We start from the raw sequence: 69,872 nt of genomic DNA on the forward strand, positions 1-69,872 counted from the left end.
GTGATCCAGGTTATCTCCTTAGTGGCTCTGGAGTGGAGTGGCCAATGATGTTACAGAACCTAATTGCTTTTTAAGGTACACCTGCAAGTACTTACAAGTCCGTTATAAGCTCTGAAACTCACTCTATTTGCTCACTTAACATCTGAAGAGAGCATTTTAAGGAAGCTTGAGGAAAGGTGAGGAGTACTGATCATCTGCTGGTCTTCAAAGGTATGTGATTTGTAGATTTAAAATCCTAACTCTGACATAATTGGGAAATCTAAAATTGATCAGGTAAGTGTACTCAGAATATATGTATCTGAGACTTACAGCCTGGGGTTTGTGTTCAATACAAAGATCAAGAAAACCTCAGAAGAGAAAGATGCACCTGATAACTGGTACATTATCAGAAGTATGCCTGAGCTTGTGCTAGCAGATAAAATGATTTCACAGAATAAACTAGGATTTTTGGGTTTTCCAGAGTGAACTAGAAGGGACAGGCAATTCAGGAGAGCTATAAGGATGTTGTGAGGTTATGCAGGGACAAAATTAAAAGGGCCAAAGCCCAACTAAAACTTAATCTGGGTACTGCTGTGAAAGACAGTATAAAAATGCTTCTATAAATAAATGAGCAACAAAAAGGGCTGAGAAGAATCTCTATCCCTGTGGGACTTTAAGGCACTCTTTATTAAGAAGTGGTTGAGTCAGTGTCCCTGGCAGGATTTAAATAATATATAGAGGTGGCACTTGGGGATGACCTGGTTTCGTGGTGAACTTGGTGGTGCTGGGTGGACTCTTGGAGATCTTTTCCAACCTTAATGATTCTATTATTTAAAGAATACAAATCACCCCTCCTGCATGAGCATCAGCAAGTAATTCTGTATGTTTCTTCTGCTCTGCTGCTGATTTCCCAAATAATATTCCAAAATGCATTTGGGCTAAAGTGCAGCTCCTGAGGTGCAGTGCTCCCTGCTGTGCCCAGGTGGTTTCCCCAAGGATGCCTCGATGTACAAAAGCTGAGCTCTTATTCGGAGTTCTTTGCCTGCAGGCTGGGGAATTGGTGGTTTGAGTCTTTCATTTAGCCTTGGGTTATGGGCGCTGCAGTCACGTGGGTGTGCCTGTGTTTATATAGATCACCCTTAAAGCTTGACAAGGAACGCTGAACTCCTTTAACAGTTTCATTCTTTTGGTTCTTACTATTTCACACTTGTTGCCCCTCTGCTCGGTTAATCCAGCAGAAGCTGGATGCTGTTTGGAAGCTTAGAAATATGAAGGTTTCATTTCCATAATAGTTTAAATTATTAAACAATGTGAATATCAAGGTCATTCAGTAAAGACTGAGGAAGAATGTTGTTCTGTTTGTTGGTTCTAGAAATGTTTGTTCCCTACTTTCCTTTTGTAATAACTATGATCCAAAGCTATTTAACTATTGACCTCATGGTTCCAGCAGGTATGGAAGTGTGATTTACCAACCAGGACCAGCAGCTGGGTGACACTATGCTGACAAAAGACAAATGTTACTGTTCAGTTTCTAGGCCTGAGCTGATGTTTTTTTTTTTTTTCCTGGTGCTTTGGATTCTCTTGATTTTTCAGTATCTTGGGTTGTGCAGTTCCTTGAAGCTAAACTAGTAGTGTACTTTGTCGTGCAATACTTAATATTATCATTCATTCAGGAATCATTTTGTAGGAAAAAGGAAGTTGGAATATTGCAGAATTCGGTATTGGTATGCTTCCTTGATATGCAGTAAAGGCACTGGACTGTTCTGCCACAGCTGCATCTACTCCTAAAGAGCCAACCTGGATTAGTACTTTACCTGTATGTGAACTGAACTGGCTTATTCCAAGTGCATTCTAAAATTATTATTTTTGTTCATTTCCGAGTTCTTAAGCTTTCCTTTTCTCTCCTCTGTGTTTTGCAATTTTTACATGCACTAAACATTTGTTCTGTAAGAATTGTGTTGATGTGCAAACCCCAAACAGCCAAGGCCAAACCAACAGTCACAGGATCCTCAGGAGTCCCTTCCAGCTCAGGCTGTTCTGTGATTCCATGAGATATTACTGAGTGGTTATAAGCAGTATGAAGCCTTTACATAAACCAGGATCTCTGTCCCCTTTCTTTTTGTGATATGTCTTTTCTTCCAGAACTGGTTGTATCTCACAACAGAGAGATTTTTTTCAGAGTAGAAGTTACTCTACACACATGAGTGTTATTTAACCTCAAACCCAGGAGCTGGGAAAGATAAATCAAGCTCTAATGAATGAAATCTGAAAGCTGACAGCATTCAGTAATCTCACGGGCTTGGGATATTTTCTGACAAGAAAATTCATTTCTGAGACTTGTTGACAGAAACATCAAGAATGGAGCTGCTGCCTTTGCTTCCACCCACCCCAGCAAAGAGAGGGGGAAGAGAAGCAGCTCTTATAAATAGCTCGGTTCCTGTTGTATTTGTAAGTTCAGTGCTTTTTGTGTCAATGACATCACCCTCTTCTCCATGGCAACCCCCTACGATGTCAAAACTGCAGGGCACCATCACAGGAACTCAGACTAGCAGATGAACAGGTTGAATCAAGATGATTTAACTGCAAAATAGTGCAGGGGCAACAGAAGGAGGTGGGAAACAAACAAAGGGGCTACTGGCAGCTCTGTTACTCTGGAAAACGAGCATCTCTAGTGGCAGATTCCCCAAACTCTACCCTATCTCTTTTTCCAAGTCCTTGTCAGGAGGAGGTAGGTGGAAGGCAGGTAGGAATCTTATTCCTGATCTTCAGTGTGTCTGGAGAGCAGAACTACAGGTGACTAAGCAGGAGGAGTATGACTGACTCACTCCTGAATTATTTCTCACTCCTCTTCCCCCTCCCATCTATTCTGTTTGTTTTTTTAGCTTTCACCCAACAGCTCAGATTTTTCCCCAGGCTCTGATGAGGAAGAATTAGCAGCTGGCTTTCTTGTTACCTAATGTTCACAAAAATGTGCTTGTGGTTATTCAGGTGAGGAAATAGATGCCAATTCCAAGAACAAGAAAAATGAACTTGCTCTTGGATACAACACCTTTATCTGGGAGAAAAAAAAAAAGTGCTTCTCTTTTCTGAGTGTTGTGTAGGAAATACTGAAGTAATTGACATGCCAGGAAGCTGTAAAAAACTGGCTTCTTTATCAGGATACCTATGGAAAATACTTAATTTCCTCCCTGCTAGCCCTGCTAGTGTTGATTTCTAAACCAACTGAAGTGGGGAGAAGCCATGGTACTTGCTGTCTTGATTACAGCATTGGATTCTGCTGGGTTGCATTTGGGACTCAAGGATCAGGAATATAATGGTTACAGCTGCAGAGTTTCAGCCAGTATGAGCTGTTTCAATCAGCTTAATAAATCTGTCCTCATTTACATCCCTGTGAAGTCTGAAGCCATAGAACAGTTTACCTTCCTTCTCAGAGTGCCAGGCGAACTGTTGCTGAAACCCAGCCTGCAGAAGTGTCAACTTTGTATTAGCTTTTACAATTTTTGAAATTGTATGACATGGGACCCAGGCAAGTTATGCAAGACCAGCACAATGCCCAGAGTCCTGACATCTACAAAAGGACATGGCAATGCTCCCCACATAGAGAAGGAAGTCGGTGATGGAATAACACTTTATTTGCCACTTGTGGCCTGCAGTTTACAGGGCATGAGAGTCTTTAATCACAGATTCTCAAAGTGTGAGGCTCTGTTATGTCTGTAGCTCTGTCCCCACCCCAGTGTGATGATAAGCCTGTGATTTCTAGGCTTGGTTGAGGGGAAAATGCATAGATTCTCTCCACACCAGAATCTTGATTAGTATCTTGCTTTTGCCTTTTGTGCAAAATGCCACTCAAGGCACTGTGCCATCCTCTTTGCTGAGCTCACAGCATCAGCCCACGATAAAAAAAGGTCCCAGAAAACATTGACTCACTGCATCCCAGCATCCTGACAGGGCTATGTGTCTGCAGTGAGATCTCAGCTGGAACTGCAAGGTTTCAATGGAATTGATGGTTGTGAGGCTGTTTTACCTTCCCTGAGTTGTGCTTCCACCTGTACTGCCTGCCGGGAACAGGGGTGGGAGCACTGGGATCACTGCCCAGCACCTGGCACGGGGCAGTGCTGCTGAGGAAGCAGCTGGAGCCGGGGGAGGGGGGGGTTGCATGTGCATGAGGAATTTTCTGCAGAAGCTTTAAGACTAAATTGCTGAGAATTTTTGCCTGAAGCAAGGGATGTTTCCCGTATTTAAGACAAGCAGCAACCTGCAGTCAGAAGGAAGAAGGGACTGAATTTACTCCAGAAATATTTCTCTGGGGTCTTTTTTCAAGGTAAGCCTGCTTTTGTGGGAGGTAGATGGGGCAACAGGGTTCAGCATTCTGAACACTGAAACTAAAATGACTTCTGCAGTTGTGTTACTTTCCTGGTCTGTAGAACTCAAATATATGTATTATGTCTCTGGTACTCCCTTTTTAGGCTGAAAAGTCAACCAATAAGAGCTAATTTTCTGAGGTCTGAAGCCATAAAAATGGGTGAGGGAGAATGTTTTTAACACTGCCTTGTGCTGTGGTGTTTTTAATACTGCCTGTGTTCTAGTGTTGAGTGAATGCCATGGATGGTGCCTCTAAAACATATATTTAAGTAGCAGAATGATGGGTATTGAAAGAGCAGTAGGTGAATGAAAATAAAATTTAGTAAATAGACATCAGTTTATGATTTATTAATTTAGTGGTTTTCAACATTGCTAGATTATTTGTTGTTCTGTAGGAGGCAAAATGAAGATGGTTCCTGCCTTGGGATGGACTTAAAGGTTTTTAATTGGCATGGTTTGAAGAAATGCTGTTGAAACCTAGAGCAAGGAGATAAGATTATGTTTTAAAAAATTTTATGACACCTGAACAACCAGTTTATTGCTGTTGAAAACTATTGGTTAAGAGGCCAGAAAGTAGTAGAGAGCTTGTCATAGCTGCAGGAAAAGTCTGTTAAAGGTAGGAGAAAAATACCTTGAATGTACAGAGATGGCTCTGAAAAAAAACAGTAGCACCTAAAAAATGTTTGATCATCAGCATCCCTTCCTTATACTGAAACTATTCCTAGCTGGGAACCCTCCAGCCTGAGAAATGTGTGCTTAAGTTGTGGGTATAATGACAGTCCTTGATGTGAGTACAGCAGAGCATGGATTTGGCAGAGCTGCTGGAGCCGTGGAGGGAAGGCGTTTGCTGAGCCCGGAAGTGCAGGGCAGAGCATCCACACTTTCTCTTTGCACGTTAATGGTACTAATACTTGAAAGCAGTTCCATTTTGCTCTTGGAAAAGGAATAATATGTGCTCATAAAACAAAACCACCTTCTGGTTAGGGAAATAACTATAGTCAGTAAACTTTTGGAAAAAAGCCTTGTCAAGTCTGTGAAGAGTGAAATCAAAATACTTTGTTGCCTCTTTTTTTCCCCTAGGGAAGGTGGGAACCAAACAGTGCCTGGAGGGAAATTGTGCCCTGGGCGGGCTGCAGAATGGCTGGGTGAGGTTGCGTGGGGAAGGGCGCCTGTGCCCAATGTTGAGGCAGGGGCTGGTGGCTGGGAGGGCCTTGGTGCCAGCAGTGCTTGTGTAACATTGTGCTGTGTCCGCAGCTGTCGCTGCCAGGCTCTGGATCAGCTCATGCATTTGGATGTAGTTGCTGCTGCTTGATTCCACTCCGTAGAAATAGTTGAGGATATTCCTGCCAACTTCCTAGTCAGGAGTCATCAGTTCTGCCTCTGTCACTTGGGGAGCATGAACGAATAACTCTTAAATCATTAATCTAGGGCAGCTTCCAAGAGTCCTGTGTCTTGTACCCAAGTCTGGAATACATTGTGATACGATCATTATCCAGGGACAGCAAAGACTTTGAAGAGGTGTTTACCCAGGGGGTGGCCATGCTATACTTCAAACTCCCAAAGAAGATCACAACATTAAGAGGATAGGGGGGAGCAAGGGAAGTGCAAGCAAGGCCCCAGAGGAGCAGGGAAACTGGAAAGGAACAGTAGTAGCCACATGCTGTGGACTGGTGGACATGCCAGCACAGCAACCTGTGACTTTGGGGGGCTATGGAAGTTGCTGCTGCTGCTTTTCGTAGTGCCACTTGACATAATTTTAAACTGGAATTCTGCATAACCACTGTTAAACATCAGATTATCTTCCATGGGATGGTTCTTTACATCTGGTGAAACCTTGTACTTTGGCTGATACAACTTGGTGGTAGAGGGGGGCTTTTCTGAGTTCCAGAGAGAACCATGGAAGGAGGGATAAATAAGAGGAAACAAGTGTTGCTGCTGGAGAATGCAAAGCATAGCAACCTAGATAAAGGCGATCCTAACTGAGGAGGAGGAGCATTGGTATTTAATTAAAACTACTCCTAAAACCCAGGTTCTTAGCAGTAAAATAAATAGCAGGACATGAGTAATTCCTCTCAGGGGGAATGTTGGAGACAAAATTACACTAATGTAGTAATAAGACGGGCCTGTGTACAATTGCTCAGAGGAATAGGAACAAGGCAGAATGATTTTTTACTGCTAAGAAGTTAAAATGTGGTTCAAGGGAAAAGGGACAGATGCTGGTTAAAGCACACACTCCTCGGCCACTTCCAAAGACAGAGCTGAGTTCCTGAGCTGGATGTTTTTGCAGGACTTGGCAATCCCAGCACAGAGACTGAGCTCCCTCTCTGCTTTAGCAAATGATGGCAAGTTCTGTGTGTCACTTGCACTCCTGCTGCTCGGTTAGGGTGTTTTCAGTGAATTAAAAATAAACATTTCAGACCCAGACTCAGGACAACTGTGCCATGTGTCATGCATCTGAAGGCAAGAAAGGACATTAAACCAGATTTTGTTTCCTTATTTCCCTCCCACTTCTCATCTTTGATCATCTTAGAGTTCTATCTGCATTCCTCAAGCTGTGATGCCCGTTCTGGGGAGGTGGTTAAATAGCATGTAGTCATTAACCACTCTTGACTGAGTAACAGCCAGTGACATAACATTGTTTCTTCTCCATAGCTGCCTTGTATAATGCTGCAAGTTTTGGTTACTCTTTTCATTTCTGTGACATCCATCTGTTTACCAGACAAGGGTGAGGGGGATGGAAATAATCCCAGAATACAAAAAGAAAAACCCATACAAGTGAGGCTGGATGGGGCTTGGAGGAGCCTGATCTATTGGAAGGTTCCCTGCCCATGGAAGGGGGCTGGAACTAGATGATCTTTAAGGTCTCTTCCAACCCAAACTAGTCTGTGATTCTATGAGTATAATAGGAGATTTAATGAAGAACAGAGGCACTGGGACACTGGAGTGAGAACTGCTGTTGCAGTGAGAGAAGAACCTGGATACCTGGGGACCAGGAAAGCAGGTAGTAGAACCTTTTTCCTTTTGTGTTCTTCTTCCTTTCCTCCCCCTTTTACCCCATCTGAGGAAACAACCAACCAACTACCCACAGCTCTCCCCAGAACTCCCAAGTTTAGTCAAAGGAAAGAGTAAGGTGATAGCGGCTTGTGGTAGATGTGGAAGGTAATTTGTAACCTGCTCTGAAGAACCAATGTAGCCAAACTGTGGCTTTGGGCAGTGTCATTTTTGGTGTAGACCCAGCTGAGGCAATGCAGCAACATCCCCTGGCCAGGGGCAGGTGGCCTGCTTATATGGCACAGTGAGAGTGTATAGACAAGATGGTGTAGTTGTTAAAATGAAACATGGCATTGCAAACTAGAAAGCAAATGTATTCAGCAACTTCAGCAGAGACAGTGACTCCCTAAATTGATAATGTCAACTTGATGGCTCTGTGCCCAATTGTTTGTCCCTGAGAATTGGTTAAATAGAGTTGAATGTCTGTAGGGTCGGTGTTCCCTTATTGATGGCCTTCTAGTTTTTTGGCTTTCTTTCTTGCCAAGTATTGTGGGAACCTTTTTACCCCACCTGTGTCAACATTTGAGTTTTCTAAATCTGTGGCTTTTCAAGGCATAGAAGGAGCTGAGGGTCTTCACAGCACAGCTGGAAAGCTGTGGTTAGAGGGAGAGAAGAAGGGTGCAAGTCTGTCCTTAACCTGGGCCAGGAATAGAGGAGTTAACATGTAGTGGCCAGAAGGCACTACACAGATCTTAAAATAACCAAGAACAGGATAATTTGGCTTAAAAAACCATCTGGGTCTTGATTCAGTGCTCATTAAAATTCATAGTAGCCTTATGATTGGCTTCTGGAAGAATTAAGCAGGGTGTTACACTTCATAATGAGTACTTTGGGCCTTGGCCAAGAAAGTACATCACTGCATACAGTAATGCTAGAAATTAACTTCTTTCCTGTAACATCCAGCTTAGAATGAGGATCTTCCTAGCACTTGTGGAAGTCAGTGAAAAAGCTCTGGTTTCAAGGGATTTTGGATTTCATCCGAAGAACAGATGTTACAGTTGACTTCGGGAAGAAGTCTCTCTGGGCAAGTCATCTCTAAGCTGGTCATGCTGCAGCAAGCTGTCCGCTTTGGGGACACTCACAGTCTGCAGCCATCAGAGCTCCTGAGTGTGCAGGGAAAGGACAAAAGTCAAACTGCAAACCTAGCACTGGGATGGAGTAATTGGGGCCTAAAAGGAAAAGCGCCTGCTTGTGTTTATTTAATTAGAAATCTAAATGTATTAACTAATGGCACAAATAGCTTAGAATCTTGTGGCACCTCATCAACCATGAGATGATGTCAGTAGACAAACTGCTCCTGTCTGTGACTGCAGCTGAGAAAACCTCCTGATTTCTGCCTCTTTCTTATAGAATACTGTTTGGTGTTAAAGGAAGGAAAATACTAATTCTGCTTACTCCCAAATCAGAAATTTGCAAAGCTCTTTGGGCTTTTGTGTTCTCTTCCAAGTTCTAAATATGTTCTCCCAAAGCATCTCAAAACAGAAGCCTGGGTCACATAAAGCTGAGCCAATAACTTATTTAAGGAATATTACCTTTTATTCATTTAAAGATATGCTTTTAAAAGAGTCTCTTGGGCTCCCCTGAATTTTCTAGCTCCTTCTAATCTGTGGTCTGGGATCACCTTCAGTGATCTGTGACTGTGCTTAGACTGGGACTGCTACTTGTGGAAAGAAGAAAATGAAGGAGTTTTTCAGATAAATGCTCAAGTATCTCTGTAGGATGTCTTTGGGCACAGCTGTTACCCAGGCTTTCAGTTTTCATTAAAATTCTGAAGAACTACGTAAGAAAATGGTCATTCTAAGTGTTAAGAAGCCTTTTTTTTTCCCCCCAAAGATCACACGTGGAAACGAGCTAGTTAATATTTTTTGTATTGGAATGTATTTTTTAAAATTCATTTATTTATAGCATTTATTTGCCACCTCAGAGAGCACATGAACAAGAAAAGTGTTTTTTGAATTAGTACTTTGACGAATGGTGATTAAGTAGAAGATCAACTGAAGTTTTTCAGTTATTTTTACAATGCTAGCCCCAGAGTCTCTAAATGTGCAAATTAGGAAACATTGCATCTTATTTACAGCTTAAGTGGCAATGTCTTATGTTGCTCTTTTCTTCTTTGAGGATGATGGTGATGATGGAGATTTTCTTTAATCTTTAGCTATACACACACACACACACACATGTGTATATCAGTGGACTAGTTTCTGGTGTCATGTTGAAGAGGATTCTGGTTGAGTTGTTCCACCATGATTTCCCTCTCTCAGCAGCCAGCAGGATCTAGACTCCTTCCAAAGGACGGGCATTCACTCTGCCAAGTGCCAGCAGGTCCATGTGCTCAGGTAGGCTGTGATTGTGCTCAGTTTGGCCTCCCTTAATCATAGGGTAGGGCTGTGGTAGAAAAATGTTCCTACAGTACCAGAGGCAGCTGGTTTGTTCCAGTCCTTTCTAACATGTATTGCCTGACTGTGTGCATGCTTTAGTTCCTTATTGTGGAATCTGGCAGCCTTAGTAGTTGCACAGATGTTTTGGATAGTTTGGAAACTTGTTTTTAATGAAGGCTAGTGGTAGTTGGAACTTTACTGTTTGCCCACTAGTATGTGTTATGCTGAAACTGGTACCTCAGAACAACCAGCTCCTCCTTCTGTCTTGGGCAGTATTTAGGCTATTAAAAATTCTGACCTAAATGAAGGCTGGAGGAAATTGCTGAAGATAAAGAAAGCAAGAGACTTCTGTAACTACTATCAGGAAAGACTGAAAGTCACTCTTAGGTGAGGTAGGAATTAACTTGTTCCTCTATCGTAGCAGTTAGAATGCAAGACAAGGATGTCACAGCTACCATTTTTGTGTTATATCAATACATCTCTAAGTGAGGATTATAATAATTTAATCCTTTGCAACCCCTCCTGTGGACTCCAGAGCATTCTCTGCTTGTGGAGATAAGGGAAACCGAGGGTACGGTATTGTGACATGCTCTCAGTGGCAGAACAAGAAGGTCTAGTTCCTGCATTGCAGGTTGTGGCTGCTGTGTTGTGGCATGACTTCGTGCAGCTGAACCATAGGCCAGGCTCCTGAAACAACCAGATCTTGAAAATAAAATTAATAATAGCGGGGAAGGGGGGGGAACAAAAAAAACCCAAAAAAAAAACTGGAAAGGGTTGAAATAAATTTTGGATACTTGTTCCCATAGCAATTGTCAGCCCTTCCCCTCTTTTCTTTCACAGAGAGGAATAGCTGCTCTGCCTCTAACAGCCTTCCCCCCAAAAATGTCACCCACTCACCACCGTAGGTCAAAGCCCTCTCCTGTACTTGCTGCAGGGAAGCTGCTGCTGGGAGCTGATGCCTGTTCCCTGGCATGGGATTAGCAGTGCATCTTCCTGATTTTTCTGGGCTGAATGCTTTCAGGGTAAGGCTGAGTTGGCTGCGAGGACAGTTTTTCCTTGCCTCCACATGGCTGCAAGTGGGATGGGAAACCTGTGCTGCACAGAGGCACGTGCTTGGATTTTGACAAGCATAGGCTCCAACCCTCAAATTATTCTAAGCTCTGCAGAGTTGGGTTTGAATGTATCCAGAGGTAGAGTGACTAATGGCAGCAAATGGTGTTAGACTTCTGCAGCTGTTATTTTAGCCACTAGGAGTTTGCTGGATTCTGGCTAATACTTCAGCGATAGCTGACTGACCTAGTTATTCAGAACAGAGGCTGCAGTCTGTATTCCTCTGGTGCCAGCGAGGGATTTCAATCTGCATTTCTATAGCATCCTTAAGGATCGCAGCATGCTTGGAAAAACAACAGATTAAGCCGCCTCTGTTCTGGGGGAGTTGAGCATTGTCACAGTCATTTTAGCAGCGTGCAGAATGCCTTTCCCAAGGTGACCTGGGAATCTGTAGGCAATGTTGGTTTTCTGCTGTGATGTTGCCATTGCAGGATTGATCATCCTGGCTTTTCTGGGAAGCAGAAGAAGCACCTTTTCTAGAGTGTGGCACAGGCTTGTGAGGTGGACCATGATGTTACTTCTGTTATAACCAAATAAGGCTGTGAATTTTTACAAGTAAAAGATCTGGAAGAAGTGTGAGGTGGCTGTGTTCCAAGCTGTATTGATATTATCTGCAGGAACATCTACCAAGCCACAGGAATTTAACCAGTAGCAAAATAGTGTGTGCTATGTTCAGGTGATCTTCTTGAGCTTTAACTTCAGTTTCTCATCAGAGCAGGCATTAAAATTTTCAGAGTCTGATGTTTTCTTACCTTCTCTAAGCTTAACCTGCTTTCTTCACTGAAACAGTTGTCAGGCACTGGGGCACTGCACCAGGGCAGTGGTGGAGGCATCATCCTTGAGGTGTTCAAGGAAGGACTGGATGTGGCGTTCAGTGCTCTGGTCCGGTTGACAAAGTAGTGATGGGTCAAAGGTTGGACTTGATGATCTTAGAGGTCTTTTCCAACCTTAATGATTCTGTGCTTCTTGCCTCTGACATTCTGCAAATTTGGTAGAATTTGCAGGTCCTTATGCTGTTTCCTTGCTGGTTGTGCTTTGCTCCACCACAGGAGTTGTTTGGCCCATGAGAACCTGGCTGTAACCCATTGTGAGCCTGAAGAAGGACAAGTTCCCTTCTTCCATGTCCCCCAGTCTGCATTGTTTGGCATAGGGTAGAGAGGGACTTTAAGCTCCCCACTGCCCTGCCAGATAGGAGTGTGGAGATGTGTCCAGATCCTTGACAGAACACAGAGCTCTGGCAGAGGCGATGGACTTGCTCGATGAACTTCCAGTTCTTCAGCTCTCATGCATTTGTGTTCTGTTTTGAATTGGAAAAAAACCTCCCCTGGTTTAGACTGTAAACCTTGGATAAAAACACTGGGTGAGCTCATGCAGCTGGAGTACAAGCAGGGCTTTGTCCTGCTGGCATCTCAGGAGCCTACCTGGATAATGGCAGCAATGCATAGTAAGCAGGAGGATAACCCAAACACTGGTGCTGGCTATCCAGGTAATGCACTCATGGAATGTTCTGTCCCCCTCCGAATGGGATACCCTTAAGGAAAGGTGGCTAAACTGTAAGCACTTATTTAAGCACTTATTTAAAGTGAAACTGCCTCTGGATTGCTCCCTCCTTATCTCCAGTCCTGGCTTCACTGTCATGTCATGATTATGAGACTCCCAGACTTGATTCCTATCTTGTGCTTCCTCCCACCAGTTGGTTCTGATGTGCGAATTTGCAACACACCCTTTCTCCTAGTGACCCCTTTGTCCCAATCCTTAAGTGTATTCTTTCGCTTCCCTGGCCAGCTTCTATAGATTTACAGAACCATGAAAGGGAAGGGATTCTGTGTGGAAGAGCATTTCTGCTTCCTATCTGATCCCTGGGCACAGGGAAGACTGGATGAAAAGTCTGGTCCTGAGCCACAGCCTGGCTTAATAAGTGGAATTGCTGTACTTCTTACTAGGATTTCCTGAATGTATCAGATTTTCTGTGCCTTGATGTTAGGCTTTTCCTGGAAGCTCTGTCGAATACAGACCCATTTTCCTTAGCAGTTTGCCCAGTTTCCGCAAGTTTCAGACAGGTGGGCAGGTATGTTTCTCCTGGCTGAGGTAGAAGACAGACATTGTATATGGTACAGTTGGCCTAGGTGACTCTGACCTTTTATATTTTAAAAGTCCCCAGTGTTGCCTATTGGAATAGGAAAACATTTAATAGTGGGGTTTTCATCACAAAATCCTCCTCCAAGTGGTGATTAAATGGGATTAAATGGAACCTATTGCAGCAGCAGTGCAGGATGTGAGATCCTGGAGCTCTCCTAGCACAGTGATGTGGCTGGGCAGGATGAGGAACGAAGTGAGATCAGCTCTTTGGATCTGAAATTTGGTTTGCTTTGTGTCTGGGGAGGGGACATGGAATATGGAATGGCCTTTGCTGGGAAGATAAATCAAGCAGGCTCCAATGCAGACGTTTAGTCAACGTACCCTGCAGCACTTGTTGCTGCCAGGAATGGCTGTCCCAGAGACCGACGAGACCTGAGAGAGCAGCCGTAGGAGGAGTGGGGTGTGTATCGTGTGTTTATATAAATGCGCCAGTATAATTATTTATATTGTCTTGTGCAATTCTCTAGCTAAGAAGAGAGCAGTGGGCAGGCAAGGAGCAGTAAAATGTGTAATGAAGGGATAGTTGCTGAAGGGGAAAATTAGAGACGTGTCACTTTTACTGGGAAATTTTTCTTCAAAGTGTGCAGGACTACTGGGACCAAACTTGTGAATATAAAGACTAGAAAGTGTCCTAATTTTTCATTAAGGTTGTAGGCAGCAGAGGTTTATACTGACTCAGAACTGCCTTAGTTTCATCTAAGCTTGTGCCTTGACAAGTAAAATCAAGCTCTGCCGTTTATAACAAACTCAAGTCTTGTTTTAGAAGACTGTGCTAGCGTGTAACCCAGGAAATACAATAGTCATGCAAATATGGAGCCAGCTCTAAGGCTGGATGACTCCTTGTAGACTGTAGAAGCTGTTTGTGTGTGACACTCCCCACGCCATGGCTGTGCAGATGACTCTGCGCTGCCTGGCACGGCAGCAAAGCCCAGGTGCACAGATGACAGGGATGGTTTGCCATCCACACCTACTAGGTTCACGCTCTGCTTCCTCATCCCTGATCCTCCACCACACTGCTCTGCCCTGTGAGTTCCAGTGAGTTGGGAAAGAATGCTATCCCCCTTTACTATTAAAGAGAACTTTCCTTGTTTGATGGCATCTGTGTATGGGGCCTGCCCTGTAGGAGAGAAAAGCTAATCCCCAGACAGAAAGAAACCTGGCTAGCTCTATTTCCTATACCCTGGGGAGGGAACAGGCAGGAAACCTGGGTCACTGTGGCAGGTAGGGACCTGCAGTGTAATGTAGAAGCGGTGACTGTGTGTTCAGAAAGCAGCCTTCCACAACTTAGCTAGCAGGTTGGGAAATGAGGATTAGGAACCTCAGACCATCAGCTCCAAAAGGTTCTCTCTATGAATCTTGGTTCTGTTCCTTCTCCATGATAGTACTGTAGAGCTCATGAATTCCAGCTACAGCTGAGACTCTGGTGGTTGTACAAAGATATTGCAGCTCTTTTTGTTGGAATGAAAAGGTAGGGAGGAAAGTGGAAATGGGGGGAATATGGCTAAAAGGTCACTGGGCTGGCTCATCTCTGTGGGACAAGCCACTCCCAGCAATAATAATGACCACCTAATGATTATTTGTAGCATGTCACTATTTATTTAAGGGTAGTTCAACAAAACCAATGTTATGAAAAAAGCCCCTAAAACTACATGGGGGTGGGTTTTTATTGTTTGTATCTCTTGTTCTTTGGACCTAAAAATATATGAGGGTTAAGCCAGCATTGTCAGTGGTTTGGATAGGCCAAGAATCCTCCTTGTTTGCAATGGAGCAAGGGCAGCTGATGCGTTTGCTGCCATGAACTCTAATTGCTCCAGGCTGTAATTCCCAAAGTGTCCTCTGATGATGGCCCACAAGCCCAGCCGGCAGTGCCGGAGCTGGTGTCCTGCTGCTTGTGGAAAGTCTATTTCCAGTAGTCAGTAAACCCTGAGGCACAGGCAGCGCAACTGAATTAGAGGGTGATCCCAGACTCCAGACCTGGCAGCACTGACTCATGGCGAGGACAGGGGAAAAGTAAAAGCGCCAGGTCATGTGCTGCTCATCTGCAATGCAAATAAATGGGGTGAATTTTTCTACAGCGAGCCATAAAGCAAGCAATCAAAGCTTTCCTTCCTGGAATGACAAGGGATTGGTGGCAGGTCCTGAAATCTGCAGCCAGGCGACACAGGCGGAGATGTCGGGTTTGTTAGAAGCTTCAGCAGCTCCCGGCCCCGAGGCTGTGGAGCCGAGAGAGAAGAGCTGACGAGTGGAGCTTTCATAAATCACAGTGTAGTCGGGTGTGAAAAAGGGTGGAGGGGAATGGGAGATGATCTCCCCAAAGTTCTTGCCCGACACCCGGCACATCGGGATGCCCAGGTGTGACTCTGAGCTCTTTATCTCTCTCATCCCCTCTAGGGACCAAGAGAGGAGACGGTAAGAAGAAGGTGAGATGGTCCCAAGAGACTCTGCTGTTGGCATCTGTCATTTTCCGTGGAACAGGAATCTGAGGCTTCTCTACGCTGAGTGCTCCCGTGTCCCATCTGCTACCACACCCTGAAATCAAACTCGGCAGCTTAGGTGAATCAGGCACTGTACAAACATGTCAGACTTGCCTCCACCCCTTTTTCTTCTCCCGCTTTCTCCTGCCGTCTTTCTCTCTCAAGTTTATCGACGTGTCAGCGGATTCTGGTGGCGGAGCGTTCTCACTTCATCTCTGGTCACGGAGCAATGAGGAGTCAGGGGTAAGCGCCCTCCTGCAGATTTGGGGATCAACATTGATTTGCTTACTTGCTTTAAAGCCAGAACAACCGTCCTAATGGCCGCTGTTTCGTGGGATTTGTTCCCTGTGTTTACGGAGGACTGGGTTTGTCAGTTTAAACTAAGTCTCCGCTTCTCAGTGGCTGTGCTGCCTCGGTTTAACCCCTTCCCTTCGGAGCTGAGCCGTGTCACTGCCAAGGATTAGTGTAATGATCACACGTGTGTTGGCAGTGCCCGCCTGGGGTGAAGTGAGAGTGGAATAGTTTGGGGGGGTCATACAATTTTTTTCTCTCAAGGGATGCTTCTGGAAGGAAAGAAAAACTGGGAGCTGGATTCCTTTGGGAAGGAGTTTGCTTCATCTTTACTCCTATAGCCCAGCAACACCGTCCTCCAATCGGCTTTACTGCATGACAGTGGGAGAGTTTACCTCCAGACTCTTCTTTCTCCTCTCTCTTGGAACTGTCCACCACCAGCATTGTTGCAGCAGGACTGCCAGTAAGATCTTGTGGTTTTTACTTTCCAGGGTCTATGAGGTGGGACAACATGTGGGGCTGAAATCTGGCAGTTTAGCCAACTGACACTCAAGAGGATGGGGAATGTGGAGGGAAGATGCCTTGTTGAATCTCACAGGGTGATGCTCTTAAAACCTTGGGGTGAAGAAGGGGTTAAAAATTACTCGGGATGATGCTTGAGGGAGCAGACAGCACGTCAGGAACATGCATACTCATCGCCTTTACAGGAGACAGAGCACTATCTGCTCTTAAGTATCTTCCATCTGCAAGGACCTTCGACATACCTTCAGAGAGGTCTAGTTAAACCCTTCCTGTGTGTATTCCCAACCTTCTGGTGGCTCTGCTGCCCGGGATCCTTTCAGAACACTTCCTGAAGCTATGCTGGAGTACTCGTGTGGGGCTGGGTGTGTGTGTTTTGGCTGGCTGAAAGCTGCCTAATCTTGTTCTATTTAAGTTACAATATACGGATTTATTTGGCATTTGTATTTAATTATTTTTGTCAGGTAACCAGTGCATAGAAGCAAGCATTTGCAGTGACAGAAAACAGTCCTGTCTGTTAATATTTGTTTTCTTTTTTGCCAGGGCATTAATGCTTTAATGTAGTTGGGGACAGAGCACTGAAAAAACAGAAGAGCAATTTGTGTCTGGTGAGTGTGAGCTCTCAGGTGAAGCTGGGGGATGTACGGAGAGTAAGAGACCTTTGCCCACTCTTTGTCTGCTTTTCTGAGCTCTCTGTTTGGGTACAACCTGTCGGTCCCTAACACAGCTGCTGGGGAAGGGAAGCTGCTTCCTCACTCTCTCTCCAGCCCTGTCCCACAGAAAAGTCTCATTCCTGATGGTGTGAGGAAGCTTTATATTGTTATTAACATTCAGTGCTGCCTTGGTATGTACATCCTGCATGCTGTGTGAACAATTATTTATGAATCTAGAAGTAAAGCTGATCAAATAGTGGAAAGAGCTGTCAGCAAATAGCTTGCTGGATTAGTAACTGTGCTCCCAGATGGAAAGCCTGCTCTGTGCACTGAGGTTGTTTCTGTCTAGATGGGTGTGAGTATGGATGTACCTAGGAAGACCACCCTGGGTCCTGTTGCCAAGGCTTGCAAAGTGAGAAACAACACTTGCTTGGTCACAAAATGGTTTTCATTCCCAAGCAGAATTAAATTAACGAGAATTCTTTTAAGTTTGGCTGTCCTGCCTCCAAATTGAAAAAGAGAGCTCTTTTTAACCTACTTCTGTAATATGCTTAGGGAAATTCACAAGCAGAGAGAAGAGCTAAATATTTGTGTAAATTGCTTTAAACAAAATTGCTTAAAGCAGCTTGGACTAGCTTAGCCCAACTGCAAGTAAAAACACACAGCCAGGCTCTGAGCTCTGTATTGCACTTGAGGGTTTTTTTGGGTACCCACAGAGGTACCCTGCTGAAGTTCCATCCCATTGAGAGCAGCACATGAGCTCTGTACCTGGACAGGACACAAGTGAGCAGGAGTAGCTGAAGCCTCACCAGGAGTTGTGCTGCTCAGCACTGAGGGCTGTAGAGAGCACAGAAAGCTCTGACACCTTGTTGGGGGGTTCTGGACTGGGGAGCGGCTTCCTTGTCTGTGGCACCACTGCTGCTCCTGCACCAGTCTCACTGATTTTGAGTTATAATGTCATAGACTTAGTGCAGTGGAGCACAAAATCAGCACTTGGCTTCTACAGGTCTTTTTTTTAAGGAATTCCTCATTACAGTTTCTAAAGCTGCAGGATTACTGTGTGGTTTGAGGACTAACGCACTGCCATTTGGTCTTACCAATGGTACTGTTGTTCTTAGAGTGACCTTCCATTTATCTGGCAAAAGAGAACAGTGGGAATGGAGGGTGCCCATAGACTGAAAGTTGAAATCTATTTCCCTCAAAAATGTCTCAGGAAATTACACTTTCCCTAGGGCTCATCCATTTAACTTGTAGTGTTAGTAATTAGATTATTTTGTAATTAATTGATGAAGGGAATGTAGCTATAGCCAATAGCAGTCATTTATCTTGTGTTAGGAGTGCACCTCAGGTTTTAACATACAGAGGGCTGTGTGAACACTCACAGTTGTGGCAAACAGAGCAGGATAACCGATATTCCCTGGGAGAAGACTTGTCTGTTGTAATTTAAATTTGCATCTCAGCGTTGGCAGCAGTGAGCAGGAAGGCACTGAGAGTCAGGCAGGTTGTGGGGTTAAGCAAATCTGTCCTTCCATGTTTTGGGGGGCACTGCCTGGGCTGGAGTTTTCCCATCAGTTATCCTGTGGGGATAACACAAGCAAACTACCTTGCAGGAAGCTGACAGCAATTACATATATTTGTATCTCTCTTTGGGAGAACCTGATGAGCATAACTAGGGACTGAGATTGTTTAGTGTTGGCTGGGAGGAAGTTTACCTCTTGCATCTCTATACTTGGGTGATCTGGGGAATTGCTGGGGTGTCTCTTGTCAGCCCTTTGCTGTGCTACTGGAGCAAGTATGGTGATCTGTGACAGTGGTCACCAGTGCCTCTGCTGGGACAGATCTGCTTGTGAGAATTCAGTCCAGCTCCCTGAGTGTGTGACTCTTCCTGCATACAGTAAAATCTGTGCTGTGCCCATTTGCACATGGAGCTGCAGCTTCCCTCTCATAACCTCACGTGCCAGAGGCAACTGGATCTGCGAGCCGTGCAAGAGCGCGCTGAGGTTCCAGGGCTCACATGGAGCCACAGGACGTGGTGCCCAGTGTTGCAGCCCAGTGCTTTGGCTCCTTCTCCTGCCATGTGACCCCACATGCCAGATGTGGCCCCTTGGCTTGTCCCAATGTAACCTCTTGTCTGATATGTAAGATGTTGCTATTCATGTGAATTTTTGGAGACAGGACCTTAAATGTTCTTATTCTAATCTTGATAGTACTTTTATGCTGATTTTGAATTGATCTGTCACACAAGACAGTGGAGAGTGAAGCCCTGAATCCGTCAAGCCCTGTCTTTAAACTCTGTGGTGCTTTGGATTAACAGCAAAATACAGCAACCTGTTTTTAACCCTGATGCATCCTTCATGGCAAAATAATGTTGGGAAATCCATATGGAACAATGCAGCTGCTCTTTGGACAGGGGTCAGGGAGGGGTGTGGGTGTGAGGTGAGTGTCAGAGGTGCAGCACAGCATGGTTTGGTATAGTCAGAACAGGACACGAGCCACATGAATCATGTAAAAGGTGGGGGAAAGGGTCAGAATTGTTGTGGCTTTGGTCTCAGCCTGGTGACCTGCAGCACACGTCCTGCTGGCTCTGTGTGCCAAGGACACGATCTGCCTTCCCTGGTGGTGCAGCAGCGTTTGGTGGCTGTACCCTCTCACACACTGAGCCCAGGGGGGAAAGGCTGGTCTTCTAATGAAGGCACTGGACTGCAGCTGAGGTTTGGGTGTGTTTTCTGTCTGTTCTGCTTAGTTCTGTCAAGGCTTCTGGACCCATGTGCTGATGTCCAGATCAAACCTGTGGTCAGAGCATGTCTTGGCCTCCACTGGGGCCCTGCACCCATGTTTTCTCTCTGTGGAAGGCAAGGTTTGTGTTGGGCCTGGATCTGGCCTTGATATAAAGTTAAAAAGCAGACAGGAGACATACCTGGGAGATGTTGTAGATCTGCTAATCTACACATAGGTGGGAAAAAACAGGGCTAGTAATTTTTTTTGTCTCATCTGTAAATGAGGATAATAATTCCCCTTCCTCACCTTTAGTCTGTTTAGATGAAACTCTAGAGGGTGGGCCCTGACTTCAGAGACAGACACAATGGGATGGTGACTTCAGCTGGGATTTCTAGTGGACTGTAAATAATGGAAAATTTTGTTATTTGTCAAGGGATAAACCCATTAGCGTTTGGGACATGCCTGTGCTGGTTTTGGGAAGTTCAAGAGGTCTTTTCTTTGCAAGTGCTTTTATATATGTCTCAGTATCAATTTGGTATGGTATAACTAAAACACATCTAAAAGTATGTAACCCAGCAGCATCCCAAACAAGCTGAGCAATTAGGTGTTCACTGGGTTTTAGTCCTAATTTATGAGCAAGGAAATGGAGCAGGGGAGAGAGAGCTCCAAAGCCTTCACACCCTGTTCAGTGGAGGCACTGCAAACAATGTCAAGCCAGTTGTGCTGTCCTTCTCATTCCTCGGAAATAAACCCACCAATATAACAAATATGTCTCTTTCTAAGCTTATTTCTAATGTAATATTAATCTGTGCTCTCGTGTGTGTTTGGGCAGGATTTAGAGCATTACATCAGTTTGCTGTGCTGTTGCTTTGCTCCAACACACAGCTTTGCCATGGGGGGCTGGTGAAGGAGAAAGGAATAGAAGGAAAGGACTTGAAATGAGGAAAAGCATAGCACAGTAAGAAGATATCCACTCATCCTTTAGGAGGAAAAAAAGTACTTCAACAAGTATTTCTAAAACCAGAATTGAAGACAAATGTAGAAGGTTTCAGGGCAGTACTTTTAGATCCCATTTCAGATTTTGGACCGTTTGGCTTTTTCCCTTTCACTGACCCTTGTTGCCATTCCTTGCTGTGTGAAGTCACACTTGGGTTTGTCAGCTCTTCAAGGACCTAACCTGTCATTTCCCTTTATTTGCAAACTGCTATGATACTTTATGGCTTGCTATAAATACTAAGAGTGTTGGAAACCTCAGGAAGGCAAACATGACTATTTTAGAAGGTATGGGATGCAGTGAAATTCCATGTGTGCATATTCACACATACATTTGTGTGAACACATGCATATGACATGCATGGATAATGGCCTAGTTAACCTGTAATCCATTTCAAATGCAGCACATGACAGTGACCTGAGTAGCAGAGTATGGAAATACATTTTTCCTTTTAATTGGTGTGTTCTCTGGGATCTTCATCTTCCTACTGCAAACTCAATCTGCATATTACAGTTCCTCAGGTCGTGTAGGAAGAGTTCTCCTTCTCTCCCTTTCCTCTTGGAGCTGGCCAGAGCAGTTTGGCAGATCAGCTGTGGGAGGATTTGGAAATGGTGGGAATGGCTTTCTTGAGCCCAGGGACCAAGTGTTATCTCTCGTCCGGGGCAGGAGGAATGTAGGGAACTGCGTCCAGATCTGCGATAGCGACGCAATGAGCTGATGAGCGAGTTCGGTGCTGCAGCAAGGAGGGGGAGGGAGAGCTTATTTTTAACTGGAAACTGCACAAGTGAGACTGAAGTAGCTCTGTGCTGCCGTGCTATCATCAAGTGCATGTGTGAGTGAGGGAGGGTATGAGCACGGGTCCGTACGGTGTCCTAGCGGAACGTGTGGCTGGACGTGAGCAGGGTGGAAGCAGGTCGGGTGAAAAGGCAGTGCACGGTGCTGCCTTTGTCTGGGCGTTGGAACGAGCCACTCCTGATAACATTTATCTACTTTCCCCCCCTTCCCCCCGGGTGATGTTGCTTCTTTTCTGTGCCCTCCTCCTCGGTTGCCTGTCTCCCAACCATTCCTCTCTTCCTTACTAACACTCATTCCCCTTCCATCCTTAATCTTCCCACCTCTTCCTCTCATCTGAGACTGACCCCTCTCTCTTCTTGCCCCGCCTTCCCAGTTGATCCCTCCCCCTGCTCTGGATCTGCTGGCTGTGGGATTTTTTTCTCGTGCTCACTGGCAGATGTGACAGCTTTTGGAACTGTATCATCTAGGAACAGCTATATCTGGAGTTGAAAAACCTAACGTGGTTTCCCAGGCAGCAGGAATGGATCGCTGAGAGAATTTCAATCTCCGACTGCTTTTGTCTTGTGGTAGTGACTTTTATTATTTATGTTTGTGACATTTCTTACAGTACAGTTGTCAGCACTGAATGAAAGACTAAAGTGTAGTAGATTATTATAAAATCAGTGCCACAGTATTTGTGTTGTTATATGAAAGGGATGCTGTCTATGTTTAAATACAGGTTTGGCTTGATTTACAAAATCTTATATGCATAAAATGTTCTTATGAATTTCTCACTGACTTAGAAAAGGCCTGGTTTTATGTGTTTTATTTAACAATAAACATTCTTTAGCTGGGTTTTGGAAATAGAAGTAAATAGATCTTGCATGAAAACCACTAAGTGAAAGGAGACTGGTTAAATACAGACCTCCTCAATGAGATGCAAAACCTACCAAGATTATTAGAATTAATTGGATTTACAATAACTATTTTTACTGTATGTATTTCATTTGATCCTAATGCAGTTTACCTTTAAACCACCTGTCTGATCTCTTTATAATCAGGGATTGATGCTGACCATGTAAAGCAAATACCATTGGATACCCAGGGGTGTGTTGCATTTGGAGCTGATTACATTTTGTTGTTTTTAAGCTGTCTGTTTTAAGCCAGTAAGGTAGATGCAGGCCATGCCAACCAACACTTAAAACTGACCATGAACTCAGTAGGTGCTCCTTTTTGGGTTTTGGAAGCATGCTTTTGGGTATGGGATCCAGCTGTAGTCCACATGTTGATTGTCAGGGATAGGGGTTTTATGTAAATATACAAATGTAGTGTTGTGTTTATGCTTCTGCAAACTGAGATGGTGAAATAGAGCCACTGTTCTGGTTGGGGCCAAAATTTCACCTGGGCTTTAAATTCTTGCATTTTGAAATACTTAAGCCAGAATCATTCTTGTTATGGGGAAATACCTGACATGTTCAGAAAAACCATTGACGCTACAAGTGCTAATGATTGTGGCATTTGTAACACACTGTTTTACAGGACCCTGTGCCACATGAAGCACTTAAAAAGCAAACTTAAGACTGTCTGCTGTGTCCTGGGTATCCTCTCACTATGAAGCTGTGAGAATAGGAGCAGAAGAAGAGATACTAGTTGAAATAGTAAGATCACTGGGATTGCTGTGGCTGGGTCAAGGTGGATCAAGGAGCTGCCATAACTCATGTGTAGTCAAGGATTCAGAACTGAACCGCTTGCTTTAATACTACAGAGATGCTCCCTGCTTTCCTTGGAGGCTCTCAAGCTCCTCAGCAGCTCCAGCTGTTGGTTTGAGCACTACTAACACTACGAGCTATTAGAGTATCTTTCCTTTCTGGGATTGTCTGCACTTTTTTTCCTTAAAGAATTGCCCTCTGACTTTATTCTTGATTATTAGTTAATAAGCAGCACCTAAGGGGCCTGAGAGATGAATCACTGTATTTGAGGAGCTGCAATACAGACCTGGAGCACAGACACCCTTCCCATAAGCTCTCCATTAAGATGTATTTGGGGTTTCATTGGAGCTTGTTCTAAGCAAAGATTATTCTGGTTGAAAAATTTCTTCTAGGCAGAGCAGCTGCTTCCAGCTTCTTTTGTAAGCTTTTTGTTTTTTTTTCTTTCCTAACCTTTTGTTTTCTTTTTCATCTGTGAGGTATCTTTAGTAGGCTGTTGAAATGGACAGTGGATGTGAAGTTGGTGTTTCACCAAGGATAGATTGCATGAATGGGGGGTTAGATGGAGCAAAGGTCCTTCTCTGCCGTACAAACACTTCCTATCCCTGTGATTGCAGGATCATTGTAACCAAACTGGGAGCCATTGTGTACTGGATTTTCAAGACCCCAGTCTAGCACCAGGGAGCAAAGTCATTGTTCAGATGGTGGCTGCACTTTGCTCCCTAAACAAGTTTGGAGTGGGACAACCTGGAAAATGTTTGACACACTGTGATGTGCTGATTTTGGAGACTGGTGTCCTCGAGAAGTGTGTTCATGTCTGCACCACAGCAGGTTATCTCTCCATGCGGTCTGTCTCTCTGACCCTTGTAAATATTTATTCAGCACAAATAGTTGGAAGCTGAGGTCCTGTACAGGGGAAGAGCGACTGCTACAAAGTTGAAGATTAAGTAGCAAAAATCCTCACCCTGATGTCAAGGAAGAGATGGCATTCATGGCTGTAAGCAAGTGTTAGTGAGAGGCAAATGCCAATATTAACGTTGTCTGTGGAAAAGGAAGAGCATATAAATATTGTTATTTTTGTTTATTGGCAGATGTTAATTCCTTTAAAAAAACAGTGCAGCTTTTTCCTAAAGCAGTGAATAGAGTCAAAGAACATTTCAGGGGAAAAGGGACCTTGAAAGGTGCAGCCCAACCCCCCCTGCTCAGGGCAGGGTCATCTTGGAGGGTCAGGCTAGATTACTCAGAGCTTTGGCTTTGAGAGCAAACCCCTGAGGATGGAGCCTGCTCAGCCTGTCTGGGCAGGCTGCTCCAATGTTGGACTCTCCTGGTCACAGGAAAACTTTTCCTTCTATGCTCTTGGGACCACTCCTGTTTTGATTTATGCCTGTCTCTCACTCCCACCACTCCCCACTGTGAAAAACCTGGCTCTCCTTACCTCACCCTATCTTCCCTATCTGGTTTTTGTGAAGAGGTTGTGTCAATCCACTGCAGTCCTCCAGCTTTCCCTCCTCTTGTCTGCATCCAGAACTCCAGTTCTTCTGTTCTTCCTTTTCCTTCATATCTTCCCAATTTCAGAAAGGTCCAATCTCTGAGCTTTCTGTCTAAGTATCTTTTTTTGGTTATAAATTTGTTTATAAATTCTTAATTCAGATTTTGAAGTCTCCTGTGTTTGGGTATATTTCAGTGTTAGGTGCTTCTGGCTTGTTGCACTTGCACTGGCTGTTCACAGAAGCTGTCTCTCTCAAGCCCCCAAGGGAAAAGAATCTTAGTTTTTAATTTTAGCTGCTTCAGCTACCTGCTGACAGAGTTTGATTTCCACCTACCACCTCCTCTCTCCCTCCTGAGCCCTCTGTCTAAGCAAGAAAAACTGAGATCCAAAGTCAGTCTCTGGCAGCTCTTTCTTTGGCAACAACTCTGCTGTCTTTAAATGGGAACCAAGTGGATATTACTTACTTTGAGTAAGCAGTGAGAAGACAACTTGAGCCCTGTTCATTGCCACCTTAAATTTCAGGCTTGTGGTGGAATAAATGCTGTCTAACTGGCTGGACTCCAAAGCCATTTAATGTAGGTACGAGCAGGTAAAATATAAATATGTAACTCTTAATTACTTTTTAAATAGTTTTATCAGGCAGTATGAATTTGTAGAAATAAAGGAAATCACTAGAAAGCTCATCTGAGCCATGAACCTGCAAGGTGGCCTTGGGCAAAATCATCGCTCTCTTGATGCCCGTTTCCTCATCTATAAAAGCAGGTGATCAACTCCTGATAAAGTGCTTTTCACTGGAAAATGTTCTCAATACAACATAATTAACTCATAGAATTGATACCTGATTTTACTGCTTGGGCACTTCAGCCCTAGACAGGCACTGATGGTGTTGTTTCTCCCCTTCAGGCATCATGTTCCGTAAGAAGAAGAAGAAACGCCCGGAGATCTCGGCCCCGCAGAACTTTGAGCACCGTGTCCACACCTCATTTGATCCAAAGGAGGGCAAATTTGTGGGCCTGCCACCTCAATGGCAGAATATTCTGGACACGCTGAGGCGCCCCAAGCCAGTGGTAGACCCTTCAAGAATCACAAGGATGCAGCTCCAGCCTATGAAGGTGAGGGAAGGAGACAGTTCTTTCCTGTTCCTTGGGAAGTTGCCTCCAAGTTGAGGCACTGTTTCTGGTGCCCCATAAATGGGACTAAGGGTGGTGTCCATATGGAATTCAGTGGATAGCAGGCTTTGATAGCCCAAGGTGATAGTAGCTTCATCAGGAATAAGGACAGTAGGATCCTGACCTGTTGCTGTCACTGTTGAAATAACCAGCTGGCTGCTTGTCACAGTGATGGGGACCTGTGAAAGCTCTTGTGCTAGCTGACAGGACCAGCTGTTGTACAGGGAGGCCAAGAGAAGAATTTGTGGAGAGACCTGTTTTAGAAGGTTTGTCATTCTCGTGGGTGAGCAAATTTGGCTGGTAATTAAGTTGCCTGGGAAGCCTAACTGGGAGAGAGAACAATGTAGCACTGCCTTGCATTTCATGGACAACCAAGGACCACAAGGACTAAACTAGAGTTTGGGCTAAAATGGTTAATAAACCAGCATTTTAATGGAAAGTGGGACATAGTAATGGGACAATGTCCTTCAGTAAGGAAAAAGAAGTGATTCCTGTAGATGGGTGGGTTTAGATGGCTGCTAGTACTGGCATCAGGAGACTGTGTAAGTGACAGCAGGAACATGCTGTGGGAAAAGGCAACTTCGTGGTGACCTCTCAGGAAATGAAATGAAAGATGGTGACAGAAATATTGTGCTTAAAATCTTGCTTGCCTGGGAGAAGTTTTTGTTCCCAGTTAAAAAAAACCCAAAAAAAACAAAACCCTGCAGGGGCCTAAAAACTGAAAGGTGTGTTGTAAAACAGAGATGTTGCTACTTGGGTTTTAGGAGTGATATAAAAAAGAGTTCGCTATCTGATGAATATATTTAGCTTTTTGTGTACAGGTGCTTAAAGCATGGGGACTAAAGAGGACTATATTTGGTTTAATGTAAGCTTCAGTACATAATCAAACCTGCAAATGAAATGGCTCGTCAGGATCTTTGAGCAGAATGCTGGTTTATAAAAGAAAAACTTGCTTAGGAAGAATAGGTGAAAAAAAAAAAAAAAGGCAGGAAGTATTGCCTGGTGTCCTGAATGTGCTTTGAGGTTCAGAATGTAGTAGAGGATAGGAGCACAATCCAGAGGAGAGATAAAATGTGTAATAAGAGACCAACTTGGTTAGATCAGGAGCTCTGTAATGAGCTTAAACTGCAGGAGGATTGCTCAGAAGGGTGGAAACTAGGTCAAGTTATAAAGGGCAAAGAGAAAAGAAATTCACGTAGGAGCAAATCTGGAAGGCCAATGCACAAAAAGAGATGTTATTCTCAAAGAACATAAAGGGCACTAAGGAACACATCATGAGTGCAATGAGGAGGAGAAGAAGGATGAAGGAAAGAATTTGTTCACTGCTGGTTTTGGAAGAAGGTTAACAGATGACACCAAGAATTTCTATGTGTTTAATGATTTTTCTCTGGTCTTCATTAAGTGTGATCAGTGGGCTGACAATTAGCATGATTAAGGGATGGGAATGCAGGCCAGAATAAGAAAAGAACAGGAACAGAAATGAGACTTAGCTAAGAAGTTGCATATTTTCAAGTCAGCTGGGCCTAATGAAATTCAAGGAATTGCAGATCAGTCAGAATAATTTCTATCCCCAGAAAGAGACTGGAACAAATAAGCAAGTAATCTATTTGCAGCCACTTCCAAGGAGATAGCAGGGTAATAGCTGGCAGCCAGTGTGGATTTATCAAGAAAAGAATCACGTCAAGCAACCCAATTTTCATTAATCACAGTGTAGGGGGCTTTGGGTCAGGGAGAAGTGGTAGCACTCCCCTGTATCTTGACTTCAGTGAGGCTCTGGGCACTGCACCGATGGCATTTCCAGAGCAAGCCAAGTTTCCTCAAGTATTAGGCAATGGATGCTCAAAAAATAGTGAGGCATCACTGTTGAAACAGAAATGTGCGTGAAGAAATTTCCTAGAGTTTGCCCTGAGCCTTATGCTGGTCGGGACTTTCATGTCTGACTTACTAAACCCAAGGATGGTAAAAGCTGAAAGGAGGTGCAAATCCTTAAGAGAACAAGGACAGAATACCCAACAGGCTTTAAAAAAACTAAAGAATCATCTTAAACTAGCACTGTTTTTCCCTGTAATTCCAAATGCATAACTCTCATAGACTGCATAACAAAGCTGACTGTTTCTGGTAAACTCTATTTGAATAAACTCCTGTTCAATTATATCAATCAATTAGATTTTTTTTCAAGTGCTAGTTGGCTAAGCCCTTGTATATAGTCCTGGATTAAATTATCAGAGTAGTTCCTGGGTTTGTGTGTAGCTTATAAAAAGGTGCATTTCATGTTATAATTTCTCAGTTTTGGTCAGTAAGGCATGAGCTATGTAAGAGTGCTCCATATACATTTGGCTCAAATTTGGATGTTTCCTCATTAATCTGATGCAATCCTTAAACACAGCAGCAAAGCAAGATTAACTTCCATCTTTCATGTCTGCTGGGGCTAGGTCTGACTTCATAGGAGTGAGCTGAGTCTAATTCTAGGGAGTTTTAGCTAGAAGGGGAGAAGAGCACTGTAGTGGGTTTTCTGGAGAGGCCATAGAATGTTGTTGAAGGCTTCTTATTTTGAGAATACCCTTGTCTTTCTGGCATTACTTCTGTCCATTTTGGACAAAAAATTCATGTCCCCAGCACATTGTTCTGTGACAGCAGCTGGGCTGTGGAGGAAGGGGTGTGTGTCTGTGTGTGGTGAGACAGTAGGAGTGAAGACCAGAATTTCCAGCTGCAGCTGGAAATGTGTGTGTACCATGGAGTGAGTCCTTTCTTCACCTTGTTGAACAAAAATCTTCTGTTCTGCCTTTCAGACGCTGAGAAAACCAGGTGCTCGTTTGTGCACTGTGGTGGTGTTCTATTGAAATTACTGTGAAGCTACTGTGTTGCACCAGCTAAGTATTAGTCTCAGTGTAATTAATTCAGCATGTTTAGAAGATCCCTGGAGCTCAGTTAGCAAACAGGAGATTGCTGTCACTCCAGGGAAGGACTTTCCTCAGGCAGAGGTACATGAAAGTGTAGGAGTGATCCTGTGCTGCGAATTTCTGTGGAGAAATGAAGCGTTTTGGTTCCCAGTACTAGAAAAGCTTCTGTAAGCTTTTCAGTTCCAGAAAAAAACAAGGTAGAACACTATATAATATACCAACATCTTCAAGTGTCCTACTGTACAGAGCTGGTGCCTGTTTGGATGGAAGCCTTGTTCTTCAGTGTTTGCTTACAAGGCAGTTGTGAGCTGCTGTGACCCTTTGTTCATAATTTTTAATTATAATAGCTTGGCAGAGCAGGGAGGCAGAGTTGGAACAGCACAGTCTGCACTGGTCAGGATTGGGATGTATTAGCAGAAATTGTAGAGAAGCAGACTGAGGGATGCTGATTACAATGCTATTGAGAGTGCTTCAGGGGAGAGATGAACCTTGTGTTGGCACAGCAAAGGTGAGTTTTGCAAATGGATCTTGCAGCATGCTGGAACTTCTGAGAACTAATATTTCAGGAGCTTGTTGAGTTCATTAGTGATGTATGTAGCGTCACACAGTTTCAGCACAAGAAAGCCAGGAGTGTTGAAATATCCCAGTTTTGCTCTAATATTGTCTTTTAGAATGTGAGCACAACAGCAGAATTGACTGTTCTGGCTGACAGCACTGCTGCTCTGGCAGTGGGATGTAACCCAAGGACTTTTTTTCCCTCAGTAAAGGACAATGAAACAAAAGACATAAATTGGTCATTTTTCCTGAATTCCTTAAGTTGTCTTTGGCTATATGTACAAAACCTAACCTTTGGCAAGACAAACTGAGCCTTGATTCTTACAACTCTGACTTGTTTCTCACCTTCCCTTTGTTTCCCAGACCGTGGTGCGGGGCAGCACCGTGGAAGTGGAAGGCTACATCTCTGGTTTGCTCAATGACATCCAGAAGCTTTCTGCCATCAGCTCGAACACTCTAAGGGGCAGGAGCCCTACCAGCAGGAGGAGAGCCCAGTCCCTTGGGCTCCTGGGAGACGAGAGACCCCCAGACATGTACCTTCAGAGTCCTGAAGGAGACTGGGCAGACAAGTATGGGAACTACCTCAACTGCAATGGTGGGTCCAAGGTGGCCCGGAGGCAGACCATGTGGCCGGATTACAAATCCCGCCTGGAAGGGCAGTCTCATCCCAACGGGATGGTGACAAAAGCACAGTCCCTGGGGCCATCGGAGTTCCAGGGCACCGATGGCAGCTGTCTGCAGCGCACCTCTGGGCTGCAGCACGTGCCCACTGTGCCGGGGGAGAGCGAGACGGCAATGAAGAGCCCGGAAGAGGGCTGGCTTCAGCGACAGTCCAACGCCAGACCCTCAGGGGAGGGCAGCCCCAACTCCAAATCACGGGAGAACAGCCTAAAGAGGAGGCTCTTGCGCAGCGTGTTCCCCTTGTCCACCACCTCAAACAAGCCAGGTCCTCCTCTGCAGATCAAGGTAAGTTATTCCCTGGACTGCAATTTTGACTTTACAGTTCCAGAGGTTACACATGCAGCCAATTTAATTGCAAACATCGGGCAACCATCTGCTCTTGTTATGATTAATGTTGGAATCAAAATAGTCCTGAGCAGGGGAAATGGGTGGTCCGCCTGAGCTTCACAAGATGCTGTGAGGCACAGCTCAGGATGGCAGCCAGATCTCCAGCAGAAGGTTTGGCGGAGCTGCAGGAGCGTGGGCTGAGAAGGACAACGGGTCTTAGTCATTACCTTCTGTGAGGTAAAGGCATAACTGCAATGCCATTCTGCTGGCCCCAAAAAGCCTTTGCCATTTGGGAATTTGCCACGATTTGCATTAGCAGTGGATTCGTCAGCCTGTGCAAACCAGAACTAGCTCGGGGGAGTGTGTTGGTTATAGCTGTATCTGCCAGGCCACTACAGCAGCAGGGTTTGCATCAGCACCCACGGTGCTGTCACACAGGAAGTCAGACTGCTGGATTTTGTAAAGGGTGGGACAGCTCATAGCTACAGCTCCCCCAGGAAAGCTGTCCTGAATGGATGACTCATTTCTTTTAAAAAACCTCTGTTCTTGTTGAAAATCTCTGGTTCCTAGTATTGGATAGGAAATGCAGCCATTGCTTCTTTTCCATTCTGGGCTGACGCAGCATCCGTCTTCTTTGCATTGCTTGTATGGTGGCTTCAAAGCTGGTGCTGGGCCAGGCTGATTCCCAACAGCTGTGAAGTGCCTGGACTGGGAGGAGGATGCAGGAACCACTGTCCAAACCAACCTGACTGTTCTGAAGGGTGTTGGAGGGAGATGTCTCCAGTCCAGCTTCTTGCAGTTTGTATAAAGATCCAGGCTCAAGGCTTTGGGCACAGTGGGTTTCCTTTCCAAGGGAGAAGATTTTGAAAGAATGCAGTCCTTGTGTATTGCAAATTGCACTTACTGCTGTCTCAGTGACTCTGGGCTGATCTATGCTGCTTCGAGGCCTGTCCCCTGAGTACCTAGAACTGGCCACTTCTGTCTTTCTCAGTGTCTTTGCCGTGCTGAGCACTTCAAGGAGCGGGATCAGAAGTTACCAGCCAAGTGAATGTGCTTGGGAGCGTTTGAAGTCCAGCTGTTTGTCAGAGGAGAGGAGTAGGGAAGACCTGGAAGACTAATCTATCTCCCATCTCTAGTGAGGGATCTGTGCCATCCCTGGTAGTTGTTTATCTAAGATGTTCTTACCAGCCTTTGATGATGAAAATCTGGGTCTCCTGCTCTAATGGAGTTGATGATGTGTTAGAAATGTGTAATTGCAGATGAAAGAAACAGGAATATAGCTGAATCATGGAATCCCAGACTAGTTTGGGTTGGTAGAGATCTCAGTGTCCCTTGGGTTCCACCCTCTGCCATGGGCAGGGACACCTTCCACTAGACCAGGCTGCTCCAGCCTGGTCTTGAACACTTCCAGAGATGGAGCATCCACCATTTGGCTGGGTAGCTGGCTGAAATGGGAAGGTGGTGCCTTGAAAAGCACCATGGTAAGTTTGAGTGCACCTTCCTTATGAAGGGAAGGAGTGGAAGAAGTAGTGATACCTCAGAATGTCCCAAGACAGAAAACATGTACATGGGGACTGTCAGATTACAGGAGCAGGAAATAGGACTTCTACGTGGTTAAGCAAACCTGTGTGAGCTTGTATGCATGTTGTGTGTCCTTCTGCATGCTCTGGGTTATGTAAAACGTGGGTTTTTTTCTGTCTCCTGAGACAAAACAAGATTTGGGAAGTAAATTCTGTGTTGCTGTGAGCATGTCAGCACAGGACTGCAGGGGTGGAGCTGGTGTATGGGGAGGAAGGAGCTCCTGACAGGCAGTTGTGTTTGTGCTGTGCCCTGATGCTGCTAAATCGTGTTTTCCAGGGCCTCTCTGTGTGTGAGGCTTATGCAGATTCTGCTCTTGACAAAAATCCTTGATTAAAACCCAAAGTGCATAGAATTAAATCCTACACAATTATTCCCTGTCTGAGACAAGGAAAATGAGCGCTCTTGTAAAAAATTCTCGATTGGCAGTTTTCAGTTCCCATGCCCATATTATTAACTTTATTAATAATCTCTCTGAATTGTGAGAGAGAAAAAGCTTTTTGCTTTGAAGTTTCTATTTTGCCCTATAATATAAATGATGGGTTTGCTCTTTCTGAAGTTGCTTCTTTGACAGATCTACTATTCTTTTGCATATATTTATATACATATTCTCTGTATATTTTACATATACATATGTGTGTATATAATGTATTTTGTACCCCACCTGCTAAACGTTGTTGAATTTTAATTAATCAGCATTTCTAGGATGAGTATTAGCACGACAGTATTTATCCTTCCTGGCATGGGAATGCATATCCTGAAGCCACATTCCCACAGGCTGTGATCTTATTACATCTCCTACACTAAATAGGGTTGGGCCTGCTTGTCATTTGAGTGGGAGGTCTCCAAAAACCTTGAGCATTACTAATCCAAATTCACTGCAGGTCAGTTTTAAGCCAGCAAGGTGATAGGTAGCTCTGTGTACCCGGAGTCTCATGTTGGCTGCTTCCAGCTGTCCTGGTGCCTGGTGCTTTTCCCAAAGTGGAGAGCTAGTTCCATGCCTGATCGACAGGAATGCTCTGCAGGTACCAGTGGAAAGTGCAGAGAGTGTTTTCAGTAGGCAGAGTGTAATTACCCAAAGGGAATTAGGCCAAGACTTCAAAGTGATTTACAGCCTTGGCATGAATCCCCTTTCCTTTTATACAAAGCAAGATCAGAGGCACGGAGGGATAAAGGATTTTCAAATTCTCTGCAGCACAGGTTGCCCCTGATTTTTGGTGGCAAGGTTGGAATGCTTTTTAGCAGCTGGGTTTTTTTTTCTGTGGGTTTTGTGTCTTGGTGGTTTTTTAAAAGCATGTTCCCTTTAAACTGCCTCAATTTGGAGGCTGTTAAAGTGTTGCACCCCTTCCCTAAGGGATTCTTGAAGATCTGCATCTAAGGAGATCTTCATCCAAGCAGTATGTTGGGCAGACCTGGGGACAAGAATGAAACTCTTGATTCCAGTCTGCTCCAAGGTGTGCTAGGGCAGAGTGGGATGACACAGAACTGATTCCTCACCCTTCTGCTTGTTAATCCAACCATTACTTTGTTTTTCCTCTCACTTTCCTCTTTGTTCTTCTTGAAGCCTAATGCTTTCTTCAAGCCCCAGCAGTGGGGTTCCCCCCACAGCCCTGCAGCCAAAGCCCAGTCTCTCCCCCCAGACCAACCTGCCTCTGAGTTCCCCAGGATGATCTCCGAAGCTGGGACCCCCCAGAAGTCGCCAACAGTGGAGAAGCCTGTGGCAGTGCCACCAGGCCGGCCCTCCCCAGCGGGGTCCCCCAGGAACCGGCAGACCCAGACCAGTTCCAGCAACCTCCACCTGCCCCAGGACTCTGCTGGGAAGGGGCAGCCAGCCAGTGAGGATCCTGTGGTTGTAACTCATGAGCAGTTCAAAGCTGCCCTCAGGATGGTTGTGGACCAGGGAGATCCCAGGACATTGCTGGAGAATTACATCAAGATTGGGGAAGGCTCCACAGGAATCGTGTGCATCGCTCGGGAGAAGCACTCGGGGCGCCAGGTGGCTGTGAAAATGATGGATCTGAGGAAGCAGCAGCGCCGAGAGCTCCTCTTCAATGAGGTGAGTGTGCTGAAGACAGGGGGATTCTGCCGTCCTTATTGGAACAATCAGTGTGGCAAAAGGAAGGGAAGAGCAGGATCGTCTTCCTTTTAATAGTGTTATGCTCATACCAAGAACAACTATTGCTGGGGGGATGGAGGCTCTGCGCTGTAGTTGCAGGGCTGTGTGTGCTCACTTGGTTGGATAAGATGAAGTGTGGTGAGTGATTCTGTGGTGGTCACTTGTCCACTGTGGTTTTACAGGTGGTGATAATGAGGGACTATCAACACGTCAACGTCGTGGAGATGTACAAGAGCTACCTTGTGGGAGAGGAGCTCTGGGTGCTGATGGAGTTCCTGCAGGGAGGAGCCCTCACAGATATCGTGTCTCAGATCAGGTAAAAAACAAAATCCCAGACATCAACATGGGAGAGCAAGAGCAGCAGAGTGGGGATTTCTGGGACAAATAGGTTCCCTCAGAGATCTTGTATTTGCAGCACCCTGAAACTACTACAGTTTATAACTGTTATCCATTTTGAATATTTGATGATACTTCTGATGTAAAAGGGACTCATTTAAAGTACTGATCCCTTTAGATACCCACTAGTCATCTCCTTGATGACCTTCCCTGTAAAACACAGTACTCATAAAAAGTGTTGTTTACTGTATCTGTTGAATCCTGGCCAGGAAGTTCATTGAATAAGTATTAAAGGGCATGCAGAAATAGTTTTCAGTGGTGCAACCTTAGCCACAAATTCAGCCTCGCTAACTCCTCTGGAAAAGTGCAGCAGAGCCTTGAGATCTGGACTCTTTCCCAAATTTCATTGCCTAAAGATAGCAGCTACTGGACACTCTCCTAAATTTGTTTCCTTATCTACACTGCTTCATATTCAATAGTACCAAAAGGTACTGTAGGGCAAAGAAGTTGTTCTCAGATGCCTCTGGTCCCTCTCAGAAGGTGTTCTGATGATGCAGTTACAGTGATTGTGTCTTACCCATGACTCTGGAGCACCCTCCTCCTGCTTCAGAGCAGTCCTGCAAGGCTGGGAACTGGGGCAGGGAATGCCAGTGGAAAGACTGACCAAGAAAGTCTGTAGGATGAGAGGTTTTTTTTTGGAAGATTCAGGATCTTAATTATATTTACAGTTAGGCAATATTTCTAGCACTAATTGTATTCAGTTTTTAAAAAAAAATCACAGTATACCTTTAGTTCACATATGTGCTATGTGCTTGGCCTAGGTCCTGTGGTGGGTTAAGGCATGTATCTTACTCTGCTTGGTGGATTTAAGGCATGTATCTTGCTCTGTTGGCTTCTGTGTTTTGGAAGCACAATTTTGGTAGGCATCAAGAGCCACATTGTCCTCTGTAGCCTCCACAACCCCACCTGGAAGGAGTCTCCTGGAGACACTTACCTGGGTAGGCCCTTCCAGAACTGAGTTCAGAGGCATCTCAGGGTCTGCAAGCCAACATTTAAACCTGAGTAGTGCTCAGTTACAGCTTACAGGGCCAGTGAAACTCTTGTAGCTCTTGGCTAGTACTGAATTTCAGATAAAAAGTGATGAAGATGTTTATGAAGGGTCTGTGTATTTATATCCACCAGTGAGACCTCAGCCTAGATTTGTTTTAAGAAGCTTCCTTTGAACCTGTTAGTGAATGCTTTTTTTTTTCCTCATGATGGAAGAAGGATCTGTTATAACCAAAAGTAAGCTGCAAACCTTTACCAGTTTTTCCCAGGAAGGAAAAATACCATCACTGCAGTCATTAAACTTTTGCTGAGAGGGATAAGTGATTTACATCTCCACAAGTGAGGTAATCCTCCAGTAATCTGTTTTACACTATGCAGTCACTTGATTGAAACCAAATTCCATACGTGACAGGGTGAAAGTGCACCTCTTGTGATCTTCTGGAACCACAGGGCTTTCAGGTGGATCAGCTCAGGCACTATGAAATGAAAAGCTCTGTTCCTGAGAACATTGGGTTCTGTGCTGTGAAGTCCCACAGGTAGCCTTTTGTCCCTCTCCCTTTTCAGGTTAAATCTTAAAGGCAGAAGTAGCCCCCTGACATCCCTCAGATTTAGTTGCCATGAGTGTGGCACAGTGCAGCTACAACCTTGTAGCTATCCTGGTTTGGAAGAGTAAGGTATGGGATGCCAAACAAACAGCACAAGTGTAGATTTCTCTGCTGATGGTTTAGGAATGTTATGGCTTTAGAACTGACTCACTGCACAGTTCTGCCTTCTGAGTGCTCTCTTCTCCTCAGGCTCGCTTGCAGACCCAAATTTGAGGACGTTTCATTTCTGTCTTCAACCAGGGGTTGTTCAGAACAACTGCTAGAGATAGGCCAGGAATCCACAGTCCTCAAATTGGGTACTTCAGCTATTCTTTGAAATGATTTACTGCCACTGCCTATTTACTTTCTAGCATTGCTCAGTGTAGAAATGCAGAGCTGTCACTGTCCCCAGGTACAGGAGAGAATTTTAATTTCTACCATTTTTACTCAATTGTGAAGGTTTTTGTATTGCTATTCTAAACAACAGCGGCTTCTAAAGAGGGGGTTCTTGGCGCTCATATTCCATGTGCTAACAGTAGTAGAAATCAGTAGTGCCTTCCCTGCTTGTAGCCTGTGCCATCTTTAGTTAGGTGTGAGTGTACCCCAAGTGTCTGCAGAAAACACCTAAAGGATCCTAAAGTATCCCTATATTTGCTGTCAAATTATGCATTTGGATGTTTTGTGGATACAGTTGCACAATAAGCCTTGTGAATAATGTCTTTACTGTATTTACTTAAAAAAAGCTGTCTCACCAGTTACTGCAACACCTTGGCATCAAGCAGCACTGCTGCCTGTCAGAACTGCTTGAAACAGCATCTTGCAAGAATGAACTTAGGTACAGAATTCAAAGTGCAATTTCTCATATTAAACCTATGAAAACTTAAAAGTTGTCAGCCATCAAGTAAAAAATATTTTCCTCAGTAACAGACATGGAAGAATGGTGAAGGTGAGATGGTGATTGTCATAGGGAACCAAAGTGGCTGTGTTTAAACCCCTGTGCCCCTGTGAAGGAGCACTGTGCTCTGCACAGTTTAAGTCCCTTGTCTGTAATTGCAGGCTGAACGAGGAGCAGATTGCCACAGTGTGTGAGTCGGTGCTGCAGGCTCTGTCCTATCTCCACTCTCAGGGGGTCATTCACCGAGACATCAAGAGCGACTCCATTCTTCTGACATTGGATGGCAGGGTGTGTTTCCTCAGACAAATTGTTTCCTGTCTTCTGCTGCTGCAGCCTCTGTCTCTTATTTCCTTTCTGGTCCCAATCCCTTGTTTTCCCCTCGTCCTCTTACTCTGTCATCTTTGTCTGTGGTGTTTCCCTCTGTGTTGTTTAAGGCTTATTTTTAAGGTTGGTTGCTTTTCTCTTTGTGCAGGTCAAACTCTCTGATTTTGGCTTCTGTGCTCAGATCAGTAAAGATGTACCTAAAAGAAAATCCCTGGTGGGTACTCCTTATTGGATGGCTCCAGAAGTCATTGCAAGGATACCGTACACCACTGAGGTAAGAGACCACCTCCCTCATAGCAGGAGAGCAAGTAATATTCTGAAGTGTCACGGGAAAATAACTATGGGCTTTTCTAGGAAGTCTCTAGATTCTATTTAGAAAATAAACCCAACAATGACTACAGCTTTGATGGTGATGACATCAATATTTCCTAAATCAGTAGAAAACCAGATTGTTCTGCTTCTAGGACCAAGGCATCAACTTCTTCTATTTTTGCACTTAAAGCTTGGCCTAGACTTGTATCTGCTGTGTACCAATGTGAGCAAGGAGCAGCCTGAGACATTATAGGGATCAGTAAATCAATTCCATAAAGTAATGGGGGGTAGATGTGAGCTCTGAGAGACTCACCTCAGGGAAAGCAGACATGGGAACTCTGGAGTTCTGGGCAGGTGGCAGCAGACTGACTAGTTTTGTTTACCAACCAGCCAGGTACAAGCAGTTACTTGCGCACCTTTACATGTTGCAACATCAGCATGGCTCAGTCCTGGGTGCAAAATTGACTTTGTTAAACTCCTGTAAGAAGCCAAAAAGCATTAAGGGCATCAGTGTTGGACTCTCTTGGTAACATTTGTCATGGTTGGGGTGTTGTGGCCTTTGTGAAAGTAACAAAACAAGGACCTGCTCCTCTGGAGTGTGTGTATTGATGTAACATTGTCTCCCACAGGTGGATATCTGGTCCCTGGGGATCATGGTGATAGAGATGGTAGATGGAGAACCCCCCTACTTCAGTGATTCTCCAGTCCAGGCAATGAAGAGACTCCGTGACAGCCCTCCTCCCAAACTTAAAAACTTCCACAGGGTGAGCATGCTGCCAAACACTTGTAAGCCTGATGGTTATCATGGGCAAATATCCGTATCAGCTGTTCCCAGTGCAGCTGGCTGTGGAAACAGTCTTGCTAGGACATGTTTCTTGGGGAACAGCTTTGGCCTCGGGGTCTTAGTGGCTCCAAGCTGCTGCTGACAGCTGGTGGCAGCTTTAGGAAACAGCCCTGGCAATGTGAGGGTACCTGGGCATAAATGGAGAGTGCAGGTCAGAGCTGCTTCAGGTGGACCCAGCAGTTCCCAGCTTACTGATGTTGATTGAGTAGCTTATCTTCCAGGGAAGGGGACAGGAGGATCCCTGCTCTTGGGAGTTTCATGGCCTTCGGGACTACAAAGGCTGCCTTATGGTCAGAGCAGGAAAGCTCAGGACAGATGCAAACTCATGGAGACACTGCAGTAGCTCAGAAGATGAACTTGGCTCCATGGTTTCTTAGGAAAAAGTAGCAGTGACATAAGAAATAGTGATCATCTTTCAGTGCCCGCTTAAAGAAGTCTTCCTTTCATTCCATGCCCAGCCTCTGAGATCAAACAGCTTCTGCAGCATCCTGAGCTACCCAGCCTTTCCAATTAATCAGAGCATCTGCAGCTACTAAAACTGAATTATTTAAGAGAGTAGACTGCTGAACTAACAGCACACATTCCAACATCAACAGCTGTTCTTTCCTCTTTGCCTTTGCAACACTAATTAAAATTTCATGGACCTGGTGCTTGCCCTCCTTGGGCAGTGTAAAACCATCCTGGTCTGGGTCACGCCTTGCTTGGTGACATGGGCATACCACAGGCTGTGACAGCCAGAGCTGGTTATGGTCTTGCTCTGCTCCACTTTGTATTGGGAAGCAGACTAGCTTCCAGCAGACCTCCAATTTACAGGCTGGTGGGCAATCCTCCCCAGTGTCCTGCTGGAGTGCAGCTCCAGCTGTGGATCCAGCCCTCCATTCTAGTGCCAATTCATGGCTCACTGTGGTCAGTGACTGCAGTTTTGGAGGCAGCAGATTAAAGGGATGCCACCTAGAATAATCCCTGCTGCATTGCTAAAGCATGGGCAGATTTATAGACAAGGATATAGGCTGGATCCTGGCACTGAGCTGTGTGGTGCCTTCTCCAGCAATCCCAAGCAAAGTCATCCAAAGCGCTCCTGAGATGAGCAATATCTCAGTGTGAACAGTATTTCAGGATCTAGTGAGGGAACCAGAGCTGGGAAAATGCCCCCAGTCTAAACTGGATGTAATTATCAGCATTAAAATAAATAAATATATGCCAAGATAATTTTTTTTATTCCATTTTAATGATGCAGAGGATTAAACCAGCCAGAGATGTGCAGGGTCATGAAGTGGTGGTTGGGGCTGGCTACTACCAGGCTTTTACACCTCTTCCAAAGGACAAAGCTCTGAGGTGGTTCAGCTTTTTGGTACTGGTGCTGCAGCTTCTTCATCTTCTTGTACCATTAGCATGGGGGTTTTTCAGGCTCTCAGAACCTAGTGGAGAACTCTATTTAACTACCTTTCCATAATCTGTGACCAGTAAAAGAATGGATTGATGCCCCCTTCCCACCCAAGTGATGTGCCCAGGTAGCAGGAGTCCTGCTGAGTTTTTGAGCTGAAATCCAGGAAAGTTTAAGTAACAAAATGGGAAGCAGAAGTAACCCAAATGGAAGGATGTGGCAGGCAGTCTTAGCTTAACTGACTGTATCCCATTCAAAAGAAAACAACCTAAGTGTTGTGCCTAGTAGTGACAGAAAGTTATGTCCATAGCATAAAAAGCATGTGACCCATGTCACATTGCTGGAAAAACAGGGATACAGATTGGGAATGTACAGGATCCTTTTAACCACACTCACCTCGGCAGCCTGGTGTTGCACGAGCTGTGCCTGGTCCCTTTGCAGGGTTGACTTGGTTGGTTGCTTTTTCACAGACCTCCCCAGTTCTGAGAGACTTCTTGGAAAGGATGTTGACACGGGATCCATTGGAAAGAGCAACAGCACAAGAACTTCTGGATCACCCCTTTTTGCTCCAGACGGGACTTCCAGAGTGTTTGGTGCCCCTTATCCAACAGTACAGGAAGCGCACCTCCACCTGCTGACTGTGTATGAGGGGAAACTCTAGGGAAAAGGAGTGTTTATAAAAAAAATACAGAGAAAAAATTAAGAGCCCAGGCAGTCTCAACTTGTGAATGGTGCTTGGAACTTGCCAGTGATTGTTTTGGAGGACAAATGTGAATCCTGTCCATGCATCCTCAGCCTTCTGTGGCTTCTCCTTTGCTGAAGACAATCAATACAGACTAGATCTAAGTGAGACCGAGTCTGTCTCAAGGATAAAGCAGGTATTCCATGGCTTGCGGATCACTGCTGCCGAAGGATGGCATTCGAAAGTGGAGTTTGAAGTTGTGTTTCTGAATGTCTGAGGGTTTCTGCACACCCGGGCTGCTGACTACTGAGCTGGAACGATATTTCCCACTTAGAAATGTGATCTTTGTTTCCTTCATTGTGCACTGGAACCATGAGCTGACTCACTTTGGGGCACAGACCCCTTTAAACTCTCAATGCACAAAGACTTTTTTTTTTTCCTCTGAGACCTTTTCACAGATTATTTTAATTTCCTTTGGTTAAATATGGACCTAGAAACCTGCACACACTTCCTTAGGGAGCAGATGTGATATGTATATATTTGTTTCTAAGTGGCTCTCTTGCATCAACATGCTTCCCTTTTGCTGCAGAATGCGTATGGTTTAGTGGTCAATCTTGAATCCATTTCATGATTTTAATCTTTTGGAGGGGGAAACCCTTGGATATGGTCCTCAAAGTGGACTCTATGAAGACCAGGTGCTCTTACCACCAGGATCTTATGGTTAAAAATTCACCATTTGCAACATCTTGTGTGCTGGTTGGAATGTGAACAGCATGTTCCTGTGGCTAACTTTCCCAGTCCTTTCTCCCTGGAGAGGCTGAGAAGTGCTGCCCTGGGGCAGTTATTGGGTAGCATTTTGGGGATGCTGTAGGTGACCAAATGGAAATATTTGAGCTATCCTGCATATCCCAGGATTGATTTTTGTGTTTGTGTGCTGCTGTCTGTCTATTGGTCTGCCCTTCCCCATCAGCCCTTTACATCTGGAAGGTTTCTGGTTGTCTAAACAGGTCTTTCAGTTATTTTGATGTAGTTTTAGGTATTTTGTATGCTGCACTCTCTGATCAGTAAGATCCTCAAGGTAATTGGACTCTAGGTCGGGATTAACATTGTACAGTGATGGTGTGTGTTGTTGTGAGGTCTCAAGAATATATTCATAGATGTGGAGCTGGGATCTTGTTTTGAAACTCCAGATACCAAGGTTTTGGACTTTTTAGTTATTCTCAGGACAGTCCTGCTGTCTCAGAAACTGACCTCAGAACTGCGTTTTCTTCAGAAGATGTTCATAACCTCTGTCCTCTGCTATTTGCTACAGCTACAGATCCTGCTTCAAAATTGAAGCCATGGTTGATTACTTGAAGTAATTTGGGATGGAATTCATCTGCACTGCTGCCAGCCATCAAAGCGGGGGGCACCCAGTCTGCGGAACGTGTAGGTTGGCTCTGTAGCCCATGGGGAGAGGAACAGCCCTGGGGGAACAACTCCAGAGATGGTTCATCCCCTTGGTTCAGACACCTGCTGAAGGACAAAATCACTCTCTCACCCATGGCAGGTAGAGAGGTCATAGGAGGTTTCTGTAGACTGGATGTCTAAGTTTGGGCTGATGGAGTTGGTTGAAATTAATTCATTAAGCTCCTCCTTAGCTGCACTGGAAAATTTTTGATGTAAAATGTTCCTGTATTCCAGATATATTGCTTTTTTTTAATGCAAAGAAAGCAGGACTTGGAAAAGATTTATAATTTGAAACAAACAGTCCTGCTTGTCTTTAGTTGTGAATCCTTTGCACTTGTGTTTTAAATTAAAGTAGTTCTTGATTTATTCATAAGCCTGTTACTGTGTTGAGATGCTTAAAAATGTGTCTGTAGTTCAGAGATGCGAGTGTGAAACCTTGGAGTCTGCTCTAACTTCCCTGTTCTGTGGCTATATAGCTTCTAAAACAAGAGGAGACTGGGGCAGGAGCCTGGATCCTTAGTCCTGAAACAAAGGTTTCTTGGAGACGGGGATGACAGGTTTATATTTAACACCATTTTGTACTTTAGCCCAAATCTGACTAAACACTGTGAGGGAAGGCCCTGGAAAAATTGCATTCAAGTACCTTATAAAATTTTAAAATCTTATTACCATATTTGTGAGGAATGCAGAAAGGATCCATCTTCCTGTGCAGTGTAGAATTTAATTCCTGCTTCTTATGTTTCTCTCTTTGCAGTTCATGCACGGCACAGCACCAATTAACTGCTCCATTACTTAGATGAGTGTGGAATCAAACATAAATCCTAAAATAAATCTAGATTAGCTGAAAGATTGAAGCTCCATCTCCAGGGCCGACAGCTCCTTCCCCAGGCACCAGGCAACCAGGCAGGAGAATGAGGATGCAGAGCAGGTTTGGAATTTGTATTGCAGTAGTGTTCAGGTCGGGATTTCATGTATGCTTGGTGACATCTGATTGTACAACAAGGTGTAGCCTCTTTTCTGACAGGCTCAGAGCCTACTCAGTGGATAATTATGCTCAGAGATGCTGTTTTCTCTGAGTATCTTTCCTCTTTTACAAGGGTGCACTCGTGTCTCAGAGTTTGCCACTGTTCTATGTCATGTTTCCCCTGAATCCTTCCCTTTTATTTTCCTTCCTGTCAGCTTTGTTGGTATAGAGCCTTTTTCCTTGCTGGCATAGCCCTGGCAATCAGCATCCAGGAGGCCTTTGAAGATGGCACATGGTATTTATATGAACAATTTGCTGAATCAAACAGGGAATCTGTCAGTGCTGGCACATCCCAATTTCACTGATTTGTGTATAATGGTGCCTGTCTTCCTCCAACAGGCCTCTGATGCTGGATGCAGCAGGTTATTATCCCATTTCTTTTGGAACAGAACAAATCTTTGTCTATAGGCCCCTGTTTTTTAACCAGTGGCAACAGAAGGACCCTGGTTCAAATGAAGCTCCTGAATTTGACATTGTTGAGTTTGGTTTGAGACATTGTTTGAGACAAGTGCCAGCCTTCCCCTGCAGACTGGGGAGAGCTGCTGGCTGTGCCCTGGGAATAGGGTATAAATGGGGATAACAAGTAATAATCTAGGTAATCTTGGGGAATCTTGATATGTGGGGCAGTGAGAGTATCTCTAAAATGGAATAGATAGTGTGCAGCAGCTCCTTCTCTGAGCGCCTTCAGCACATCAGCAGTACCTTTGTTATTGAGGTAAAAAGGATTGGGGTAGTTTAGGTCCTCCAGTGTCTCCTGTTTGTGTCCCTTGCTGGGGTTGGAGTCTTCCTCTGCTTTAGACATCCCCATTATCTAATTTTTAATTATCTAGTACAAAGGTTGGCCTCACTTTAATATTTTGGGCCACAGGATGAGATCTAGAATATGCCACTTAAAAGATGAAAATTTGGAAAGGATCAGAGATTGAACCTGAATCTGCTGCTGTTCAGTGTCTGACTAGATGTTATTGTCTCAATTGCCGTTGAATTGGAGTTCTGTGTGTAATGGCCTGATGAGAGGCCTGTCTGAGCAAAATACCACATCGTCCTGTGCTTGGCAGGTAAGTGAAAACACAGTCAGGGCTGCACAGGAAGGAATCCTCAAGGATATCTGAATCCCATGGGAAGAAATAGTGCTGGAAAATCAGATAGCCTCTCCCCTCTGGAGTCCGTGAGTAACCAAACCATGGTGTGACTGAATTGTGCTGCTGGAGGGATGGTCAGGTTCAAGGTGTGCTCAGGAACCCTTGCAGTAACATTTGGTTTAGTGCCTTTATTTATTATTATTTATTATTTATTTGTTTGTCTGTTTCCCATCTTGCAGAACTTTCCCCCATTTTGTGCAAACAGGGAGGTGTCGGACACGGGCTCAGAGGCACCCTGGGGAGAAAGGGAGTGATGCAGAGCGTGGTCTGTGCTTCATGGGAGCCCTGGCTTTGCTTTTAGTGATGCTTCTGTATGCACACTGAAAACTACATTTAGAAGGTGTTTTTTAGCACTGAGGTGAAATCGTGTAAAAGATTGCAGCTGTTCTCATGAAATTTGGTATTAATCCCCTGTGCCAGTGTTGGGTTCCATAACAGAAGGGTTGCAGTGCAGAAACTGTGATGGAGTTGTAAGGGCACAAGTAGTTGTGGTGGGTTTCCTTGCTCAGGTTTCAAACATCAGTGGACATTAATGCCACGAATTCCACGTGCTTAAGTTCCCTGTGTCATAGTCCAGCTGAGCCCTGGTCAATTTTGAAATGCCCATGCCTCAAGGAGCTCCCTGCAGAACATTTTGCTCTGGTGCTGTGTCAGGCCTTGCTTTGGCCTCTGGATTTGTGCTGTTCAGAGCTGTTGGGGCACTGATGCTCTGCATGGGGAAGGGACAGAGGAGCTCAGCTTGAGGAGAGCAGAGCATTGGGTTCTACTGGCTCTCAGATGGCTCCCAGGGGAGCAGTTGACACAAGGCAGGAATTAGAGGTCTCCAGGCTGGAAAGTGAATTGTGGCAGGCTCGAGGGAAGGAGACTGTAGTGGTGTTGTCCAGTGTCACAGCTTGTGCCAGTGCTGTTGGTAGGAGCAGCCTGTGAGATTGAACCTGGCCAACCTGACTTGGAGTGTGCTGTGTGGAGGGACAGAGCATGTCCTGCCTGCTACTGCCACTGTCCCTGTGCAACAGAATCATCTTTAGGGTGTGGCCCTGGAGGAAGGAAAACTGCAAACCCTGGCCCTGCTGTTGTGTCCTGGCTTTCCATATGTGTCTCTCTGACTGATGTTTATTCTATGGGATTCATTTCCAAAGAGGGTTTGAGGGAAAAACCCAGCCCTGGAACTTTGGCAGTGTGTGGAAAGGGGGCCACCCTGTGCCCACGTTCTGGTCTGACAGTGGTGCCTCGGTTCCCTCCAGGGAGAGATGGGACAAATTTTCCTTTAAAATAACCTCTAAAAAGCTCCTCTGGAGGGGTTTCAGTGGCCAAAGCTGGTGACACACTGGTGTAGGATGCAGGGCTCAGTGCCTGTGCTCTGGTTTGGAACTGCAGCACAGACTCTCTGGATTTAAGGTAAAATCTCCACTTGCTCCCTGGCTGCAGTTGGACCTTGCTGGGATGTTTGTCCTTTGATGAGGAAGGGCCTCAAACAACACAGGGAGAGAGAGATGGACAGACAACCAAACAGGTACATGGACACACAGACTTCCAGACAGACACGCACACACAGGAAGAGGGACACACAGAACAGAAATACACACCCACGTGGGCACACAGGGACACGCACGTGGACACAGCCACACAGGCCTACATGAACACACGGACAGATGCAGAGGACAGACGCAAGGATCGACACAGACATGCAGACACATGCACATGCTTGCAGACGTGGACAGACAGACATGGACACGTAGAGGTGCATGGATACAAAGACACAAACGCACACTCAGGCACAGAGAAATACACACGGAGACAGCTGGATAGATGGACACAGACAGACATGTGGACACACACACAGTCCCACACTGAGACATGGATCACACACACATGTGGACATACAGACACAAATGGACAGACACTGACACACAAACATGGACACATGCAGATTTACAGGTACATGTCTAGACACGTAGACACACACAGGGACATGGATACAGCTACACATACACCTGGACACAGACATTGAGACGGACACACACAGCGTCACAGACACACACACACACTAACTGCAGCTAAGTAACAAGTGACCCAGTTGGTTAAGAACTGCTATGTTTTATTTTTTTTAGAAAATAAATAACTCAGAAATGTACAATCCATAATTCCAGTACTCTAGTGACACCACTGGGGAGATGTGGACTCTTGTTGGGTGTTCAGACTAGGCTTGGAACATGCTGTCTCATACCTGCTTGACCTGGGGGTTGGTTTGTTTTATAGCAGCATTTGTAATTGTTTATTAATGCAGCTTCAGGTGTAACTGTTTTCTTGTAGGATGCACAGCATGGTGTGGTTTGCTGTGATTGAGCCCACCTTCCACCCCCCTCCCCACCTATGGTGTCTCTTTGTATCAGTGTTTAGGTTTGTTTATTGCTGTTTCATGGAACCATGTGGAAGATGTTAGGAGGAGATAGGCTGATGTGAGGAATGATGAGGGAACTGACTCTAAAAACTGTTCTGAATGCAAAGTAAATATTCCTGTAGCTGCTGCTGTGATGCCAACAGGGAGTTGGTCTGCAGGCACAGGCCCTTTCCCACTGCTGAAATACCTCAGAGCTCAGGCTGGGGAAGACAGAGGGTGAAGTACTCTGAAGGATGAGCTCTCCAGACTGCTTCCAGATATCTGGGATAATGTAGTACATTCCTGAAGGATTTCAGGAGCTCCCCAGAATGGAAAGGGATGGCAGTAGTTTGTGAAGCTGGTTGTTACTTCACCATATAGCTTCTCGCAATGAACAGTAAGGAAAGGCCTCATCTCAGAATATGCTCTCTTCTATCTCCACATCCATTCCAGCTCCTGAGGGCTCAGTCATTGCCAGTGTAAGCCTGGACACCTCTGCCACTGGGATATTTCCTTCCAGTTGGTCTGTAGACCTTTGTTCTCCCTCAGGAATGCTCTGACCTGCTTCCTTCCCAGTCTGTGACTCTCCGGGAAAGCTGGCTTTGGTGTAGTTCTTCACCATCTCCTGAACCTCCATGTTCAGAGCTCTCAACTTCTCCTCATATTCCACCCGTACCTGCTGCTGGAGCTGCAAATGGAGAATCAGATCATTCCCACACACTGAAGCCAAGCAGAGAGGCCAGGAGCTCTGGGATGAGCTGTTGGTCCTTCTGGGGTCTGTGTGGGCCCTCTTATCCACTTTCTCACCCTGTGGGAATGGGTGGGCTCAGGGTGGCCATCAAGATTGATTCTCTGGGGGTTTGGACTTCTTGTGCCACAGAACAGCCCTGACCCTAAATCTTGTCCTTACCTGGCTTTCTCTCTCCTTGATGGACTGAAGATTTGCTGCCTGCTTCTCCTCCAGTTTCTGCTGGAACCTGCCAGTCTTCTCTGTCACCTTTAAAAAGAATAAATTAATCCCCCTCAGGTACCAGTTTTATCAGCAAGGGCTTTGGACAGCCTAAGCTCAGCCTAGCAGGTGGGCCAGCAGCAGTAGCCTGGATTCAGGGACACCGTGACAGCTGGCAGATTGAGTGCATATGGGCACGTGGGACATAGGGACAGGGACACACACAGAGATACATGGATACACAGACTTACATAAGGACAGACACCTGGACACACACAGGGATACACGCAGTCACACACAGACAATTAGGCACAGGAACAGATGGACACGGACACACAGGCATGACAACAGTGATGGAGATGGATACAGACAGCTGGACACAGCCACACAGAGGGACACAGACATGTGTATGGACACAGGCGCATAGACACAGGACATGGACACAAAAATGGGGACACACAAATATAGCCACATGGACACAGGCAGACACGTGGATGCAAACGGATACAGACAGACACAGGCAGACCCATGGTCACATGGACACAAGCAGACACACGGACACAGGCAGACAGATATGGGCAGGGACAGATGGATAGGATGCAGACATATAGAGGCAGACAGATGGACACAGAGATACATGGACAGATACGGATACAGACACAGATGTGTGCATATACATGGACAAAAGCAGACACACAGGGACACACGGACATACACAGGCAGACACTTGAACAGACAGGCAAACATGGGCAGACACATGGATGCACACACAGCCATACACAGGCAGACACAGAGGCACAAGCAGAGAGACGGACACTAGCAGACACATGGACACACAGACAGAGGCAGATGTGGACACACACGTGGACAGGGACATAGAGGCACAGACACACACCTCGACACACCCACCCCCCTGGATGTGAACTACAGACACAAAGACACACAAACGGACACAGAGAAACGGGACACAGGCACACATGGAAATGGACACAGGCAGAGAGATATGGATGCAGACACACGGACACACAAGCACACAGACAGATAAATGGACATGCATATGGACACAGACACATGGATGCAGACAGACCGGCACATGGACAGATACAGGATGCAGACACAAGCAGATACATGGACAAAGACACACATACAGACATAGGCAGACACTATAAAGACAGACTATGGGCATGGATGGAGACACATGGGGCCACGCACACAGACACAGGACATGGACACATACATGGACAAGGATACAGATTCACATACACACTGACACAGGCAGACATACAGCTACAAGTGGACACATGGACACAGACACACGGACAAGGACACGCACACACAGGGACACAGGCACGGACACAGACATAGAAACACAGGGATGCATGCAGACAGACACGGACACATAGACACGTGGACACAAACTCAAATGTCATCACATGGACACAGGCAGACAGATCCAGGTGGAACACATAGACACAAACATGGACACAGGGAGATACATGGACACACACAAGGACATGGACACAGACACAGGCAGACATGCAGACAGACACATGGACATGGACACACACATTCCTAGGCAGAGGCGCAGTGACATGCAGACATACAAACACCTGGATACAGCCACATTGACACACAGACATATGCACACTCGGGCATGGGGACATAGGCAGAGACACATGGTCACAGATGTGGACAAACAGATGCACATGGACCACCACAAGGACACACATAGGTGCATGGACACACAGACATGAACATACACTCAGGCACAGGCACACACACAGACACACACGGCTGGACGCAGGCACCCAGACAGACACATGGACACACAGACTCCCACCAGAATGCAGACATAGACACACACAGACCTGGACACACAAAAACACCTGGACACAGACACACACACACACACACACAGAAGGACATGCATAGAGATGGACACAGACACCTGGACATGGACACACAGATGGACACTCAGACATACACAGAGACGCACAGACTCACACATGCAAACACAAACATTGACAGACACACAGATGTAGAGACAAGCAGACACACAAACACCGGGACACACACCTCCCCTATGGCACAGCCACATGCATACATTCAGGGACACAGGCAACACAAAGACACTCCTGGACAAAAGGACAGACAAACGTGGACGCAGACACAAAGGTTCACAAAGACACGGGCTCATGCACACACAGAAAGAGACACCTGCATGGATACATGGACACCTACATGGACATGCACACAGGAATAGAGTGACATGTGGACACAGACATGCAGGGACACAGAGGGACAAAGGCTGACATAAAGACAGCACCCAGACACGTACAGATGCACACAGACACACCCACACTTGGACACATGAACAGATACACTCAGTGCATGAAGACAGACATCCAGTCACAGGAACACAGACGGATAAACATCCACACCCCTGGATACACACACAAGGATTCCTTGATATAGAGACACATGGACACACACACACACACAGATAAACACAGACATACATGGATACACACACGAACACAAGTGGAGAGAGACTCACCCTAAGGCAGACACACCCATACGCACACACTTGGATGCATGGACACACACTGACACAAAGTATCTCTGACACACAGGTATATGGAAACACACAAACACACCCACGGACACACTGGCAGATCAGACATACATGGACACAGACAAAGGCACACATGAACAAATGGATAGATACACACAGACACAAAGACATACATGGACACAGGTGGGCATGCAGACACCTGGACCCACAGACATACACATTCAGATACCCAGACAGAGAGACACAGGGACATATACAGACACAAAGGGACACAGACAGTGACCCAAACACACAGACATGGACACAACACAGACACATGGACTCAAAATACAGAAGTATGGACAGAGACCCACACATAGAGACACAGACAGACACACAGATGCAGCTGGACACATGGCTACTCAGACACATGCACAGACACAGATGGACATTCACTGACAGATATGGATTCAGCTTTGTCTGACACTGGGTCTTCAAAGGGCAGCTCTGGGGTCCTTGAGGTGTCTTTCCTCCTGTCAGGCTTTCCCATTGTTCTGAAGCCACAGGTTACAAATGCCCCAGACACTGCCTGAGTTCCCCTGGCCACCTCCCTGCAGAGCCCAGAGCTGCTGGGGCAGCCTGACCCCCCCTGAACTCACCCGTTTGACTGTCTGCACCACTTCCTGAATGTGGGAATTGTTAATTTCTTTCTTCAACCTTTAAAGAAAATTATAAAGCCCTGTAAAATCCAGCTTTTTTCCTTCCATGAAACCCATTTGTACTAAAACCCAGTATAGTACTGATCAGGTGTGTTACATTCCCGCCCTGTCCTACCACAGGGAGAAGCTGCTGTACTTTTAGGAAGGATAAATAAAACACCAAAACACCACTCAGAGTTGGCTGAGCCATAAGGCAAATAACTGGATGCAAAATTCTACTTTTTTATCTTCCAAGTCAGCAGGAGACCCTGCATCCTGCATGGACAGAGCCCAGGAACATCCACTCCCGCACCTCTCCTGAGCAGCCTTGTCACTGGTATTCCTCAGCATGGCCTGGACCCGCTCCACTCTCTTTGCCTCCATCCGCTTCTTAATGTCTTTAATGTTGCTGTGGAGAGAAGAGAGGAGATACAGGCCTGGTTACCAGCCCCAGACAGCAGAGCAGTCCTCCATCCACAGCTCTCTGGAGTGCTCCACTGTCTAGAAACGCCAAATGTGGGAGACTGTGCAGCAGGAGGCCTGGAGTCTCAAGGATATTTTAAGTCCTGAGTCAGGACGTGTCCTGGCCCAGCAGTGGAGGCAGCACATGCTAAACGCAAGTGTAAGAAAGAAAAAGTCTACGGGAAATTTTCCCTCCTCCACCTTCCCAGTTTCCAGTCTATCCTCCAGTATCTATGCATGTATCATGTTCCATGATGTCATTCATACTTTAGAGTTTACCCTTACTTTTGGATTTCACAGCTCTTTGCTGTGAGAGGAACAGTACTTAATTTATACACAATGTGGCAGACACACCCGAGACATTCACTGGATGTCCCACCCTTCTTTCCAACGAGAAACAGTGAGCAATCACATCCCTCTTCCAGACCATTCATGATTTACACATTCCTGTCACATTCTCTCAAATATCTGTTCTCCTAGCTGTCCCATTTAATTCCTTTTTGTGCACAAATTCCTCCCTAGTGCTGGCTGTTCTTCTCGTTCTTTCAAAGACTTTATTTGTTTGAGATGGCACACTGAGATGGGGACAGTGCTATGCAGATGGATCCAGTGGCACAAGGCTGACTCAATTTTTTTTTGGTTTTTGGTTCTTTTTTTTGGTGGTTTTTTTGTTTGTTTGTTTGTTTGGTTTTTTTGGTTTTTTTTTTTTTTTTTTTTTGGTTTGTTTTTTTTTCCTGTACAATTCCCTAAATCCTCTTGACCACTGCAGAGCTGGGAATGAAGAACATCTACAGCAGCTGAGTGCCAACACCACTGCACTGATGGGCTATCGCTAGGGTTTTCCATTCAGATTATTTTATATTTATTCCTGCCATTTCATTGCCTGTTGCTCCAGATCTTGAAATCTTTCTGGAGCTTCTCCCAGCCAGGGAGATGTGATTGTACTAATGACATCCTACTGTCAGCAAACCATTACCTGGCTACTCACCTGTTTCCTTAGACTTGCCTGAATATGCTCAATAGCTGAGTAAAGAGACTCTGGCTTGGGACAGGACACAAAAAGAGGCAGTTTTACACAAATTTGCAACTAAAGACTGAGACAGGATTTAATGGGAAGTAGGAATGAATGAGGATTTTAGCTTCAGAACAAAGTTCTTGCAAGAACAAATGGATGCATGTCTGGCTAGAAACTGGTCAATTGATTCTGCCAGTTTGCTTAAATACTGGAGCCAAGATGCTCAATTCACTTAGAAGACAGAGTGGATCAATCCCTGGAAGGGATTAATGTGAGGTCCTGACTGCAAGAGACAGAGGTGGCAGCCAGGGACCAGCAGTGTATTTCCTATCCTTCCCCATCAGTGGCTCCAGCCTGTTCACTGCAGATGGAACTCTGTATCCTGCTTGGTGCCTCCTGGCAGGAACACTGTTCTGGGGATCACAAGAGGCATCTTCCCCCCATACCACTGTGTGAGATCCCCTGTCATATCCCCCTGCCTCAATTTCTCACCAAAGGAAAAGAACACCACCTCTTCCCCATCCTCCCTCCCTGGCTGCAGAGCAGAGCTGTGTGATCCAGCAGAAAGTGCTGCCCGGAGCAGAAGCTGGCATTATTTGTGATTCCACTGCCGTCTTTACCTTTCCGACGTGTCCCTCAGCACCTGCAGCTCAGCTGCCTGCTTCTCCCTGGCCAGCTCCAGGATCCTGGCAACTTGCTGTTTAAGGGATGAACACAAGACCAAAAGGGAACAAACCAGGATGAGACACTGCACCCCATCTGTATCCAGTTGCACCCAAGTCAGCTGTACACCTCCCTACATTGAATTCCAGGAGCAACAAATTCTGAATCCCCAAGACTCAGAGCAAACACTGGCACAGAAGTGAGCTCAGCTGTACATGCTGGCCCCACTGTACCAGTGGACTGCACTTGTGAGACAGGAAGGTTTCATCCCTGGCTCCTCTCCCAGGTAAGAAATCTGATTCCTAGGTGAGCCAGTGCCCAAGTGTTATCTTCCTCTCAGGGTTACACACAGCTTGCAAGAGGCATGTCAAGCCTAAGGTGCACCAGGGAACTGAAGATTTAAGATGTATCAGTGCAAATTCCTTCAGAAAACGCTAATGGGAAAAGGCCTCCCAAGCCTGGAATCACTCCCCTTTCATTGGAACAGATAGCATATGCTGGATTTACCATCACCACCATCCCATGGCCTGCACTCTGTCCCCAGGCACCACCGTGGCTCCTTCTGGCCTTGGCTGAGCTCAGCCTGCAGGACTCCCCTCACCTGGACTCTGACTTCCACCAAGTCAAACAGCAGAACATGCTCTGGTGGTGCCACTGGTGAAACCTCAGCCTACCCCCACATCACCCCAGCTCCCAGGCTCCTGGAGAGGTGGCACCTGGCAAGGTGTGAAGCCACTAAACACTACATTAACTCCATGCTAAGGCATCAGAAGAGCTGGAGCAGATGAAGTGTGATGCGCTCCAGGGCAACACTACTCTTGTTTTAAAAAATGGTTCTGCAGGATTTTTAGGGCTTCTAACAAATAAGCTTCATGTCTTCATTCTCATTACCTGGTGTGGATAATGTGTCAGGTGTGTTCTGGGCCCACATTCCCAAGCTCAGTTTAGTGAATAACTTGGGATTTTGGGGGCTGTCCCAGGATACGTTTTCAGGTGACACTCACAGCCCTCACCTCGGTAGCATGCTGCTCTTTCTTGCTTCGGATCCGATTGTGGTGCTCCTCCCCAAGGTGGATGAGGTCCCTCTCCAGCCTCTCCCTCAGCTCCAAGAGCCAGTGGCGATCAATGCTCTCTGCTGCTTTTACAGGATTTGCACTGGTACCAGCATCACTTGGGGTCACACTCCTGCAGAACAGAAACAGGGGCCATGCTGCTTCTCGCCATGCCAATACAATCCCAACCTTCCCACCCACCCTCAGTGAGAACAACCCAGGGACATGCACATGCCTGCCCTGCTCCATCTTCCTGCAGAGAAGGGAAGGCCATGTTTCCCTGGGGATCCTTGTTTTGGTTTGGGAAGGTCACCCCCAGGCTGTGGTTACCTCTTCTTCTGTGTTTTCCTTGTGCGTATTGTCCTTTTCTTGGCCCCAGGACAGGCCAGCTCCGAAAAGAGCGCAGAGTATTTCTGCAGCAGCTCCTCCCTCTGTTTGCTTCCCTTCCATTCCAGCTCCCTCAGCTCCTTCTCCTGCCTCTTCAGCAGCTTCAGGAAGCGCTTCTTCTGCTGCAGCTCAGCAAGGGTGATTGTCTCAGGCTCTGAAACACAAAATAAAAAGGCTGAACCGTGCCAGCTCCTTCCCAAGGCTTGGAGTGAGTCAACTGATCCCTTGATCACCACATCCAAACCAGAGTCCCCTCTGCTCCACACCTTGGGATGCCTCTCCCCAGGTACATATTCTGTCCTAGTGAACACTTCTCTTAAGGAATAACTTCTAAAAAAAGCAATGTACATAACAGTTATTTGCAACATATCCTGAGTGAAAAAGGTTTCCTCTTGTGCCTTCAGTTCAGTTTTGAGGCACAATTAGGCCTTGTGTTTGCAGGAATTGGCATCACACTGCATTCAGGCACCTGGAAACAGGTGAACAACGTGTTGCACAGGGAGTACAGGTGTGCTGAAGGAAACCTGCCCTGGAGCCCCAAGATTCCTGGGATTTATCTTTAGTGCTGGCTACACCAGGAGGGTTGGGACATGTCTTTTTAATTTGGAAATGTAAGATGACAGGCAGGGCCTTAGCCCAGGTGACCAGCATGAGGAGTTACCTGCCATCTGCATTACTTCTAACACGGCTTCATCCTTGGTGAACACTGCTGCTCCTGAAATCCCAAAAGAAGTTTCTGTTACTGTCCCATCTTGGATGTTCAGGTTGGAAATGGACAGAGGAGAGCGCATCAGAACACAGCCCGTGTGAAGGATGTTGGTGTCAGTACAGAAGAATTAATTAAGCTGCCAAGATGCTTAAATGCTTGGAAACCCTTGGAAACTTACCTGTGGACCCGTTAGAGGGAGGAATGCTGGGTTTCCCAGTGAAGCCTGCCACCCCGTTAGTCTCAGCAGATGAGAGGTTTGTTTGTGTGCCAGGCCTCTAAAACAAAGACCAGAGGTAAATGAAAACTCCATTTTTTTAAGCTGAATCCATGCAAGGTGCTCTAGAGAACAGAACCTGGAAAAACTCACTTCCCCCGAGGTATCCTTGAGCTTCACCAAGCGCTTATCCTGCAGGTTGAAGAACTTGATGGGGTTGGAGAGGGCAATAGTGAGATCTGGAAACAGAGAGCAGGGCTTTGCTCAGATAGCAAACAACTCATGGACTCATTTTCACTGCCCAGTGCAGGACACTGTGAAGAAGGAATAGTTTGTATTCTCTGCTTGTAGCCAAAGTCTCCCTGACAGCACAAGGGAGGGAGGAAGGGAACATCTTTCATCTCAGTCCCAGCCCAAGGCCATGGCTCACAACTGATGTTCAGGGCAGTGAAGTGATTGTGGGAACTCTGCTCCCAAAAGCCAGGGCCAAGTTAAGATTTCTCCCACCTGCTCAGTTCCCTGCTCCAATTCCAGCCCAACATTGTATAAACCTCATCTTTTTAATAAAAATGTGATAATCCAAATTTCTCAGGATTTCCCCAGTGAATAAAGTTCATTTGTATGAACACAGGGGAGGAGAGAGCAAACATGAGAATTATTCACAAGAGCTCCTGTGGCTGATGCTCTTGCACTCTGGGTTTGGTCATGACAGTTCATCTCTCTAGTGAGGCTTCTGTCACATCCAGCTCTGACCCTTCTCAGAGGAAGGTCCCCCATATCTCAGTACCAGCAAGAACCTCCCTTCTCCTCCAACAGGGAAGAGCATCACTCCTAAAACCTCCCTAAAGCCCCTGTTCTCAGCAGCCCCTGAGAGATGTCACCTATTTCTGCAAGGAAACCTCTCCCTGCCTCCAAACAAATGTAGGGCTGAGCCATTCCACACTGGAGCCTGGTACACCTGCACTGCACCTCAGGTGGGAGCCAGGCACAGCGGCAGTGGGAGCCTCCATGCTCTTCCCAAGGCAGCAAAGCCATGACAGGATGCTGGCATGTGCTCAAGTCCCACCCTGACAAGGAATTGAGGGTGTAGCAGGAAAGCACTTCCCAGGCTGGAAAAATGCTTCTGAATCAGAGTTTGGAGGAGGCCAGAAGCATCCCCCCCACATTCCAGCACTCCCTACCTGCCCAAGCATCTGGCACGTAGTCCTTGATCTCCAGGAACACGAAGAGGGCGGGCATGGTGAGCGGCATGTTGCTCTCGCTGCGCAGGCACACGTGGTGGTAGCCTGGGGCAGAGAGAGGAGGGAGCTGAGCTGGTGGCTTCCTGTCCCTCCCTGTCTGCTCCAGCAGCCCAAGGCTCCTCTTTACAGGAGGTCATGGTTAGTATATCAGGGGAAAAAGCCAAGGCTATAACAAGACGGATTTGAAAGTTCCACTGCCTGTGGGCACGGAGATTAAAGAGCAAAGTATGCAGCTCCCACTGGACAGGTGTGAAGGGCTCAAAAGCTGAAGGAGTTTTCACTGATTTACCTGGGTGCATTGCAATGATGGGAATGATACGCTGGCCAATGAACTTTCCTCCTTCTTCCCAAGCCACAATTTTGAGAGATGCCAACTCAGGCATCATGATCTAAGGGAAAAGCAGAGTAAGGCACCAGTGTCCTTACCTCTAACTCCTGATTGCAGCATCCTCCTCCTTCCAACCAAATAATTCCATCTCTGCCAGGATGGCACTGTCTATTTCTGCATCTTGTAATTTAGGAGCACAATTTATCGTAGACATCATAGCTGAATGCCCAGAAACTCCACCAAATGCAGGCTTCTTAGCCTGCCAAGGATCACAGGTTACCAAAAGACAAAAACAGGGCAACAAACCCTCCAAATCACTGCTTCCAGGAAGAACTCACTGGCATGAACTGGGATGGATAGCAAACATGGTAACATTGCTAATAAAGGATTTTGACTCCCTCCTTCCCTGTATTCTTGTGCCATAAAATGAATTCAAAATTATTCTGCCACGAGTGAAACCTCAGAGTATTTCTGAAAGGAGGATATTTTAGCTAAGTAGGCTGAAAATATCTGTAGCTTCATACTGTGGCTGACAGATGAATTGTATAATATGTACTTGACTTCCCTGTGCCCTGCAGCTGGACTGGTGATCACTGAATTCCTGGGAAGAGACAGGGAAGCTTTCCATGTTCTGGCACAACTGAAAACTGGTCCCATTACTGCTCCAGTTTGGCTGTTGTTACTCTCAATGTTACTCTCATTGACAGTTTAACCACAGAAATTCAGTTCCTTTCTGGTGCTGGAAGTTTTCCAAACTGATTGGTCTGAAGGGGGCATCATAGAGGGGAGACTTTGGTTGCCTGTTATCTCCAGAACCACTCCCAGCTACCCCTTGTCTGTTCTGGGAAATATTGATGCAGAGTTGTTTTGAATATTGTTGTTTGGATGTTACCTGAGAGTGTCCAAAGCCAGGCCTGAGGTCTCCAGAGGGAAGTCCCTTCTGCTGGCACTGACCTCTCCCAAGGCAGTGCTCATGGCCATCAGGAGCTTTAAGGATTCTCTGCCTAAATTACTATCCAGTATTCTCACCTTTTCAAAAACAAAAGCCTCCTCTTTCCACACTGGGTTAATAGAGTTGGCTGTGGAGGTCAGTTTGGTTCTGTGTTTGCGCTTGGCATCCCTTGGCAGCCCAAGGAGCTCCACTTCCACGTAGGTCTTCACGCTGCGGTCCGAGAGGAACTGACCAGAGAGTACCTGCGAACAACACAAACAGAGTTCACATGCTGGGAAGAATAAAACAGAGGGACCCGCCCATTCCTTCACCCTTATGTCACTGTCCCACCCCAAAAAAGCTTTTCTGCTCCAGCTTTTCTTTTACTTTCACCTCTATTTCTTGCTTCAGCACTTCCTCTCTCCCTACCAGCACAGCCTTGGCTGCCTCTGCACAGCAGATGCTCATTTTCCATTTTCATTTGATTATGATTAATTTAAAATAGTGACAAGCCTGGGAGTTGCCACAGTAACGGTTTCCCACAGGACTCCACGGGTTCATGTGGCACTGAGAGTCCCCCTGGGTGACACAGGACAGGGTCCCCAGGCTGTACTTGCCGTGACACAGACAGTAGTGGCCACCAGCCCATCAATGTGATCCACAGAGAAGGGGTCGAACTGCTTGTCGGAGCGCCGCATGAACTCGTGCTTGAGCAGGTACCCACACTGCCCATTGAACTCAAACAGGGCCATGTTCTGCTGCATGGGGACATCTGAGAGCAGAGCAACACAGTGAGACAGGGCTAGGAGGGACAGGCAGCCTGTGTGCTATGAGGGAGCTGAAAGCTGCCGGAAGCTTCCAGCCCCTGCCAGCCCATGGCTCGCAAAGCCATCCTGAAAACTAATTAAGCCTCTCAGCACCCTACAGGGAAAAATATTACAGCAGCTGTTGTATGGAAGGGAAGTGGTTTGCTTGCGCTTGCACCTTAAGTCATGGGCAGAACTAAATTAAAACCTGCTTTAAGGAGCACCTGCTATTTTTGGGTGGGAATAAGTAACTGTCTAAGCTCCTCTGCTCCTTCCCCCTTTCATTTTGGGCCTCCTCTGAGTCCATCTTCTGTCTGACACTACTGAGGACACTGCCTGGTGGTTGCTGCACCTAACCTGCACTGTCATCCTCTTCAGAACCAACCTTGTACTCGCTCCCTTTTGTCTCCCATGCTCTACACATAACACAGCCCTGTGAGAAAGGAAGAGGGGTAAGGTACAGCTTTCTCTCAAGGCTTTTCTTTCCTTCTTATGGTGGTTATGCAGCAAGGAAAAGGCCTTTCCTCCCTGGATTTTGACCCTCCCAGGTCAAAATCTTGGAAATAATGGCACAGACACGTCAGTGCTGTGGCCAGATGGAGCTCTGTCTCTGCCTTGTAGAGGTAGCATCTTGGGGGATAGGAGCTGCAGGTGCCCTCATGGATATGATTCAGTGTGATGTCGTGGAACAGGACAGCCAGGGACAGTACCCGGACACAGGATGACAGCAGTCCACATGTGTGTGTGTGTGTGTATGCCAGGTCTGTGCTGGGCATGGAAAAGTGCTATTGGTCTGTGGGAGATCAAATCAGCAGAGAACAGCACTTTGGGAAAAGGCACGTGGAATAATGACCAGAGAAATGGCAGAAAAGAAAGAGACAGGAACCAGGAGCACCAGCAGTGCCTGACCTGACCTGCTTGGAGGCTGGAGCACACCCTGACACTCACCCATGGTCTGGAAGTTGAGTGCCACCATCTGGCAGCCAACATTCCAGAACATCTGGGGCTGGTAGTTGGAGGAGTCCATCCGGGTGCCTTTGGGGTAAATGCGGCTCATCTGCCACTTGTTGTATCTACAGGCTCTATAGGAAACAAGTCGCGACTGTTCCTGCTGTGCCCTGGGGCCAGCCCACATATTCCCATTATAAAATCTGTTGGAGGTCTGCTACCAAATGCTCAGAGCCTTCCAGACAAGACCCCAGGGAGGCTCAGGCTCCTTACAGTTTTCACTTAAGGACAAGCATCTGGTAGCCTTAACATTGGCTACAGCAGGATGCATCCTGTCAAGAATCTCCCTCACACTCCAAGCACCCAGTGGCACTGGAAAAAGGCTGCCAAAAGGATACTCTACGAACTGCATGGGGAACTTGCTCAGTAGATCACAAGCCTTCGTCTCGGTGAAGGAAGAGATGACGTAACTCCGGTTCTTCTCTAGAAACAGGAGATTGCATTTAGGAGCAAGGCACGCCCAGTCCCTGTTCTGCACGGGGACCGATGGAGGCAGGAAGCACTTGGCCTGGATTCCAAAGGGACTGAGCCTGACTTACTAGCAGAGACCTCAAAGGAGTTGAATTTGATGGGCTGTATGTAGTTAACCAGGCTGGACATCTCCTCGTACGCCGTCACTTCCAGGCCAGCCGTGCCCTGAGCAGAGAACAATCCAAAAGGAAACAAGTGAAGAGACCTTCCCTGGAGATGAAACAAACTGCTCTGGGGCCTCCCAGTCAAAGAGCTCTGGCGGCTGCCCTGACCAGAGTGCTCCAGTTTCTCTGGCTTCCCAGTCCTACAGCTCCATGGTGGGCAAGGGCACAGGATCTCCAGGTGGCTGGGCAAAAACGGAATCAAGGCACATGGAGAGGTTCCAAGGAGGATGTACAAAGCCCAGGATCTCTTTGATCCCTCAGAACATGGAGTCTGGGATAAACGGGGATATTGTTTTTCCTCCTCTCCAAAGGATACCAGGGAGATGGAAACTGGAAATATACCTTTTATTCAAGGGAATGCTGATCTCCTCCCTCCCCCTTCAGCAGCAGCACAGTAACAACTTCTCAGACCAAGGCTAAGCCTCTCCAACACCCCCAAGGCAAACAGTTATCTCCAAATCATGCACAGTCAGCAGTAACTCCTCTGCCACATTCTTTATGCTTGCAACAAAATTTCTCCTTTTCAGTTTTTCCTGCAAAAGTCTTGTTGTGTGGGGGATGGAAAGTCTCCCACAGGTTCATTCCCCTTTGCACTTCAGGTTCATCTCTATTCAATAGGGTGAGGCCCCAGAGAAAAATAGAAGCCAGCAAAAATCCAAACAGAAAAGGAAAAGAACCAGTGGTGACAGTACCTCATCTGACTGCATCTTTTTAATTTCCTCTTCATCCAGATTTCTGAGCTGTTCATCCTCTTCCTCTGGCTCCTCTTCAGCCATATCACCTGCCCAGACTAAGCACACAGGCCCTCATCAGTGATATGGATCAGGAGGACACAAACAGGACCCTGCAGGCTGCTGGCAGTGGAGAGCTCTGCCAAACCTCACTACCAAGTAATGCTGGAACACTGAGGGGAAGAATCCTACGATTTTATTGACCAAATCCAAACATGAACTGGAACACTGAGGATGAGCACACCCAAGAGACCAAACCATTCCTGCTGCAGGCTCCCCTCACACTCAGGAGCAACAGTCACTGGGCTGTTTCCCCTCCAAGGACACATACACTTGCAGGAATAAATGCCCATTTCCAGGTGTTCTGCAGTGGTGCTCACCTTGTCCTCACATGGATTTCCTGTGCTCTTACCGTGACAGGGACTGTTCTACCACAGGGGCCCTGAGCCCAAGAGGTGACAGGGGCTGAAGGTTTTATGAATCTCCAAGACCCTCACGGTGAAGAACTAAGCTGTGGTGAATTTGTGGTTATCAGAGAGCTACAAGCAGTAACAAATTATTCCCCTTCCCTCAACCCAAAAGCCAGAATGTGTCAGTGGATCACTAAGGGATGATGGGCAGGTAAATGATCGTCTCTTTTGCTTGGACTAAGTGTTCAAAGTATACTGAAGAGTTAATTTCTCTTCCAATTTTCTGCTGCTGCTTAGAATAACTGATTTAATGACTAGTGCTGGCTTGTCCCAAGCTCACCAAGTATTGAGCCATTTAGAAGGCTTTGCCCATCAGTTTTATTAGTCCCCCTTCCCTTCAGACCTACCAGTATCTTCAGCATCCACAGAGGTTGGCTGCTCAGTGGTTTCTAGTTCCACGTTCCTCCCTTTCTTCAAAGAGTTCTGCCTCTTCCCAGACATTGATTGGTTCTTTTTGTTTTTAATCAAGATTTTCCTTAAGAGATCTTTAGGACTTGGCAGAGGAACTCCCGGCTTCAGCTGCAACAGATAAACTTCATCACAGAATTCAAACACTCACCTCTCCTGTCCCCCTGGCCAATTGCCACTGCACAGACACATCTCTCAGCCACTATACTCCCCATTTCCTCCATTTGCCAGCATATCCCACTAGATTAATGCAGACTTTTCCTAAGATTTCACCTGTGGTTTCAGACCAGCATTTTGCACCTCTCAGGCTCTGCCATGCTGCCTAGCCACCCATCTTGCTAAAAAAACCACCTAGATGGCCTGAAGGCATCCACACACCTCTGGCTTCCCATTCCACCTACATCTCTCATTATATCCCAGATCCTCAGTCCCTTGTCAGTACTCAGGGCAGATTTAAATACTGCCTGCAGCAGATTTAAAAAAGATCCCAGAGGAGGTGGCTCAAGACAAAGACATGTGACAGACTGCACAGACAGCAAAGGCCTGTAAATAACTTAGCTGATCTCTTGAACTGTTCCCCCCCACATCCCTCTGTTCCTATTGCCTGGACATGGGGCTGGACAGTGGGCAGCTGCTGCTGGCTCACTGCTTCTTTCCAGCTCATCTTTGGGTTTCAGCACTTTCAAACAGATGCTTGGGCCAGGAGCTTCAGCTGTCCCTCCTGTCTGCACCCCAAGGATCTGCCTTGTGCCCTGCAGAAAACAGATCCTGCTCACATGTTTAAAACCATGTCTCCTGGCAGGGCAGTTGTGTCACCAAAGGTGTCACTGGGCCCACAGAAATACCTGTTGTACAGGTAAGATGAAGGCTGAGGTCAAGCAGAGGGGGACCTTTCTTCAGCTATTCCAAGCACATGACACTGACCTGCCCACCTATGCCTGGAAAGGAATATTTCCAGGCTAGAAGCAGGATTAGGCCTTTGCTCCTGTTTCCAAGTGCTGGCAGACAGAGCTGGACCAGAGTCGTGTACGGAACACACCTGGTACCCTTGGTACATCCTGGCCACCCAGAGCTCCGTGCCCAGAGCCCCTCAGGTGACAGAGCGCTAAACAAGAGTTTTCCACTTATCCTTACGAACCAGGACCCATGTCCATGGCATTGTGTCTGTTGTGACACCTCCCAGCACCAGGAGTGACCAAGTTTTCCAGAAAGGCCTCCCCAGTGGCCTCCTGCCCCAGCTCCCTCATACCGGGTATTTCTCCAGTGGTTCTGTCAGCAGCATGTCTCCAAAAATTGTTCGGCAGTACTCGGCCATCTTTGCCTGCTGCTTGGGCCTAAGAGAGATCAGGCAGAAGTGAAGAGGAAAGCAAATGCCCAAAATCAGAGTTTGGTATGAACAAAAGATGTCTATGTCCTCTACCCAGAAAACCATCTCAGTTATGCAGATGTTAAGGTCCCATTCCCAAGCCAACTCCCATGTTCATACTCTGCAACCCCAAGGTAAAAGGCTGCACAATTGTGATCACCCCACTCTGCAGGTTAAGGCTCATCTTTCAGCTCTGATCCACTTTCAGTTGCTTCAGAAACCTCAATTAATGCTTCACTTCAGCTCAGCACTCACTTAAAACCCAGCAGCTCTTGCCTGTGTGTTTTCTGCTCTGGACACAGCAAACAATTCTCCCAATCACCAAATACTCACGAGTCCACGTGGTTCTCGAAGGACAGGATCACAGGGTACGGAGATGTTTTAAAAGCACTTTCTGCAATGGCCTCAATGGCATCCTGAAGGAGAGGCCATGGTCAGAGAGAAGCTCAGCAGTCATTCATAACAGAGACACAGCTGACCTCCCACTGAACAAACTCCATAACTGTCTCTCAGGAGCTCCTTTCAAAGTCACTAAACTTCTCCCAGTAAGAAGGTGAGAAGTGTCATCTTTTTCACACCTGCCCAGATTTCCATCTCCAGAGCATCCACGCTGAGCTAAACTCAACAGCTTGCACCAAAATGAAGCTGAAGATGCAACAAGGTGAGTTTTTGGTTTTGCTGCACAGGTCAGTGTACACATCACTGCATATGAGAGCGTGTGGCCAGAGGGACAAACTCCTGCCCCAAGCACCTTAAACTGGCACAGAAAGGTATGTGTGGCACCAGATTAAACCACTGCAAACTGTCCATACTTACCTCTGAACCTGCCCAATTTTCTTTTCTTTTTGCTGCTTATAAAATCCTTTTGCCTGGTAGCAGAGAGAGCTGGAGTGTTCAGTTACCAGCTGTGCTGACATTTCAAATGCAAATACCATGGAAACCTTCTCAGCATTAATGATGTAAGAAAAAATAATATTTTCCCCAAGCCCCTGTTGAACTGCCACAAACTTTCCACTATTTTCCTTTCTGGTCCTGCTAATTGGTAAAGAAGTGCCATTTGCTCCTTTGCAATTACAGTCCTCTGATCATCCCAAATCCTGGATCAGCCATGACCTCAGCAAGGAGGGAGGCTGCCACAGCTGCTCCTCCATGGACCATTGGGAGTCTGTCACAGAAGCCTCAAGGCTCTCAGGAGAAGCCTCAGACAATGCTACTAAAAGGCCACAGGAGTTGTAGTGGAAGGAAGGACTATGTGTTATGTAAAACCAAAACTCAGCACATGCTGTGTTAGCAGGTTATAATTTCCTTGAGGAATGGTCCCAGGCTTCAGCAGAACTCTGCAATTACAGCAGCTACAAATGCCATTATTTCTGTTCTGTCTGCAGTGAACTGCTGTGCAAAAAGCAGCAGTGATACCACAGGGCTTTGGAAATAACTGAGTCTGAGGACAATACCTCTGACCTTAAGGACTGCTTTGGTTTGTTGTTTTTTCCCCCTCACACATAAATATTTTAGTAATAGTGAAGTGTGGGAATTGGGGGGAAGATACAGAAGAAAAATAAAGAGCTGGAAAAAAACATCTAATGCACCTCTACCTGTTGGCAGCAACTGTGTAAAGGAGTGCAGAAAAAAAGTCAGTGTGATGCCTTTATTTGTAACTTGCAAGCTGTGGATAAATGCCCTGTACTGCCTGGCTTTGAGCTGCGCTTCCGAAGGCTGGGAGCTGAATCCTCAGGGAAGCCAGCTGCTCCACAGAACACATTCCAACACTTAGGAAGGAATTGAACCCTGTTCTTCCAAAAGCCTCCACTTGAGGCTGTCAGCCACAGAAATCTGCTGCAGACCAGAAGATAAACTCATTTTAACTGTGTTTTCTAAAAGCATCCTGTTCACCCCTCTGATGTGCCTCTACCTGTAAATCCACCAGCCTCATGCCACATTCTGTGCATCCATCCTGTGACACAGCCCTGTGTACACACACCTCTGCTCAGCTGTCTCTCCATGGCTTCTGCCTGACTTCCCACATTTCCCTCATCCATCCATCCATTTTCATCCAGCTATCAACCTCTCTTCTACTCCTTCTACTCCTCCCATCCCAAAATTGTACAAACTTCAACCTAGTGCTTATGTGTTCACTTTTCCTTCTACCCACACATTCATTCACTTGTCACCTCGCCATCAATCTTTTCCTCTCAAACATCCTCAGCCATCTGGCTCCCTCAGCAATCAATCTAAAAGCAGGCAGGCGAAAGCATCCATGGAGAAAACTCTTCACTACCTTGAAGAGGATCTCAGTTGTCATGGTGAAGCCGTGGGTGATGATTGGCTCCTCATCCGGGGGCCGGCCCTTCCAGCAGTCCAGCTCCACGCAGCGGCAGCCGGCCAGCAGCGTCTGCCGGTACATTTCGGGAGAGGACGTCCCAGAAAACTGCCCAGCTGCAGGAGAGCGGCTCAGCGTTAGCTACTCACACAGGACAGCTCCTGCACACGCAGGGGCAACAAGAGTCTCTGCCAGCCTTCAGCAGGTGGATGCAGCAGACCAACAAGATGTTTTCAGTCGCAGGGCAGCACTGCTTCATGTCACACAGCATTTAGTCAGCCCAGCCCTCAAAACCCCCAGGGCACACACATCTGCCCGGCTGTGTCCCTCCCGGTCCCTGGGCGTGCTTGCCCTGGCACAGCCGTACCTGTCAGATAGGTGTTGTGTGAGGAATTGATGTAGTAGTGTGAGAGTGGCTGGGTCATGTCCTGGTACAGCATCAGCTTGTCCAGCACAATCAGGTTGTTCTCGGGGCCACAGAGGAACCACACCATCCCCTCTGGAGACAGCTGCCCTGCACGGTAAACAGAGCTATCAACCAAATGGTCACTGAATAGAATGCTTCTGGCCCCTCTTTGGAAGTGGAAAGAGAGTTGTGGAAACAACAGGGAGTTGTGAAAACCAGGCTGACTGCTCCCATGGGAAGCAGGATGGCAGAGGGCACGAGATCTTCTGCTCTGTCATCGCACCTCTAAAGCAAGAGCTTTGGGCTGAACAAGACTCACCTCTCTGGATGTTAAACCCGCTGGGCTCATACTTCTCTATCAGGTTCTGCACCTGCTCAGGTTTGGCTGGTGGGAAGAGGATGTCATTGAGGCGGGTGTCACGCTGCTTCTTGTTGATGAACTTTGCCAGGTGATCTTTGGTCATGTAGGGCTTTGCTTTTAGATGGCTGCAGTGAGAGAATCACAGAGGGGCAGAGGTAAAGCCTGGGAATTATCCCAGAAATCTTTTCACATAGAAGAGTTTGATCCTTCCTCAGGTTGATCCTCCCTCTGGGCCCATATATTTCAGGGTCCTGTAGCACAGTGAGGTCTCATCCTTTTTATTCAGGCTGTGAGTGAAGGCATTTAGTGACATGGGATCCTGCCCTTCTAAGGCTTAAGGCCAGACAAACCACATGACACTAAATCCCCTCCTTCCTGTCTATCTTTTGCCACAGGAGACCAAGTTCTGGGTTGTGGCTTTAGGGAAACTTACTGTGAGGTAAATATCTCATCAATCTCAGGCCGTGGACACAGATTCATGAGGAACGTCTTGTACACCGGCTCAGGGAAGTCCTCGGGGTTGATGGCATCATTCTGAGAATGCAATGAAGATGTGTCAGGACCACAAACCCGTGACAGCTCTTACCTGTCATGAACATCCACAGCTCAGCACTTGGCTGTGACAACCCCAGTAAGTGACTGGAACATCTGGCTGGGTGTTGCTGCTCCTTGTGCCACACAGTGCAAGTGCTGGAGTCACAAGTGTTAGTGGAAGACAGTAAAAGCTGATGCCAGCAGGCCGGAGTTAAGGCCTGGCAGTGGTAGGGTAAGGTAAGCAACTACAAGCATCTTGGCTGATGGGTTTTCACAGCCAAAGGCATCCCAGTCAGGGCAGGGAAAAAGATCATTCTCAAGCTCATGAAACTTCTGGATACCCAGAGAAACCCTTACCTTGCCATTTGGCAGATGACAAGCACTTAGTGCTTCTTCCACCCTCTTCTTGTCTGCAGGGAACATCTGAAAAATACTGACCAGACAGGCAAACAAACATCACCACGGGGCAGGACAGAGGTGGGGCGGCTGGAGCTGCAGGCACTGCAGGACACTCCAAATGCACAGCAAGGGAGACAGGCAAGACAACTGTAAGCATGAACCAGCGAAGCCAGACAGTGTCTCTCCAGGGGAGTAACTGAGGGACCGAGTTTGATAAACCTACAGAGGATTTTTGACTGCTGATTTAAAGCAGAAGTTCTGTATTTCTGCTATGGACTCTGTAAGAGCCCTGTCACTCAAAATCCCTCTCCTGTCCTTTTCTGCCCCTCTTGGAGGTGCTTCCTATGGTACTGTGGAGAAATAACAATAACTGAACTTTCCCTCCTTTTAGAACATCCCTGTCAACAGCACCATGGTCTCCTCCACAGATAAATCCAGCCTCAGTTCTGTTAAGCTCCTGGAGTCATAGGTACTCACAGTAAACAGGGGAACAAGGCGTGCCCTGTGCTGCCAGGTGGCAGTGCCTGGCAGAGGCTGCAACAGCTCATGCAAACCCTGCCCTTTGCAAGACAAAACTGCAGCAGCCTTGGTATGATTCCAAAGGGGTTTACATATTTAAAGGAAAGGCAAATGCTCATGGAATTTTCAGAATTTACAGGATCTTCGAAAGCCTTATGTTTACCTACACCTGGAGATACTGAGTATTTTTATAAATCTTGTTCTTAATCTGGACTATTTAATGGTCTGCATTTTTATCATTCTGCAAGAAATGGGCACTGAGAAAAGGTACATCCTGTATCAGGTATTTTTTTCTGCTTGTTTCAGAGGAATAAGCTGGTTTCTCCCTGCAGCAACGCTACCTTGCTTGCATTTTAAAGATTAATTCAAAGCACTCTTCCCTAGTGTGTTATTCATGACAGACCTACACATTTTTAACAGCCTTTTGATGAATATTCTGTTTCTGACAATGAAATTCTGCTGGTTGGTGGTTTAGAAAACAAATAACAAAAAATGTTTAGTGTTGAATAAAGCTCAGCCCTCCAGGAGCCCATTTAGTCAGCACAGCCCTAATCCAGCACAGCTTTGCTGTACAACACACCCTGGGGCCTGTGTTTATTTGGGGCAATTAGTGCTCACTTCTTGTGATACTGTAAAACAGCACAGACCTAGAGCAGAGTGGTTCAAAACTTCCCAAATGCACTGTCTGCAGCTTCTTATTCTTAAAACAAAAGGTAATTTATGGACCCAAAAGGGAATTCAACATGGCAGTGCTGCCTTTTGTCATTCTACAAGCTAAATCAACACAGAGGAACCACAGGGCCAGCTCTGGAGCAATTTTTCTTGGGAAGACACTGAATAGCACAAAATCAATTCCAGATTCATGCCACATAGTGCAGGGGAGAAGGGACAGGTTGGGCTTTGCTTCCCATTCTAATGGAGCCCTACCTGATGGCACAAGGCCAAGCTGGGGACAGGGAAGGAAACTCTCCATCTCTTCTGCTCCTAAACCAGCACTAACACTGGCCCAGAGGCTGCTTTGCCCTCATGCACATCCAGAGTGAAGGCTGAGGGAAGGAGGAAGTGGGGAAGGACTGGAGTGGTCACATGGGGAGAAAGGAGGCAAGAAAAGCAAGGGAGCCCTGCTGCAGGTGAGCTGGGGAGTCCAGCAAAGAGCTCTCCATATAGAGAGCTCCTTACAGGAAAGGGAAACAATCCTGCACCTCATCCACCTTTCAGCTCAAGTTTGTGAAATAATCTGTGATCAGAATTTTACCAAAGTTGCTGTGTTTTGTTGGTTTTTTTCATGGTAACAACCAGGAAATTATATCTGTGGCCATTTAAGCCATTTCTTGCTGTAGATGAAGGCCACAAAGTCTCCTTTCCAGACTCAAATTATGTGTCACCTAGGTGCAGCAGGAGCACTTCCATGGCCTTGACACAGAGGGAAAGTTCTCTGCCTCTTAGGTGCAGGAAGAGCAGACAGCTGAAGCCACTGAGCAACCATCCTCTCACCAGTTGCTCTGCCTGTAGTCTGACTGAACACACAATGAAACAAATATCCACACTCACTTCCGGACAGGAATCTTTCCCTCCTCATTCAGTTGCAACTTCAGCTTCACTAGACTGTGAAAAAGAAACCAAACAAGATTACAAAAATGCATTTGTACAATCTTAAGAGATCATACTAAGTGAGAAGAAAGGAAAAACATACAATTGGGAAAACAATCCAACAGTGAACTAAAAATCGGGGTTCTACAGACCATCAGCTTAACCCTGGCATGACCCAGGCCTTGGTCTGGAGGGACCTGGATGCTTTGAAGTCTTTTTTTTCAAGTACTGTCAGAAAGAGCAGGACATAGACATTTCAGAGAAAAAAGTTTCTCAGAAAGGACTTACATTTTCTCTAGGAAGGTGTAGCGAGGAGCATTGTACGTGAGGGGATTCCGGGCAATGGCCATAATATCCTCAGCCCAGTCCTGGAACAAACAGGACAGAGGCAGTTGGGCTCTACTGAACTGCTCCAAGAAGTACACAGCAAACATGGAAAGGGCACAGAATCCTGGAATTGTTTGGGTTGGAAGGGACCTTAAAGCCCATCCAGTCCCACATCCTGCCATCCATGCCAAACCTTCCATTATCCCAAGTTGCTCCAAGCCCCGTCCAACCTGACCTGGAACACTTCCAGGGATGGGACAGCCACAGCTTCTCTGGGCACCCTGAGCCAGGGTCCCCCACCCTCACAGGGAAGAAATTCTTCTCACATCCAATCAAAATCTAGCCTCTTCCAGTTTAAAACTGTTACCCCTTATCCTGAGACTTCTGGGCTTGACTCTATCACCTTCCTCCTGCCTATAAACA

At 46.3% G+C, this 69,872-nt stretch overlaps 2 protein-coding genes across 9 annotated transcripts in view; one reads left to right on the forward strand and one right to left on the reverse strand.

The window, feature by feature from the left end:
* The first annotated feature begins 4,215 nt into the window (after positions 1-4,215).
* On the forward strand, positions 4,216-42,193 carry PAK6 (p21 (RAC1) activated kinase 6). Of its 3 annotated transcripts, XM_053981245.1 has the most exons (12): positions 4,216-4,300; positions 15,411-15,736; positions 16,049-16,247; positions 16,847-16,911; positions 25,541-25,749; positions 29,625-30,227; positions 33,412-33,903; positions 34,146-34,279; positions 36,987-37,113; positions 37,298-37,423; positions 38,091-38,225; positions 40,160-42,193. In XM_053981245.1, the coding sequence occupies exons 5-12, from the start codon at positions 25,546-25,548 to the stop codon at positions 40,325-40,327; spliced, it is 1,989 nt and encodes a 662-aa protein (XP_053837220.1). In that variant the 5' UTR covers positions 4,216-4,300; positions 15,411-15,736; positions 16,049-16,247; positions 16,847-16,911; positions 25,541-25,545; the 3' UTR covers positions 40,328-42,193. The 3 variants fall into 3 exon arrangements, with proteins under 3 accessions (XP_053837220.1, XP_053837221.1, XP_053837222.1); XM_053981246.1 differs by lacking the exons at positions 4,216-4,300; positions 15,411-15,736; positions 16,049-16,247; positions 16,847-16,911 and adding an exon at positions 21,959-22,029; XM_053981247.1 differs by lacking the exons at positions 4,216-4,300; positions 15,411-15,736; positions 16,049-16,247; positions 16,847-16,911 and adding an exon at positions 23,972-23,979.
* A 3,874-nt stretch (positions 42,194-46,067) lies between these two features.
* The window catches only part of PLCB2 (phospholipase C beta 2), a 36,936-nt gene continuing 13,131 nt past the window's right edge, over positions 46,068-69,872 (reverse strand). Inside the window, exons 5-32 of one of the 6 annotated variants that reach the window (XM_053979944.1) lie at positions 69,411-69,490; positions 69,084-69,137; positions 66,972-67,047; positions 66,514-66,614; positions 66,039-66,205; positions 65,681-65,827; positions 65,272-65,429; positions 63,327-63,409; positions 62,877-62,961; positions 61,567-61,738; positions 60,711-60,808; positions 59,923-60,019; positions 59,722-59,806; positions 59,324-59,448; positions 58,187-58,341; positions 57,668-57,832; positions 56,600-56,699; positions 56,251-56,355; positions 55,223-55,308; positions 55,034-55,130; positions 54,808-54,861; positions 54,090-54,300; positions 53,721-53,892; positions 52,665-52,741; positions 50,881-50,976; positions 50,529-50,586; positions 47,277-47,363; positions 46,068-47,054 (exon numbers count right to left, since the gene is read on the reverse strand). In XM_053979944.1, the coding sequence (XP_053835919.1) occupies positions 46,782-47,054; positions 47,277-47,363; positions 50,529-50,586; positions 50,881-50,976; positions 52,665-52,741; positions 53,721-53,892; positions 54,090-54,300; positions 54,808-54,861; positions 55,034-55,130; positions 55,223-55,308; positions 56,251-56,355; positions 56,600-56,699; positions 57,668-57,832; positions 58,187-58,341; positions 59,324-59,448; positions 59,722-59,806; positions 59,923-60,019; positions 60,711-60,808; positions 61,567-61,738; positions 62,877-62,961; positions 63,327-63,409; positions 65,272-65,429; positions 65,681-65,827; positions 66,039-66,205; positions 66,514-66,614; positions 66,972-67,047; positions 69,084-69,137; positions 69,411-69,490 (3,264 nt within the window). In that variant the 3' untranslated portion in view covers positions 46,068-46,781. Of the gene's footprint in view, positions 47,055-47,276; positions 47,364-50,528; positions 50,587-50,880; positions 50,977-52,664; positions 52,742-53,720; positions 53,893-54,089; positions 54,301-54,807; positions 54,862-55,033; positions 55,131-55,222; positions 55,309-56,250; positions 56,356-56,599; positions 56,700-57,667; positions 57,833-58,186; positions 58,342-59,323; positions 59,449-59,721; positions 59,807-59,922; positions 60,020-60,710; positions 60,809-61,566; positions 61,739-62,876; positions 62,962-63,326; positions 63,410-65,271; positions 65,430-65,680; positions 65,828-66,038; positions 66,206-66,513; positions 66,615-66,971; positions 67,048-69,083; positions 69,138-69,410; positions 69,491-69,872 lie in introns of those variants that run through there. The other 5 variants (XM_053979945.1, XR_008437507.1, XR_008437506.1 and 2 more) reach the window with 5 other exon arrangements.

Source organism: Vidua macroura, chromosome 6, assembly GCF_024509145.1.
Source record: "Vidua macroura isolate BioBank_ID:100142 chromosome 6, ASM2450914v1, whole genome shotgun sequence".
NCBI classification, from domain to species: Eukaryota; Metazoa; Chordata; class Aves; order Passeriformes; family Viduidae; genus Vidua; species Vidua macroura.

What these genes read in the sequence shown, in the direction of transcription:
- PAK6 (XM_053981245.1), top strand. Translation starts at nt 25,546, where the DNA reads ATGTTCCGTAAGAAGAAGAAGAAACGCCCGGAGATCTCGGCCCCGCAG. An exon ending in GATATCGTGTCTCAGATCAG is followed by an intron (nt 34,280 to 36,986) that starts GTAAAAAACAAA and finishes CTGTAATTGCAG; the next exon opens with GCTGAACGAGGAGCAGATTG. An exon ending in TTCTGACATTGGATGGCAGG is followed by an intron (nt 37,114 to 37,297) that starts GTGTGTTTCCTC and finishes CTCTTTGTGCAG; the next exon opens with GTCAAACTCTCTGATTTTGG.